This window comes from Oncorhynchus gorbuscha, linkage group LG16 (assembly GCF_021184085.1).
Source record: "Oncorhynchus gorbuscha isolate QuinsamMale2020 ecotype Even-year linkage group LG16, OgorEven_v1.0, whole genome shotgun sequence".
NCBI lineage: Eukaryota > Metazoa > Chordata > Actinopteri > Salmoniformes > Salmonidae > Oncorhynchus > Oncorhynchus gorbuscha.
Window position 1 is genome coordinate 75,200,251 of NC_060188.1, and position 72,089 is coordinate 75,272,339.

General features: G+C 43.6%; 2 protein-coding genes and 1 long non-coding RNA gene across 15 annotated transcripts; 1 reads left to right on the plus strand and 2 right to left on the minus strand.

Moving 5' to 3' along the window:
- Window positions 1-13,811: 13,811 nt before the first annotated feature.
- LOC124000128 (glycerol-3-phosphate acyltransferase 4-like) lies at window positions 13,812-38,799 on the minus strand. 5 transcript variants are annotated; one of them, XR_006832547.1, is made up of 15 exons: window positions 38,648-38,799; window positions 37,342-37,815; window positions 34,170-34,239; window positions 33,765-34,059; window positions 33,472-33,546; window positions 33,274-33,363; window positions 30,260-30,353; window positions 29,832-29,947; window positions 29,394-29,449; window positions 29,148-29,233; window positions 28,934-29,062; window positions 28,667-28,746; window positions 28,222-28,510; window positions 22,816-22,849; window positions 13,813-13,872 (listed from the first exon to the last, which is right to left on the minus strand). XR_006832547.1 is itself a non-coding variant. In XM_046306291.1 (14 exons), the coding sequence occupies exons 2-13, from the start codon at window positions 37,504-37,506 to the stop codon at window positions 28,249-28,251; spliced, it is 1,518 nt and encodes a 505-aa protein (XP_046162247.1). In that variant the 5' UTR covers window positions 37,507-37,815; window positions 38,648-38,799; the 3' UTR covers window positions 13,812-13,872; window positions 28,247-28,248. The 5 variants fall into 5 exon arrangements, 4 of the variants coding, with proteins under 4 accessions (XP_046162247.1, XP_046162246.1, XP_046162244.1 ...); XM_046306291.1 differs by lacking the exon at window positions 22,816-22,849 and having other exon boundaries at window positions 13,812-13,872; window positions 28,247-28,510; XM_046306290.1 differs by lacking the exons at window positions 13,813-13,872; window positions 22,816-22,849 and adding an exon at window positions 20,733-20,792 and having other exon boundaries at window positions 28,247-28,510.
- A 4,742-nt stretch (window positions 38,800-43,541) lies between these two features.
- On the minus strand, window positions 43,542-71,306 carry LOC124000581 (calcium-binding protein 1). Of its 9 annotated transcripts, none has more exons than XM_046307064.1 (9): window positions 70,296-71,306; window positions 52,601-52,765; window positions 52,411-52,416; window positions 51,661-51,691; window positions 50,745-50,888; window positions 50,084-50,193; window positions 49,672-49,746; window positions 49,467-49,539; window positions 43,542-44,803 (listed from the first exon to the last, which is right to left on the minus strand). In XM_046307064.1, exons 1-9 carry the CDS (start codon window positions 70,986-70,988, stop codon window positions 44,778-44,780), a joined length of 1,323 nt encoding a protein of 440 aa, XP_046163020.1. In that variant the 5' UTR covers window positions 70,989-71,306; the 3' UTR covers window positions 43,542-44,777. The 9 variants fall into 9 exon arrangements, with proteins under 9 accessions (XP_046163020.1, XP_046163027.1, XP_046163028.1 ...); XM_046307071.1 differs by having other exon boundaries at window positions 52,597-52,765; window positions 70,296-70,431; XM_046307072.1 differs by lacking the exon at window positions 70,296-71,306 and adding an exon at window positions 58,709-58,749 and having other exon boundaries at window positions 52,597-52,765.
- Window positions 70,575-72,040, plus strand: LOC124000582. The gene is made up of 2 exons (XR_006832632.1): window positions 70,575-71,526; window positions 71,706-72,040. It is a non-coding gene; the product is annotated as an uncharacterized LOC124000582 (long non-coding RNA).
- Window positions 72,041-72,089: the final 49 nt, after the last annotated feature.

The following is a 72,089-nucleotide window of genomic DNA, read 5'->3' on the forward strand; positions in this document are numbered from 1 at the left end:
GCTTTTCTTGTGTTTGTGAAAATGTTGCCTGCTGAATGCTAGGCTTAATGCTATGCTAGCTATCAATACTCTTACACAAATTATTGTGTAGCTATGGTTGAAAAGCATTTTTTGAAAATCTGAGATGACAGTGTTGTTAACAAAAGGCTAATGTCAGGACCCGGTTATGAACCCGGGTCTCTGGAGTGAGAAACAGTCCCTTAACCAACTGAGCCACGAATAGTCGGCAGAACCCAGAAGATGAGGCAGACACAGCAGCTTGCCACGAGATCGGAGCCACGGTATCCTCAACTTGCCACGAGATCGGAGCCACGATCTTAGCAGCAGGAAGGACAGGCATGTCCGTGTCATCTCGAATGGCAGGAGCGTAGACTCGGGACAGGGCATCCGGTTTGAGATTCTTCGACCCGGGCCGATAGGTGAGGATAAACTGGAATCGAAAGAAGAAGAAAAGAGACCATCTAGCTTGTCTAGAGTTCAACCGCTTCACCTGCTGGATATACTCCAGATTTTTGTGGTCCGTAAGCACTTGAAACGGGTGAGAAGACCCCTCGAGCCAGTGTCTCCATTCCTTCAATGCCATCTTAACCGCTAGGAGTTCACGATCCCCCACATCGTAGTTCCTCTCAGCCGTGGTAAGCCGGTGTGAGAAGAAAGCGCACGGATGAAGCTTCTTGTCTTCACCCCTCTGAGACAGGACAGCTCCAACACCAACCTCTGAGGCGTCTACCTCCACCACAAACGGTTCATCCGTAGTCGGTAGTATCAGGATGGGAGCAGAGAGGACGCGCTGCTTGAGTCCTTGGAAGGCCGTCTCAGCTTCTCTTCCCCACAAAAACCTTGCATTGCCACCCTTGGTTAAAGCTGAGAGAGGGGCTGCCACCAAGCTGAAGTTTTTGATGAACTTGCGGTAAAAGTTAGTGAAGCCCAGGAAACGCTGAACTTCCTTAACGGATTTGGGGGTGGGCCAATCCGCTACCGCCCCTACCTTCCTGGGGTCCATTTGGACTCGACCGGGTTCCACTACAAATCCCAGGAATTGTACTCGGGATGAATGGAATTCACATTTTTCCGGCTTAACGTACAGATGGCTGTCTAGGAGGCGTTTGAGTACTTGTCTGACATGCTTTGTGTGTTCTTGAAGAGAGCTCGAAAAGATGAGGATGTCATCCAAGTAAACAAACACAAATATGTTATGGCTGTGAAGCCAGGGGTATCCAAGGACGAGAGGGAACTCGGAACTGGAGATCAAATGAAAGTTCATCAATTCCTGGTGTTGTGAAACTGAAAGTCGCAAGGAGGTAGTGACATGAGTGACAAGTCCAGATCCCAAAGGGCTTCCATCCAATGTAGTAACCCTCATGGGGTCACTTAGAGGTTCAGAGGGAACGCCATTCTCCTTCGCCCAGACACCATCCATGAAGTTACCTGCGGCTCCAGAGTCTACCAAGGCTTGAAGGTGAAGCTTGTGGTTGTCCCAGGAAAGGGTGACTGGAATGAGCAGACAGGAGTTGGACGGATGGGAGGAGGTTATGTTTCCCGTTACAGTTCCCCCCGGTCTGTACGGGACAGAGCGTTTCCCTGGAGCCCGGGACATGTGGAACGGAAATGGCCCGGTTTGCCGCAATATAGACAGCGTCGCTCCCTCATCCGGCGGTCTCTCTCAGCCTGGAAGATGCGTCCAATCTGCATGGGTTCCGGTGGAGCCAGCGAGGATAAAGGTGGGGACTCGGAGCTGGGACTGATAGGGGCTAGAGGTCTACGGTTGAGTTCTCTCTCTCTCAGACGCTGGTCAATGCGTGAGGCCAACTTGATCAGGGACTCGAGATTGTCCGGTGGTTCCCGAGTGGCCAGTTCATCTTGGATAGTGTCGGAAAGGCCTTTCAGAAAGCACACCGTGAGCGCCTCGTTGTTCCAGCCACTCGCTGCTTCCACCGTGCGGAACTGGATGACATAGTCCGTCACACTGCGCCGACCTTGGTGGAGAGTCAGGAGCTGTTTGGCTGAGTCAGGACCACTGCTTGGGCCTTGAAACACTCGTTTGAATTCCTCAGCAAAGGCAGAGTAGCTGGCACAGCAGGAACTATGGGCATCCCACACAGCAGTAGCCCAGGCCAGGGCTTTTTCCGACAGCAGGGTGATGATATATGCGATCTTAGACCGGTCGGTGGGGAACGACGAGGGTTGCAGCTCGAAGGAGAGAGAACATTGGGTGAGAAACCCTTTACAAGCACATGGATCACCTGAGAACCGTTGGGGAGGTGGAAGACGAGGTTCAGCCAGGGGGTTAACTGCCATGGGTACATGAATCTGAGGTACTGGGACGGGAACTGTTGCCGGGGTAAGTCGATCAGATATCTGCTTTATGGAAGTCAGCATCTCCGACAGAAGATGAGAATGTCTAGCCATTAAGGCTTCTTGCTGAACCAGGGCAGCTTCGTGGCGTTGGACAGTCTCCTGGTGGTGGGACAGCATGGCAACAAGGTCCTGGGAACTGGCTGCCTCTGGGTTCATTTTTGGGCTCTGAGTTTCTGTCAGGACCCGGTTACGAACCCGGGTCTCCGGAGTGAGAAACAGTCCCTTAACCAACTGAGCCACGAATATTCGGCAGAACCCAGAAGATGAGGCAGACACAGCAGTACTTGATACAGTGTATTTAATGAAGTAAAAAAGTGAAGTCCTTCAGGAAAAAGGTAAATCCACAAGGTGGTAGGTATAGCATAAAAAGCCTCAAAAGATACTCAAAAATAAATAAACAAGAACAAAAAACAGAATTCCACAAGAGAATCCACCGGGATCAACAAGAGTACACAGAATACTAGGGCTGGGTGCTAACATACAAACACAGAGCAAATAACTGAGGAAAACTAAGGGTTTAAATACAATCAGGGGAAACGAGGCACAGGTGCAAATAATAATGGGGATCAAGGGAAAACAAAAGGTCAAAAAGCACAATGGGGGCATCTAGTGACCAAAAACCGGAACAACCCTGGCCAAATCCTGACAGCTAAGCTTGTAAACCAATATATTTATTTCATTTCATTTGAGATTTTCATGAATAGTTAACGTTGCGTTATGGTAATGAGCTTGAGGCTATAATTACACTCCCAGATAGGGGTTTTTTTCTTAGCCAAATGTGATGAACAAAACGGAGCGATTTCTCCTACACAAATAATCTTTTTGGAAAAACTGAATATTTGCTATCTAACTGAGAGTCTCCACATTGAAAACATCTGAAGTTCTTCAAAGGTAAATTATTTTTTTTGAATGCTTTTCTTGTTTTTGTGAAAATGTTGCCTGCTGATTGCTAGGCTTAATGCTATGCTAGCTATCAATACTCTTACACAAATGCTTGTGTAGCTATGGTTGAAAAGCATTTTTTGAAAATCTGAGATGACAGTGTTGTTAACAAAAGGCTAAGCTTGTGAGCCAATATATTTATTTCATTTAATTTGCGATTTTCATTAATAGTTAACGTTGCGTTATGGTAATGAGCTTGAGGCTATAATTACACTCCCGGATACGGGTTTTTTTCTTAGCCAAACGTGATGAACAAAACGGAGCGATTTCTCCCACACAAATAATATTTTGGGAAAAACGGAACATTTGCTATCTAACTGAGAGTCTCCGCATTGAAAACATCTGAAGTTCTTCAAAGGTAAATAGTTTTATTTGAATGCATAGTTAAATAAAGGTTTAAAAAAATGTGTCAGGGCTTGCAAACTATTACGGACTACAAATTGAAACCCAGCTGCGAGCTGCCCAGTGATACACGCCAACCAGACGGACTGAATGCCTTTAATGCTCGCTTCGAGGCAAGCAACACTGCTTTGAAAGGCTGGTCATGGCTCACATCAACACCATCATCACAGAAACCCCAGACCCACTCCAATTCGCATACCTCCCCAACAGATCCACGGATGACGCCATCTCAATCGCACTCCACACGGCCCTTTCCCACCTGTGTGAATCATGTTCATTGACTACAGCTCAGCGTTCAACACCATAGTGTCCACAAAACTCATCACTAAGTTAAGGTCTCTGAGACTAAACACCTCCCTATGCAATTGGATCCTGGACTTCCTTCCTGATAGGTCACCCACAGGTGGTAAGGGTAGGCAACAACACATCTGCTACACTGATCCTCAACACGGGACCTCTCAAGGGTGCATGCTTGGTCCACTCCTGCACGACTCCAATACCATTATTATGTTTGCTGATGACACACCGACAACGATGAGACAGCCTATAGGGAGTAGGTCAGAGACCTGGCAGTGTGGTGCCAGGACAACAACCTTTCCCTTAACATGAGCAAGACAAAGGAGATGATCGTGGACTATAGGAAAAGGAGACATGCCCCCATTCACATTTAACGGGGCTATAGCGAAGCGGGTCGAGAGCTTTTAAAGTTCATTGGTGTCCACATCACCAACAAACTATCATGGTCCAAACACACCAAAAAAGTTGTGAAGAGGGCACGACAATGCCTTTTCCACCTCAGGAGACTGAAAAGATTTGGCATGGGTCCCCAGATCCTCAAAAAGTTCCATTGAGAGCATCCTGACCAGTTGCATCACCACCTGGTATGGCAACTGCTCAGCATCCAACTGTAAGTTGCTGAAGAGGGTGGTGCATACAGCACAGTACATCACTAAGATCAACTTTCCTGCCATGCAGAACCTACAGTTGAAGTCTGAAGTTTACATACACCTTAGCCAAATACATTCAAACTCAGTTTTTCACAATTTCTTAGATTTAATCATATTACAAATTCCCTGTCTTAGGTCAGTTAGGATCACCACTTTATTTTAAGAATGTGAAATGTCAGAATAATTGTAAAGAGAATGATTTATTTCAGCTTTTATTTCTTTCATCACATTCCCAGTGGGTCAGAAGTTTACATACACTCAATTAGGATTTGGTAGCATTAGCTTGAAATTGTTTAACTTGGGTCAAACGTTTTGGGTAGCCTTCCACAAGCTTCCCACAATAGGCTGGGTGAATTTTGGCCCATTCCTCCTGACAGAGCTGGTGTAACTGAGTCAGATTTGGTTACCTCCTTGCTCGCACACGCTTTTTCAGTTCTGCCCATGGATTTTCTATAGGATTGAGGTCAGGGCTTTGTGATGGCCTCTCCAATACCTTGACTTTGTTGTCCTTAAGCCATTTTGCCACAACTTTGGAAGTATGCTTGGCGTCATTGTCCATTTGGAAGACTCATTTGCGACCAAGCTTTAACTTCCTGACTGATGTCTTGAGAATTTGCTTCAATATATCCACATCATTTTCCTACCTCAGGGTGCCATCTATTTTGTGAAGTTCACCTGTCCCTCCTGCATCAATGCACCCCACAACATGATGCTGCCACCCCCATGCTTCACAGTTGGGATGGTGTTCTTCGGCTTGCAAGTCACCCCCTTTTTCCTCCAAACATAACGATGGTCATTATGGCCAAACAGTTCTATTTTTGTTTCATCAGACCAGAGGACATTTCTTCATAAAGTACGATATTTGTGCAGTTGCAAACCATAGTCTGGCTTTTTTTATGGCGGTTTTGGAGCAGTGGCTTCTTCCTTGCTGAGCGGCCTTTCAGGTTATGTCGATATAGGACTTGTCTTGCTGTGGATATAGATACTTTTGTACCTGTTTCCTCCAGAATTTTCATTGGGTCCTTTGCTGCTGTTCTGGGATTGATTTGCATTTTTCACACCAAAGTACGTTCATCGCTAGGAGACATAAGTCATATATGCTCAATGATACTATTTAGATCTATATAGCATTTGCAAAGTCATCAACGTCTATTTTAATTCAACCCAGGATTCAACTAAAAATAGACAATACAAATATATCAAATGTAATCTTCAAGTTAATATTTAATATGTTGTATTCACATCTCCATCTCAACCAAAAATTGAAGTTAAAGAATGAGACTGAATCGAATCAAATGTTATTTGAAGTGCCTTTAAAGTTTCATTTGATTCAGTCCTATAAAAGTCATCTGATGTTTTATGGATCTAACTGTTGGCACTGCTGTTGTTTGTGTCAGATGGTGATGCTGAGTAAAGGTGAAACCGAAAGGGATGTTTGACTATCATTCATTAACAACTTTGCTAATGTGTTGATGCCTTCTACAGTACAGTACCTTCAAATAAAACTTTATTTAAAGTACATTAAAGTTTGATTCGATTAGATATACTCCTTTTCTTTAACTTAGATTTTTGGTTGAAATAGAGACATGAATCCAACATATAAATTGATCATTTGTAGACAAAAAGTGTTACATAATGTAGTCCTATTCTTAACTTAGATATTTGGTTGAGATAGAGTATCTAATAGTTGAGTATCTAAGTTAAGAATAAGACTAAACCATATAACAGTTGATAACACTTGAAATGCACTTTAGATCAAGTGATTGATTGGATTTAGTCCTATTCTCTAAATATGATTCTTGTTTAAGAAGTGAATCCACCATATCAATTACTAATCCAAACACAATGCAATATCACTTTTGCAATACAGTAAATTGCCTATTATCTTGTAGACAAGTTTACAAATGATATTATATTGGATTCACATCTCCAACTAAACCAAAAATACAAGTTAAAGAATAGCATCAAACCAGTGTCCCAGAGGAAAATATACAAGTATTAAATATCCTTTTAATGTTGATATTTGGTTTCATTGTCAACCAAACACAATTCAATACTCAAATTGAAGGCTATCTTACAAACTAATGCAAAAATATTTATTCAACCTTAAAATTAGTAACACAGCCATGGTCACATTCTGAAGTTAGCCTACAGTAACTATCAGTCTTCTTACGTAATCATAGAAAGCGTGCATGTTTAATATAGCATGCAAAGGTCGCAGGTCTGTGGAGAACTTCACAATTGCTGTAATAATCTGCGCAGAATCTTGAACAGCATTGATCACTTGCACTATGTACTTTTAATGAGATCTTAACTGCAATCCAGGTCATTTGGATGTGCTATAAAATGAAGCACAGGGATAACACATTAAGTTGGTCTAAAAATACAAAATATCTGATCTGAACTTTGTTGTGCTTTTAAATGTTTGTAAGCACAGTGATAACACATTTAGATGACAACTAAACCAAAACTCTGACATTGTTTTTCCATTGGATTTTGGTTGTGCTTGTAGATGGTTGAAGGCATAGTGACAACACATTTGGAATCTAACACATTTCTGGCTGCCTTCTTGAGTGGGTGAATAAAGGTTGAAATCTGAACCAGGTCTCAACCAAATATTACCCCAATTTCCACATTGAAATGATGTGGTGTGCGTGTGCAAAGTAAATCTGCTAGACTGCTCAGCCAGCCCGAGCCGCCAGCATGTCCCGACCCCCAGCCAGTATAGCCAGTAACTCTCACCCCAACACTCTATTCCTTCCCACCTTTTTTTTGTTTTAATAAATGAAATGTTTAGAGTTTCTGTGTGACAGACTACATTATGTTGGGCCATTCAGAAAACAGACCGTTTTCTTATCACTAAAGTCAGCTAATGTTTTATGGGTCTAACTATAATCATAACAGACACATTCTTCAGTTAAAAGGTCCCCTAACAACCCTCTGAAATGCCCTAGAGACACAAATCCCTTCAATTTTAAAGTGTATTGCAGATCATTCCACACATAATGTGCAAGGAAATTAAAGGCTTATCTACCTAACTCTTTAGACACCAAAGGTGTCTCCATAGTTGACCAGCACTGATAAGGGGTTTGATAACATAATGTTAGTGTAACGACTCTCGTGGGTTGAAGAAGGAGACCACGGTGCAGCGTGGTAGGCGTTCATGATTTTTAATAAAAACTGAACACAGCAACAAAATAACAAAGTAGAAAAAACTAAAGCGCACAGTTCTGTCAGGCAACTAAACAGCTAAACAGAAAAGAACTCCCCACAAAACCCAAAGGGAAAATATCAACTTATATATGATCCCCAATCAGAGACAACGATAGACAGCTGCCTCTGATTGAGAACCACACGTGGCAAAAAAATATAAATAAATAGAAAACATAGAAACAGAAAACCTAGAATGCCCACCCTAATCACACCCTTCCCTAACCAAAAACAGATCAATAAAAGGCTCTCTAAGGTCAGGGCGTGACAGTTAGATACTTCGGTGTGCAATGAATGATGTGATCTATATGACTTCAAAGAGGTCCAGCCAACCTTTTGGTAAATACAGTGATTGTTAATAAAACTGTCTTCTGTGATAAAACGAAGGGTACTATAGAAATAAAGGCATGATATGATTTTTGTACTGATCATAAAATCATTGAAGAGCTAATTAAATGACATTACCAGTACAGGTAATTACTGGGTTAGTTTCACCTCATAGTCCATAACAAATATATCCCATATTGGAGACTAAATAAAAGTTGAACATACTGTTTCAAATACTGTGTATATACACTACCGTTCAAAAGTTTGGGGTACCTTGGAAATGTCCTTGTTTTTGAAAGAAAAGCTAATTATTTTGTCCATTAAAATAACATCAAATTGATCAGAAATACATTGTAGACATTGTTAATGTTGTAAATGACTATTGTAGCTGGAAACGGCAGCTTTTCTATGGAATATCTCAGACACAAGAGGCATGTGGCAGGGTCTACAGTCAATCACGGACTACAAGATGAAATCCAGCCCAGTCACGGACCAGGATGTCTTGCTCCCAGGCAGACTAAATAACTTTTTTGCCCGCTTTGAGGACAATACAGTGCCACTGACACGGCCTGCAACGGAAACATGCGGTCTCTCCTTCACTGCAGCCGAGGTGAGTAAGACATTTAAACGTGTTAACCCTCGCAAGGCTGCAGGCCCAGACGGCATCCCCAGCCGCGCCCTCAGAGCATGCGCAGACCAGCTGGCCGGTGTGTTTACGGACATATTCAATCAATCCCTATACCAGTCTGCTGTTCCCACATGCTTCAAGAGGGCCACCATTGTTCCTGTTCCCAAGAAAGCTAAGGTAACTGAGCTAAACGACTACCGCCCCGTAGCACTCACTTCCGTCATCATGAAGTGCTTTGAGAGACTAGTCAAGGACCATATCACCTCCACCCTACCTGACACCCTAGACCCACTCCAATTTGCTTACCGCCCAAATAGGTCCACAGATGATGCAATCTCAACCACACTGCACACTGCCCTAACCCACCTGGACAAGAGGAATACCTATGTGAGAATGCTGTTCATCGACTACAGCTCGGCATTCAACACCATAGTACCCTCCAAGCTCGTCATCAAGCTCGAAACCCTGGGTCTCGACCCCGCCCTGTGCAACTGGGTACTGGACTTCCTGACGGGCCGCCCCCAGGTGGTGAGGGTAGGCAACAACATCTCCTCCCCGCTGATCCTCAACACGGGGCCCCACAAGGGTGCGTTCTGAGCCCTCTCCTGTACTCCCTGTTCACCCACGACTGCGTGGCCACGCACGCCTCCAACTCAATCATCAAGTTTGCGGACGACACAACAGTGGTAGGCTTGATTACCAACAACGACGAGACGGCCTACAGGGAGGAGGTGAGGGCCCTCGGAGTGTGGTGTCAGGAAAATAACCTCACACTCAACGTCAACAAAACTAAGGAGATGATTGTGGACTTCAGGAAACAGCAGAGGGAACACCCCCTATCCACATCGATGGAACAGTAGTGGAGAGGGTAGCTAGTTTTAAGTTCCTCGGCATACACATCACAGACAAACTGAATTGGTCCACTCACACTGACAGCGTCGTGAAGAAGGCGCAGCAGCGCCTATTCAACCTCAGGAGGCTGAAGAAGTTCGGCTTGTCACCAAAAGCACTCACAAACTTCTACAGATGCACAATCGAGAGCATCCTGGCGGGCTGTATCACCGCCTGGTACGGCAACTGCTCCGCCCTCAACCGTAAGGCTCTCCAGAGGGTAGTGAGGACTGCACAACGCATCACCGGGGGCAAACTACCTGCCCTCCAGGACACCTACACCACCCGTTGTTACAGGAAGGCCATAAAGATCATCAAGGACATCAACCACCCGAACCACTGCCTGTTCACCCCGCTATCATCCAGAAGGCGAGGTCAGTACAGGTGCATCAAAGCTGGGACCGAGAGACTGAAAAACAGCTTCTATCTCAAGGCCATCAGACTGTTAAACAGCCACCACTAACACTGAGTGGCTGCTGCCAACACACTGTCATTGACACTGACCCAACTCCAGCCATTTTAATAATGGGAATTGATGGGAAATTATGTAAATATATCACTAGCCACTTTAAACAATGCTACCTTATATAATGTTACTTACCCTACATTATTAATCTCATATGCATATGTATATACTGTACTCTACATCATCGACTGCATCCTTATGTAACACATGTATCACTAGCCACTTTAACTATGCCACTTTGTTTACTTTGTCTACACACTCATCTCATATGTATATACTGTACTCGATACCATCTACTGTATGCTGCTCTGTACCATCACTCATTCATATATCCTTATGTACATGTTCCTTATCCCGTTACACTGTGTATAAGACAGTAGTTTTGGAATTGTTAGTTAGATTACTTGTTGGTTATCACTGCATTGTCGGAACTAGAAGCACAAGCATTTCGCTACACTCGCATTAACATCTGCTAACCATGTGTATGTGACAAATAAAATTTGATTTGATTTGATTTAGGTGTTATGCAGGTGAATGAGGACCCAAAAGCGACTTGGCGAAAACAGAGTCTTTATTCCAGTAAAGGAAATAGGCAATACTCCTAGACAAATCGGAGCAGAAAACAAAACATAAAAAACTAATTCCACTCGTAGTGACGAGGACAGACTGGAGACTCGACCATAAACTGTAGGTTGTCTCGGGAAGGCACCGACCGTAGCAGACTCAGACACCTGCTCACACGCAGCATCTGAGGGAAACAAGACACGACAGGGCGAGACAAAGACACAGCACGGCGAACAATATACAAGGATCCGACAGGACAGAAACGGAAGACAAGGGGAGAAATAGGGACTCTAATCAGAGGGCAAGATACGGAACAGGTGTGAAAAGATTAGATGATTGATTAGGGAATAGGAACAGCTGGGAGCAGGAACGGAACGATAGAGAGAAGAGAGAGAGGGAGGGAGAGAGAAAAAAGGGAACGAACCTAATAAGACCAGCAGGGGGAAAACGAACAGAAGGGAAAGCAAAATGACAAGACAATATAAGACAAAACATGACAGTACCCCCCCACTCACCGAGCGCCTCCTGGCGCACTCGAAGAGGAATCCTGGCGGCAACGGAGGAAATCATCAATCAGCGAACGGTCCAGCACGTCCCGAGACGGAACCCAACTCCTCTCCTCAGGACCGTAACCCTCCCAATCCACTAAGTATTGGTGACCCCGTCCCCGAGAACGCATGTCCATGATCCTACGTACCTTGTAAATAGGTGCGCTCGACAAGGACGGGGGGGAGACGAACGGGGGTGCGAAGAAAGGGCTTGACACAGGAGACATGGAAGACAGGATGGACGCGACGAAGATGTCGCGGAAGAAGCAGTCGCACAGCGACAGGATTGACGACCTGGGAGACACGGAACGGACCAATGAACCGCGGAGTCAACTTACGAGAAGCTGTCGTAAGGGGAAGGTTACGAGTGGAAAGCCACACTCTCTGGCCGCAACAATACCTAGGACTCTTAATCCTACGTTTATTGGCGGCTCTCACAGTCTGTGCCCTGTAACGGCAAAGTGCAGACCTCACCCTCCTCCAGGTGCGCTCACAACGTTGGACAAACGCTTGAGCGGAGGGAACGCTGGACTCGGAAAGCTGGGATGAGAACAGAGGAGGCTGGTAACCCAGACTACTCTGAAACGGAGATAACCCGGTAGCAGACGAAGGAAGCGAGTTGTGAGCGTATTCTGCCCAGGGGAGCTGTTCTGCCCAAGACGCAGGGTTTCTAAAAGAAAGGCTGCGTAGTATGCGACCAATCGTCTGATTGGCCCTTTCTGCTTGACCGTTAGACTGGGGATGAAACCCGGAAGAGAGACTGACGGACGCACCAATCAAACGACAGAACTCCCTCCAAAACTGTGACGTGAATTGCGGACCTCTGTCTGAAACGGCGTCTAACGGGAGGCCATGAATTCTGAACACATTCTCGATGATGATTTGTGCCGTCTCCTTAGCGGAAGGAAGCTTAGCGAGGGGAATGAAATGTGCCGCCTTAGAGAACCTATCGACAACCGTAAGAATCACAGTCTTCCCCGCAGACAAAGGCAGACCGGTAATGAAGTCTAAGGCGATGTGAGACCATGGTCGAGAAGGAATGGGAAGCGGTCTGAGACGACCGGCAGGAGGAGAGTTACCTGACTTAGTCTGCGCGCAGTCCGAACAAGCAGCCACGAAACGGCGCGTGTCACGCTCCTGAGTAGGCCACCAAAAGCGCTGGCGAATAGAAGCAAGAGTACCTCGAACGCCGGGATGACCAGCTAACTTGGCAGAGTGAGCCCACTGAAGAACAGCCAGACGAGTAGAAACAGGAATGAAAAGAAGGTTACTAGGACAAGCGCGCGGCGACGCAGTGTGCGTGAGTGCTTGCTTAACCTGTCTTTCAATTCCCCAGACTGTCAACCCGACAACACGCCCATAAGGAAGAATCCCCTCGGGATCAGTAGAAGCCACAGAAGAACTAAAGAGACGGGATAAGGCATCAGGCTTGGTGTTCTTACTACCCGGACGGTAAGAAATCACAAACTCGAAACGAGCGAAAAACAACGCCCAACGAGCTTGACGTGCATTAAGTCGTTTGGCAGAACGGATGTACTCAAGGTTCTTATGGTCTGTCCAAACGACAAAAAGAACGGTCGCCCCCTCCAACCACTGTCGCCATTCGCCTAGGGCTAAGCGGATGGCGAGCAGTTCGCGGTTACCCACATCATAGTTGCGTTCCGATGGCGACAGGCGATGAGAAAAATAAGCGCAAGGATGAACATTATCGTCAGACTGGAAGCGCTGGGATAGAATGGCTCCCACGCCTACCTCTGAAGCGTCAACCTCGACAATGAATTGTTTAGTGACGTCAGGAGTAACGAGGATAGGAGCGGACGTAAAACGTTCTTTGAGAAGATCAAAAGCTCCCTGGGCGGAACCGGACCACTTAAAACAGGTCTTGACAGAAGTAAGAGCTGTGAGAGGGGCAGCAACTTGACCGAAATTACGAATGAAACGCCGATAGAAATTAGCGAAACCTAGAAAGCGCTGCAACTCGACACGTGACCTTGGAACGGGCCACTCACTGACAGCTTGGACCTTAGCGGGATCCATCTGAATGCCTTCAGCGGAAATAACAGAACCGAGAAAAGTGACGGAGGAGACATGAAAAGAGCACTTCTCAGCCTTCACGTAGAGACAATTCTCTAAAAGGCGCTGTAGTACACGTCGAACGTGCTGAACATGAATCTCGAGTGACGGTGAAAAAATCAGGATATCGTCAAGGTAGACAAAAACAAAGATGTTCAGCATGTCTCTCAGAACATCATTAACTAATGCCTGAAAAACAGCTGGCGCATTGGCGAGACCAAACGGCAGAACCCGGTACTCAAAATGCCCTAACGGAGTATTAAACGCCCCGGCAGGGGAGGAAGAAGGCACTACGGTGCCGGCGTCAAGAGACACAGACAAATAATCCTCGAGAGCCTTACGTTCGGGAGCCGACAGAGAGTATAGTCTACCCCGAGGAGGAGTGGTCCCCGGAAGGAGATCAATACTACAATCATACGACCGGTGAGGAGGAAGGGAGTTGGCTCTGGACCGACTGAAGACCGTGCGCAGATCATGATATTCCTCCGGCACTCCTGTCAAATCGCCAGGTTCCTCCTGAGAAGTGGGGACAGAAGAAACGGGAGGGATAGCAGACATTAAACACTTCACATGACAAGAAACGTTCCAGGATAGGATAGAATTACTAGACCAATTAATAGAAGGATTATGACATACTAGCCAGGGATGACCCAAAACAACAGGTGTAAAAGGTGAACGAAAAATCAAAAAGGAAATAGTCTCACTGTGGTTACCAGATACTGTGAGAGTTAAAGGTAGTGTCTCATATCTGATACTGGGGAGATGACTACCATCTAAGGCGAACATGGGCGTAGGCTTCTCTAACTGTCTGAAAGGAATGTCATGTTTCCGAGCCCATGCTTCGTCCATAAAACAACCCTCAGCCCCAGAGTCTATCAAGGCACTGCATGTAGCACCCGAACCGGTCCAGCGTAGATGGACCGACATAGTAGTACAGGATCTTGATGGAGAGACCTGAGTAGTAGCGCTCACCAGTAGCCCTCCGCTTACTGATGAGCTCTGGCTTTACTGGACATGAATTGACAAAATGTCCAGCAAGTCCGCAATAGAGGCACAGGCGGTTGGTGATCCTCCGTTCCCTCTCCTTAGTCGAGATGCGAATACCTCCCAGCTGCATGGGCTCAGTCTCTGAGCCAGAGGAGGGAGATGGTTGCGATGCGGAGCGGGAAACACCGTTAACGCGAGCTCTCTTCCACGAGCTTGGTGACGAAGATCTACCCGTCGTTCTATGCGGATGGCGAGAGCAATCAAAGAGTCCACACTGGAAGGAACCTCCCGGGAGAGAATCTCATCTTTAACCTCTGCGTGGAGTCCCTCCAGAAAACGAGCGAGCAGCGCCGGCTCGTTCCAGTCACTAGAGGCAGCAAGAGTGCGAAACTCTATAGAGTAATCCGTTATGGATCGATCACCTTGACATAGGGAAGCCAGGGCCCTAGAAGCCTCCCTACCAAAAACTGAATGATCAAAAACCCGAATCATCTCCTCTTTAAAGTTCTGGTAATTGTTAGAACAATCAGCCCTTGCCTCCCAGATAGCTGTGCCCCACTCTCGAGCCCGGCCAGTAAGGAGTGATATGACGTAAGCAACCCGAGCTCTCTCTCTAGAGTATGTGTTGGGTTGGAGAGAGAACACAATATCACACTGGGTGAGAAAGTAGCGGCACTCCGTGGGCTGCCCGGAGTAACAAGGTGGGTTATTAACCCTAGGTTCCGGAGGCTCGGCAGACCAGGAAGTAACAGGTGGCACGAGACGAAGACTCTGGAACTGTCCAGAGAGGTCGGAAACCTGAGCGGCCAGGTTCTCCACGGCATGACGAGCAGCAGACAATTCCTGCTCGTGTCTGCCGAGCATGGCTCCTTGGATCTCGACGGCAGTGTTACGAGCATCTGTAGTCGCTGGGTCCATTCTTTGGTCGGATCCTTCTGTTATGCAGGTGAATGAGGACCCAAAAGCGACTTGGCGAAAACAGAGTCTTTATTCCAGTAAAGGAAATAGGCAATACTCCTAGACAAATCGGAGCAGAAAACAAAACATAAAAAACTAATTCCACTCGTAGTGACGAGGACAGACTGGAGACTCGACCATAAACTGTAGGTTGCCTCGGGAAGGCACCGACCGTAGCAGACTCAGACACCTGCTCACACGCAGCATCTGAGGGAAACAAGACACGACAGGGCGAGACAAAGACACAGCACGGCGAACAATATACAAGGATCCGACAGGACAGAAACGGAAGACAAGGGGAGAAATAGGGACTCTAATCAGAGGGCAAGATACGGAACAGGTGTGAAAAGATTAGATGATTGATTAGGGGAATAGGAACAGCTGGGAGCAGGAACGGAACGATAGAGAGAAGAGAGAGAGGGAGGGAGAGAGAAAAAAGGGAACGAACCTAATAAGACCAGCAGGGGGAAAACGAACAGAAGGGAAAGCAAAATGACAAGACAATATAAGACAAAACATGACAATAGGCATACAGAGGCTCATTATCAGCAACCATCACTCCTGTGTTCCAATGGCACATAGTGTTAGCTAGTCCAAGTATATCATTTTAAAAGGCGAATTGATCATTAGAAAACCCTTTAGCAATTGTGTTAGCACAGCTGAAAACTGTTGTGCTAATTAAAGAAGCAATAAAACTGTCCTTCTTTAGACAAGTTGAGTATCTGGAGCTTCAGCATTTGTGGCTTCGATGACAGGCTCAAAATGGCCAGAAACATAACTTTCTCGACAGTCTATTCTTGTTCTGAGAAATGAAGGCTATTCCATGTGAGAAATTGCCAAGAAATTGAAGATCTTGTACAGCGCAGTGTACTGCTTCCATCACAGAACAGCGCAAACGGGCTCTAACCAGAATAGAAAGAGGAGTAGGAGGCCCCAGTGCACAACTGAGCAAGAGGACAAGTACATTAAAGTGTCTAGTATGAGAAACAGATGCCTCCCAAGTCCTCAACTGGCAGCTTCATTAAATAGTATCCGCAAAACACTAGTCTCAACATCAACAGTGAAGAGGCAACTCCGGGATGCTGACCTTCTAGGCAGAGTTGTCCAGTGTCTGTTTTCTTTTGCTCATCTTAATCTTTCCTTTTTATTGTCTGAGATATTACTTTTTCTTTGCAACTCTGCCTAGAAGGCCAGCATCCCGGAGTCGCCGCTTCACTGTTGACATTGAGACTGGTGTTTTGTGGGCACTATTTAATGAAGCTGCCAGTTGAAGACTTGTGAGGCCAAATAATTAAGAATACAAAATAGTGGTTTACTTTAGAAGGTGCCCAATTCAGCTTTATGGGACACCATATCATCTGATGTGTCTGAATTATAAATGTGTCTGAGGTATAATTCTGTATACGGATGGGTTTATTAAGACTTCCTGCCCAAGATGCAGTAAACTCAATTTTGTTTTTCTTTTTTCTAGGAAAGATGGAATGTCCGCTACCAAGTTTTTCTTCTTCCTGTTTATCAATGATTCTGTATCTCTCCCTTAGAAAGGCTTCTTGAGGCAGGTGCCTTTGGAGAGCAGTTAAAAGTTCCCGGATCCAGCTGTTAACTTCTTTGGGGTAGGGGACAGTATTTTTACATCCGGATGAAAAGCGTGCCCGGAGTAAACTGCCTACTACTCAGGCCCAGAGGCTGGGATATGAATATTATAGTATATTTGGATAGAAAACACTCTGCAGTTTCTACAACTGTTTGAATAGTGTCTGTGAGTATAACAGAACTCATATGGCAGGCAAAAACCTGAGAAAAATCCAACCAGGAAGTGGGAAATCTGAGGTTTGTAGTGATTTTCAAGTGATTGCCTATCCAATATACAGTGTAAATGGGGTCAGGTTGCACTTCCTAAGACTTCCACTAGATGTCAACAGTCTTTAGAACGTTTTTTCAGGCTTCTATTGTGAAAGGGGGCGAATAAGAACTGTTTCAACCAGGGGTCTGGCTGAAAGCTTTGATTTGTTGAGGGAGCTCCGTTCCCTTTAATTTCTAATGATAAAGGAATTGTCCGGTTGGAATATTATTGAAGATTTATGATAAAAACATACTAAAGATTGATTCTATACATCGTTTGACATGTTTCTACGAAGTATAATGGAACTTTTTTGACTTTTCGTCTGGATTTAGTGCCCGCGCCTTCTGCATTTGGATTACTGGACTAAACGCGCAAACAAAAAGGAGGTATTTGGACATAAAGATGAACTTTATCGAACAAAACAAACATTTATTGTCTAACATGGAGACCTGGGAGTGCCATCAGATGAAGATCATCAAAGGTAAGTGATTCATGTTAACGCTATTTCTGACTATTGTGACAGAAAATGGCTGTATGGTTTTCTGTGGCTAGGCGCTGACCTAACATGGTGTGCTTTTGCCGTAAAGCCTTTTGAAATCTGACACAGCGGTTGCATTAAGGAGAAGTTTATCTTTAATCGTATGTATAACACTTGTATCTTAGATCAATGTTTATGATGAGTATATTTGATGTGGCTCTCTGCACTTTCACAGGATGTTTGTTTGAGACGATGCATTTCTGAACATAACTCGGCAATTTCAAATGAGGTTTTTGGACATAAAGATGAACTTTATCGAACAAAACACACATTTATTGTCTAACATGTAGTCCTGGGAGTGCCATCCGGTGAAGATCATCAAAGGTTAGTGATTCATTATAACGCTATTTCTGTCTTTTGTGACACCTCTCCTTCTTTGGGAAATGGCTGTATGGTTTTCTGTGGCTAGGTGCTGACCTAACATAATCGCATGGTGTGCTTTTGCCGTAAAGCCTTTTTGAAATCAGACACTGGCTGGATTAACAAGAAGTTTATCTTTAAAATGGTTTATAATACTTGTATGTTTGAGGAATTTTAATTATGAGATTTCTGTTGTTTGAATTTGGCGCCCTGCACTTTCACTGGATGTTGACGGTAACGTCCCACCTACCCTAGAGAAGTTAAGGGGCCTCCCAAATTAAGGCCATTTTGTTTGTGTTTACGATTTTTGTCACACTCACGCCAGCACTCACACACAATCCACCTGTTAATTCATATTTGTTAGTGGTTAATACTCTGTTTGATTTAGATGTGTGGGGTCTTTTTATTTGGTTTTAGTGGGGTTTTCACAGGTCAGAAAGGATGCTGTACACAAATGAGTGTTTCTATTGTGTTTCTATTGAGCTTTGGTTGCACACAAGTACATTCTCTTGAGAAGAAGTGTATTGAAAAACCCATTGTAAACCTGATACACAAAATGTTTGAAATATCTTTAAATAATGTCTGAGGTAAAGGAAAACACTCACATAATAGGGATGACAGTTACTTCAAATGGATTGATGTTTTCCCCACATCTTGTTTTATATGAAGAAGTGTATTGCTGTTGTTTTCTTTTCTTTGTTTTTGTCTTGCTTCAATAAAAAATCTCACCAGATTGGGTCTGCTGGATGGTCGGGATTTCTCCCTAAGGATTAGCCCTCTGACTCCCTGACCTGTAACTCTTCATTGAGATCGCCAAGATGATAGGGGAGTATAAGCCAATTGGGTGGGGAAATGGTTTCAACTGTGTTTTGTTATTCTCTTTGACATTTGTCTTAGAAGTCTGGATTTCCTGAAACAGAAATGCCTTAAACTAAACAGTTGTTCTGGTCTGTCCTCTCTCGTGGTTATGGCGAAGGTGACCACAGATGGTATCTAGATGCAGGAAGGGATAATTCGGCCAAAAAAACAGTGTGAACCTCAACACCCTGTCTAATCGGCTGAAGTAATGGCGACAATGGCGTTCATTATGGTCCTTCACCACTTCTACCATGAGACCTGAGTCCGAGCCAGCAACCTGTACACAGCATCCAGTCGACACAATCAACTACCTTTTCTCTCATGTGACATGGGTCCATGTGGAGTGAGCATGGAGAGAGATCCAGTCCTAACTTCTCTCATGCTACTGGTGTACTAGTAGGAAAATGGACAGAGACATAATGGACTGTAAAGGACGGTGGCGGCTTAGGTGAGAGACATTATCAAGGGCCATCCACTTTGAACATGTTCCGTTAAAAAGGACGAACTGAAACACTATCTGAAGAAGAACTTGAAGAAACGCCAGGAAGGATAAACATTTCCTTAACGTGTTTTTTGTTAAATGACTGCTCAGTCCACATGCCCACACACACTATATATGTAATGTACAGTCTGCAAAAATGTTTTACTTGGTTCTTCCATGATAGACAGAACAGATAAGGTTAACATTCATTCTATATGTGCACAGGTTCCACTGTGGGGGAAAAAAAGCACATGGTTCTCAAAAAGATTTTCAGCAGATGTGGGTTTCTTGCAAGTGTTACATTTAAAAAAGGAAAAATGTAACATTTAAAGAGGAGCTGGGTTGGAGAGGCATATGCTGTCACATACTGAAGTAACAGCAGAGGTATAGGCATCCTGATAAATAATAATACAAAATGTTCCCTTATATCCCAGCACATTGACCAAGAAGGCTGTTTTCTAATGATGAATTGTACCTTACATGGTGAAAAATACACATTGATTTCATTGTATATCCCACCAGGGGCAAATCTGGTGTTTTTAGATAGAATTCAAGCTATTGAACAAAATATAAATGCAACAATTTCAATGATTTTACAGTTCATATAAGGAAATCAATCAATTGAAATTAATTCATTACACCCTACTCTATGGATTTCACATGACTGAATAGGGGTGCCCATGGGTTGACTCTGAGAGAGCATAGGCCTACACACTGGGGAGCCAGGCCCAGCCAATCAGAAATATTTTTCCTCCACAAAAGGGCTTTATTACAGACAGAAATACTCCTGTTTCATTATCTGTCCGGGTGGCTGGTCTCAGACGATCTCACAGGTGAAGAAGCTTGATGTGAAGGTCCTGGGCTGGCATGGTTACACGTGGTCTGCGGTTGTGCGGCCGGTTGGATGTCCTGACAATTTCTATAAAATGACATTGGAGGCGGCTTATGGTAGAGAAATAAATATTAAATTAACAGTTCTGGTAGACATTCCTGCTGTCAGCATGCCAATTGTACGCTCCCTCAAAACTTTAGACATCTCTTGGCATTGTGTTGTGTGACAAAACTGCATATCTTAGAGTGGACATTTATTGTCCCCAGCACAAGGTGTAATAATCATGCTGTTTAATCAGCTTCTTGATAATCCATCCACCTGACAGGTGTGGCATATCTTAACAAAGGAGAACTGTTATGCTGGTGAATGAGGACCCAAAAGGACTTAACGAAAACAGAGTCTTTATTCCAGTTCTAGACAAAAGTGATAATCCTGAAAATTATCAAGGTGAAAACAAAACAGGAAAACTGAAATCCATTCGTCAGTAGAGAGGAATGACTGGAGACTCGACCACAGACTGCAGGTTGTTACGGGAAGGCACCGGCCGTAGCTGACACTGACACCTGCTCACACGCAGCATCTGAAGAAGGTAAAACACGACAGGGCGTAACAAGGACACAGAACAGCGAACATCATACAAGGATCCGACAAGGACAGAAGCGGAAAACAGGGGGAGAAATAGGGGCTCTAATCAGAGGGCAAAATAGGGGACAGGTGTGAAAAGAGTAAATGAGGTAGTAGGGAGAATGAGGAACAGCTGGGAGCAGGAACGGAACGATAGAGAGAGAGAGTGAGAGAGGGAGAGGGATAGAAAGAGGGAAAGAACCTAATAAGACCAGCAGGGGGAAACGAACAGAAGGGAAAGCACAAAGACAAGACATGACAATATATGACAAAACATGACAAGAACTGCTCACTAACAGGGATGTAAACAAATGCGTGCACAACATTTTTGAGAAATAAGCTTTTTGTGCACTTTTTGTGCAAGGACATTTTCTGTGATCTTTTATTTCATCTCATGAAACATAGGACCAACACTTTAAGTGTTGCATTTATATTCTTGTTCAGTGTATTTTGATACAATTATTAGTGGGGCTTATATTTAGCCTAATTTCACACACACTGAATTCATGACAATATTGTTAACTTTTAGAAATGCAATATATTTTACCATTAATTGTACAACAAAGCTTATTTAGATAACATGGTAACAGTCTTCCGTGTCATGTTCTCTATTGTCTAGGACTGTGACACATATTGACCGATTAACTGCATATTTGGTCTGCTGTGGCTTTGTAACCTTTCCTCCTGTTTTCACAATATGCATAAATGGATGGTTCCACGGATTGAGTGCCTTTTGCCTCCCTTTGACATTTGAAGTTGTAATTGTGCACCAATACTGAAAAGCCTGTTCTATTAAAGTGCTATTTAACGTTAACCGATTTTTATTTGACTAAAGACTTGCTAAAGTGCCAAAAATCTGCATTTTGACATGTCCCTCGTGTTTTCCAGACTTCTAGGAGGATTTTATCCCACTTAACCCAAACATTTCTCCATCATTGTAAAGCCCTAGTTATTTTATTGCTTTAATATAGTCATTTCTGAAGATTATTATTTACTTCACACGATAAGTGAATAACTTACATTTGTCCCTCATTTAAGGGGCCACCCTGTTACATTAATGGAACTCTAATTTAAACTATTCCTTTTATAAAATATTTTCTCTAAAGAAACTATGACATCAAATCATAATGTAAAAGCTTTTTGGTTATTTTCTGGTGTTGTGTGGTGGGTGGATAACTGAATGTTTCCCCATAGATAGAGAGGGTAGAAATGTAAAAAAATATATATATAAATAATTGTGATGAAGCTTGCATTCAATTGCCCATCCCTATTGCACACAAGTTATGGCTAATTTAAGATGAAAACTTCAATCCTGTTAAGTCAACCCTGTTACTTTAAAAGTTTCAATGCAGCCATTTTATCTCAATATCAAATGATTTCTGGGTAAAAAGTTTAATTGAAATTTTAATTGAAAACTAACAAGAATAGCTTTTTAGCAAAGGGCAATTTCTCAAGCAAGAATGTTGCTAGGATTGTCTGGGAGTAGTCTGAGTGTGGAGGGAAAAAGTACAAATGTGCTGTTATTGGCAGGAGATTTGACACCCTCTTTCTTGTTGGTCTATTAATTTACCTGTATGGTGATGTCACCATGGAAGGCCAAAACAGGCTGAAATTAATTTTATTAAGTTTAACATGTCCTCTTTATGATACATTGTTTTAATCAAGTTTTGGGGGACCTAATTGCACTACCCAAAATTACCCAAATATACTGGTCAAAATAGCATAAATACAAATAAAATATTAAAGATACATATTTAAATACAGTATTAAAACAGTTAACATTCATAAAATGACTGTGCATAGTGCAGCACAAACTCAAAAGTATGTGGCTTACAGCCTGTAGAAAATGATACTGTTTCAGTTGCACTACATGGTCTCTGAGTAGTTAATTGCTATTGAAATGGTCTCTGAGTAGTTCATTGTTATTGAAATTACTTTAAGGCTTCCAATCCAATAAATCCTCTGGTCTAGTGCCTCACCAAGACAGTGAGTGGGGCTCCGCTGACACTTAATGTCATGTTTGTCATTTATTATCATGTCTTGTCCCTGTGCTCCCCATTCTATTCGTTTCCCTCTGCTGGTCTTATTAGGTTCTTTCCCTCTTTCTATCCCTCTCTCTCCCCCTCCCTCTCTCACTCTCTCGCTCTCTCTTCTCTCTATCGTTCCGTTCCTGCTCCCAGCTGTTCCTATTCCCCTAATCATCATTTAGTCTTCCCACACCTGTTCCCGATCCTTTTCCCTGATTAGAGTCCCTATTTCTTCCTTTGTGTTCCGTTCCTGTCCTGTCGGTTCCTTGTTTAGAATTCACCGTGCTGTGATTGTGTATCGCCCTGTCGTGTCGTGTTTTCCTCAGATGCTGCGTGGTGAGCAGGTGTCTGAGTCTGTCTGGTTCGAGTGCCTTCCCGAGGCAACCTGCTGTTCACCTGCTGTTCAAGATCGAGTCTCCAGTTGGTCCTCGTCATTTCGAGTGAAAGTTGTGTTTTTTGTTTGTATTCACTTTTCTGGATTAAAGACTCTGTTTTCGCCAAGTCGCTTTTGGGTCCTCTTTCACCTGCATGACAGAAGGAACCGACCAAGGAATGGACCCAGCGACTTCAGACGCTCGTTACACTGCCGTCGAGATCCAAGGAGCCATGCTCGGCAGACACGAGCAGGAATTGTCTGCTGCTCGCCATGCCGTGGAGAACCTGGCCGCTCAGGTTTCCGACCTCTCTGGACAGTTCCAGAGTCTACGTCTCGTGCCACCTGTTACTTCCTGGCCTGCCGAGCCTCCAGAACCTAGGGTTAATAACCCACCTTGCTACTCCGGGCAGCCCACTGAGTGCCGCTCCTTTCTCACGCAGTGTGAGATTGTGTTCTCTCTCCAACCCAACACATACTCTAGAGAGAGAGCTCGGGTTGCTTACGTCATTTCACTCCTTACTGGCCGGGCTCGAGAATGGGGCACAGCTATCTGGGAGGCAAGGGCTGATTGCTCTAACAAGTTCCAGAACTTTAAAGAGGAGATGATTCGGGTTTTTGACCGTTCAGTTTTTGGTAGGGAGGCTTCTAGGGCCCTGGCTTCCTTATGCCAAGGTGAACGGTCCATAACGGATTATTCTATTGAGTTTCGCACTCTTGCTGCCTCTAGTGAGTGGAACGAGCCGGCGCTGCTCGCTCGTTTTCTGGAGGGACTCCACGCAGTAGTTAAGGATGAGATTCTCTCCCGGGAGGTTCCTTCAGATGTGGACTCTTTGATTGCTCTCGCCATCCGCATAGAACGACGGGTAGATCTTCGTCACCGGGCTCGTGGAAGAGAGCTCGCATCAACGGTGTTTCCCTGCTCCGCATCGCAACCATCTCCCTCCTCTGGCTTTGAGACTGAGCCCATGCAGCTGGGAGGGATTCGCATCTCGACTAAGGAGAGGGAACGGAGGATCACCAACCGCCTGTGCCTCTATTGCGGAGTTGCTGGACATTTTGTTAATTCATGTCCAGTAAAAGCCAGAGCTCATCTGTAAGCGGAGGGCTACAGGTGAGCGCAACTACTCAAGTCTCTCCATCAAAATCCTGTACTACTTTGTCGGTCCATCTACGCTGGACCGGTTCGGGTGCTACATGTAGTGCCTTGATAGACTCTGGGGCTGAGGGTTGTTTCATGGACGAAGCATGGGTTCGGAAACATGACATTCCTTTCAGAGAGTTAGAGAAGCCTACGCCCATGTTCGCCTTAGATGGTAGTCATCTTCCCAGTATCAGATTTGAGACACTACCTTTAACCCTCACAGTATCTGGTAACCACAGTGAGACTATTTCTTTTTTGATTTTCCGTTCACCGTTTACACCTGTTGTTTTGGGTCATCCCTGGCTAGTATGTCATAATCCTTCTATTAATTGGTCTAGTAATTCTATCCTATCCTGGAACGTTTCTTGTCATGTGAAGTGTTTAATGTCTGCCATCCCTCCCGTTTCTTCTGTCCCTACTTCTCAGGAGGAACCTGGCAATTTGACAGGAGTGCCGGAGGAATATCATGATCTGCGCACGGTCTTCAGTCGGTCCCGAGCCAACTCCCTTCCTCCTCACCGGTCGTATGATTGTAGTATTGATCTCCTTCCGGGGACCACTCCTCCTCGAGGTAGACTATACTCTCTGTCGGCTCCCGAACGTAAGGCTCTCGAGGATTATTTGTCTGTGTCTCTTGACGCCGGTACCATAGTGCCTTCTTCCTCTCCGGCCGGGGCGGGGTTCTTTTTGTTAAGAAGAAGGACAGTACTCTGCGCCCCTGCGTGGATTATCGAGGGCTGAATGACATAACGGTTAAGAATCGTTATCCGCTTCCCCTTATGTCATCAGCCTTCGAGATTCTGCAGGGAGCCAGGTGCTTTACTAAGTTGGACCTTCGTAACGCTTACCATCTCGTGCGCATCAGAGAGGGGGACGAGTGGAAAACGGCGTTTAACACTCCGTTAGGGCATTTTGAGTACCGGGTTCTGCCGTTCGGTCTCGCCAATGCGCCAGCTGTTTTTCAGGCATTAGTTAATGATGTTCTGAGAGACATGCTGAACATCTTTGTTTTTGTCTATCTTGACGATATCCTGATTTTTTCTCCGTCACTCGAGATTCATGTTCAGCACGTTCGACGTGTTCTACAGCGCCTTTTAGAGAATTGTCTCTACGTAAAGGCTGAGAAGTGCTCTTTTCATGTCTCCTCCGTTACTTTTCTCGGTTCCGTTATTTCCGCTGAAGGCATTCAGATGGATTCCGCTAAGGTCCAAGCTGTCAGTGATTGGCCCGTTCCAAGGTCACGTGTCGAGTTGCAGCGCTTTTTAGGTTTCGCTAATTTCTATCGGCGTTTCATTCGTAATTTCGGTCAAGTTGCTGCCCCTCTCACAGCTCTTACTTCTGTCAAGACGTGTTTTAAGTGGTCCGGTTCCGCCCAGGGAGCTTTTGATCTTCTAAAAGAACGTTTTACGTCCGCTCCTATCCTCGTTACTCCTGACGTCACTAGACAATTCATTGTCGAGGTTGACGCTTCAGAGGTAGGCGTGGGAGCCATTCTATCCCAGCGCTTCCAGTCTGACGATAAGGTTCATCCTTGCGCTTATTTTTCTCATCGCCTGTCGCCATCTGAGCGCAACTATGATGTGGGTAACCGTGAACTGCTCGCCATCCGCTTAGCCCTAGGCGAATGGCGACAGTGGTTGGAGGGGGCGACCGTTCCTTTTGTCGTTTGGACAGACCATAAGAACCTTGAGTACATCCGTTCTGCCAAACGACTTAATGCCCGTCAAGCTCGTTGGGCGTTGTTTTTCGCTCGTTTCGAGTTTGTGATTTCTTACCGTCCGGGTAGCAAGAACACCAAGCCTGATGCCTTATCCCGTCTGTTTAGTTCTTCTGTGGCTTCTACTGATCCCGAGGGGATTCTTCCTTATGGGCGTGTTGTCGGGTTAACAGTCTGGGGAATTGAAAGACAGGTTAAGCAAGCACTCACGCACACTGCGTCGCCGCGCGCTTGTCCTAGTAACCTCCTTTTCGTTCCTGTTTCCACTCGTCTGGCTGTTCTTCAGTGGGCTCACTCTGCCAAGTTAGCTGGTCATCCCGGTGTTCGAGGCACTCTTGCGTCTATTCGCCAGCGCTTTTGGTGGCCGACTCAGGAGCGTGACACGCGCCGTTTCGTGGCTGCTTGTTCGGACTGCGCGCAGACTAAGTCGGGTAACTCTCCTCCTGCCGGTCGTCTCAGACCGCTCCCCATTCCTTCTCGACCATGGTCTCACATCGCCTTAGACTTCATTACCGGTCTGCCTTTGTCTGCGGGGAAGACTGTGATTCTTACGGTTGTCGATAGGTTCTCTAAGGCGGCACATTTCATTCCCCTCTCTAAACTTCCTTCCGCTAAGGAGACGGCACAAATCATTATTGAGAATGTATTCAGAATTCATGGCCTCCCGTTAGACGCCGTTTCAGACAGAGGCCCGCAATTCACGTCACAGTTTTGGAGGGAGTTCTGTCGTTTGATTGGTGCGTCCGTCAGTCTCTCTTCCGGGTTTCATCCCCAGTCTAACGGTCAAGCAGAGAGGGCCAATCAGACGATTGGTCACATACTACGCAGCCTTTCTTTCAGAAACCCTGCGTCTTGGGCAGAACAGCTCCCCTGGGCAGAATACGCTCACAATTCGCTTCCTTCGTCTGCTACCGGGTTATCCCCGTTTCAGAGTAGTCTGGGTTACCAGCCTCCTCTGTTCTCATCCCAGCTTGCCGAGTCCAGCGTTCCCTCCGCTCAAGCGTTTGTCCAACGTTGTGAGCGCACCTGGAGGAGGGTGAGGTCTGCACTTTGCCGTTACAGGGCACAGACTGTGAGAGCCGCCAATAAACGCAGGATTAAGAGTCCAAGGTATTGTTGCGGCCAGAGAGTGTGGCTTTCCACTCGCAACCTTCCTCTTACGACAGCTTCTCGTAAGTTGACTCCGCGGTTCATTGGTCCGTTCCGTGTCTCCCAGGTCGTCAATCCTGTCGCTGTGCGACTGCTTCTTCCGCGACATCTTCGTCGCGTCCATCCTGTCTTCCATGTCTCCTGTGTTAAGCCCTTTCTTCGCACCCCGTTCGTCTTCCCTCCCCCCTCCCGTCCTTGTCGAGAGCGCACCTATTTACAAGGTACATAAGATCATGGACATGCGTTCTCGGGGACGGGGTCACCAATACTTAGTGGATTGGGAGGGTTACGGTCCTGAGGAGAGGAGTTGGGTTCCGTCTCGGGACGTGCTGGACCGTTCACTCATCGATGATTTCCTCCGTTGCCGCCAGGATTCCTCCTCGAGTGCGCCAGGAGGCGCTCGGTGAGTGGGGGGGTACTGTCATGTTTGTCATTTATTATCATGTCTTGTCCCTGTGCTCCCCATTCTATTCGTTTCCCTCTGCTGGTCTTATTAGGTTCTTTCCCTCTTTCTATCCCTCTCTCTCCCCCTCCCTCTCTCACTCTCTCGCTCTCTCTTCTCTCTATCGTTCCGTTCCTGCTCCCAGCTGTTCCTATTCCCCTAATCATCATTTAGTCTTCCCACACCTGTTCCCGATCCTTTTCCCTGATTAGAGTCCCTATTTCTTCCTTTGTGTTCCGTTCCTGTCCTGTCGGTTCCTTGTTTAGAATTCACCGTGCTGTGATTGTGTATCGCCCTGTCGTGTCGTGTTTTCCTCAGATGCTGCGTGGTGAGCAGGTGTCTGAGTCTGTCTGGTTCGAGTGCCTTCCCGAGGCAACCTGCTGTTCACCTGCTGTTCAAGATCGAGTCTCCAGTTGGTCCTCGTCATTTCGAGTGAAAGTTGTGTTTTTTTGTTTGTATTCACTTTTCTGGATTAAAGACTCTGTTTTCGCCAAGTCGCTTTTGGGTCCTCTTTCACCTGCATGACACTTAATAACCTGGTAGGAATGGAACCCCCACCCTCATTGGTCCTTCATTGGTGTCTCTGAGCCTCTCTCCTCTTCTTCTTGTAGTCTCAGAGAGCAGTCTTCCAGTGGTCTGGGTGTGTAATCTTCAAGTGGTCTGTCTTCATTTTGGTCCCCCTCTTCTAATTCTTCTTCTTCATCTTCCTGTGGTCTGTCTTCACCTTGGTCCTCCTGGTCTCCAACTAGCACCTTGCTGTACAGCTTCTGCTGCTCCTCTTTGAACGTATTTTTCACCTTCCCTCGTTTCAGGCCTCCATCCCTTAGAGCAAACAGATAAACACAGGGAAGAGCCGTTTTGTACAACCCTCAACACATGTACACTTGCAAGAATGTACACACCATGATACACACACAGCTAGGAATCGTGCTAGACAGGATGTGTGTGCGTGTGAGATGCGTATTCACTGAAACTCACCACAGCAGGTCCACCAGTCCTCCCTGCGTGGCGATGGCTGCTTTTACTCTGTTTGCAAACTGCACCGCATCCTCTCCCTCCTACGCAGACAACAGAGATGGCTCAGTCAGACAGTTAACATTGAGTCTCCATACCAGGATGGAGTTTTTGACTTATCACTGTCAGGATTATTTAGGTCTAGATCTTAGGGGATTCCCTTGTTTATAACTGCATTATACAAATCAATAATAACAATGTTACTGGGCTAAACCAAAACAAAGGCCACACCTCTCTGCTCATAGGTGGAAGGTACCAGACACTGCAGACGATGGCCCAACTGCTCATCATCCTCAGCAGGTAGTTGACCATCCCAAACTTACTGCTGTTCCAGAACGCGTCGCCAAACCTAGGGTCATACTGTCACAGGGGGGTTAAAGGGAGAGAGTTAGGTGGTTGAGAGAGAATAATAGATAAAACGGCAGTAGAGAGAGGGAGAGACTACCTTAATGGCCACAGGGTAGACAGTACAGCCTATCTCAAAGCTGCCCTTTTTGAACATCATCACTGAGGTATTGTTGATGCATGTGCCTGAGTGAGAAACACATTGTCACGCCGCATCATTACACACTCACACAGATCCGACATAGGGTGAATTTTCATCATCATTACAGCCTTCATTAGTTGCCATATCTCATTACTATTTGAGCAGCACTCGATCCACCAGAAAAGGGTCCGTTTTCATACTAACCCTCTGGGAAGATGAGGATGGGGTGTTTAGTTTTGTCTGCTACATGATTGCTAAGCCTGGAAAATGAAAATACAGAACAGTGTAAATAACATGTTTATAACTAGGGATGGGAAAATTACCATATTACTGTATAACCGACGGTTATGGATGACGACTGTCACGAAAATAAAATAACCGTCGAACGAAGAGCTGACTGAATGATCACAATTAAGAAGCATATTTCTATAGCAGCACATGCAGTCCGGAGTGAAGGAGAGGAGAAAATGTGCAACAAAAACCATCATCCAAACTTCCATGACCGTCACAGCGCTACTAATAATATAACTGTTTTCACCACATAATAAGAATGCATTCGTTGCTTTTTAATGCCTTCGCCAAGTCTGACAATGAGAAATGGAAGGAAAGTATGGTTTCCGCAACATGCAGCTGCAGTATTACCTTTCGGCCACAAGGTGACGGTCTTTGACTTCAGATCTCTCAAACCAGATGTGGGGACTGGATTTCACCATGGCTCTCTGGACTACCCCGATCAAACCACCATGGATCTGGCCAACCTGAGAGAGGAAGTGATGACTGAGTGGGAATCTTGAACTAAACATCTTGGCAAAGAATGGGTTATACATCTGTCTCCCAAGCGCCCCACATATTCCGTACTAGCACACACACACACACACACACACACACACACACACACACACACACACACACACACACACACACACACACACACACACACACACACACACACACACACACACACACACACACACACACACACACACACACACACACACACACACACACACACACAGCTTTAAACAAACAGACAATGCTTACTGTTACACATTAGGATTTACATACAGTACCATAGAATAGCAGCCATCATTGGCCAGGATGATGACGTCAATGGGGGTTGTGTGATTCGCCACACAGATGCCTCCATTCTTTGGTTTGTTCTCACTGTCGGCAGAGCAAAGAAACGACTGAATGAGACACATTAACAAAACCGCCTATCTCATAAAACTACCAACAACCAGTGTGTGCCACCCTAATTGACATACAGTGCCTAAAGAAAGTATTTATACCCCTTGACTTATTCCAAATTTTGTATCACAGCCTGAATTCCAACTGGATTACTTTTTTAAATCACACCCATCTATCTACACACAATTCAATAATGACAAAGTGAAAACATGAAAACAGACATTTTTGCTAATTTATTGAAAATTAAATTCATTTTCACAACCCTTTCACAGGCCCTACACCCAAATAAGGGCACTGCGTTCATCCACCTCTGGCCTGCTCGCCTCCCTACCACTGAGGAAGTACAGTTCCCGCTCAGCCCAGTCAAAACTGTTCGCTCCTCTGGCTCCCCAATGGTGGAACAAACTCCCTCACGACGCCAGGACAGCGGAGTCAATCACCACCTTCCGGAGACACCTGAAACCCCACCTCTTTAAGGAATATTTAGGATAGGATAAAGTAATCCTTCTCACCCCCCCCCCCCTTAAAATATTTAGATGCACTATTGTAAAGTGGTTGTTCCACTGGATGTCATAAGGTGAATGCACCACAGACAATTTCCTTTGATCATCCTTGAGATGTCCCTACAACTTGATTTGGGGCAGCAGATAGCCTAGTGGTTAGAGCGTTGGGCCCGTAACCAAACGGTTTCCGGATCGAATCCCCGAGCTAACAAGGTAAAAAATCTGTCGTTCTGCCCCTGAACAAGGCAGTTAACCCACTGTTCCCCAGTAGGCCGTCATTGTAAATAAGAATTTGTTCTTAACTGACTTGCCTAGTTAAATAAATGTTAAATAAATAAAAATATAAAAAACATTGGGAGTCCACCTGTGGCCAATTCAATTGTTTGGACATGATTTAGAAAGAAACACACGTGTCTATATAAAGGTCCCACAGTTGACAGTGCATGTCAGAGCAGAAACTATACCATGAAGTCTTGGGAAATGTCTGTAGATCTCTGAGATGGAATTGTGAAGAGGCATATATCTGGGGAAGGGTATAAAGCAATTTATAGAATGTTGAATGTTTCCAAGAGCAGTGATCATTGGGAAATTAAAAAACATATGGAATTACCCAGACTGCCAAGAGCTGGCCATCCGACCAAACTGAGCAACCGGGCAAGAAGGACCTTGGTCAGGGAAGTGAACAATCTGTCGTTGCTAATGTTAGCAATCAACCTGCTTCAGAGTGAAAAAGACCTTAGACTGGGGTGAAGATTTACTTTCTAACAAGACAATTACCCCAAGCATACAGCTTACCCAGACATACCCAAGACAACTCAAAGCTGATACAGACATACCCAAGACAACTCAAAGCTGATACAGACATACCCAAGACAACTCAACACTGATACAGACGTTCCCAAGACAACTCAAAGCTGTTACAGACATACCCAAGACAACTCAACACTGACACAGACATACCCAAGACCACTCAAAGCTGATACAGACATACCCAAGACAACTCAACACCGATACAGACATACCCAAGACAACTCAAAGCTGATACAGACATACCCAAGACAACTCAACACCGATACAGACATACCCAAGACAACTCAACACTGATACAGACATACCCAAGACAACTCAACACCGATACAGACATACCCAAGACAACTCAACACTGATACGGACATACCCAAGACAACTCAACACTGATACAGACATACCCAAGACAACTCAAAGCTGATACAGACATACCCAAGACAACTCAACACCGATACAGACATACCCAAGACAACTCAACACTGATACAGACATACCCAAGTCAACTCAACACTGATACAGACATACCCAAGACAACTCAACACTGATACATACAGACATACCCAAGACAACTCAAAGCTGATACAGACATACCCAAGACAACTCAACACCGATACAGACATACCCAAGACAACTCAACACTGATACAGACATACCCAAGACAACTCAACACTGATACAGACATACCCAAGACAACTCAACACTGATACAGACATACCCAAGACAACTCAACACTGATACAGACATACCCAAGACAACTCAACACTAATACAGACATACCCAAGTCAACTCAACACTGATACAGACATACCCAAGACAACTCAACACTGATACAGACATACCCAAGACAACTCAAAGCTGATACAGACATACCCAAGACAACTCAACACTGATACAGACATACCCAAGACAACTCAACACTGATACAGACATACCCAAGACAACTCAACACTGATACAGACATACCCAAGACAACTCAACACTGATACAGACATACCCAAGACAACTCAACACCGATACAGACATACCCAAGACAACTCAACACTGATACAGACATACCCAAGACAACTCAACACCGATACAGACATACCCAAGACAACTCAACACTGATACAGACATACCCAAGACAACTCAACACTGATACAGACATACCCAAGACAACTCGACACCGATACAGACATACCCAAGACAACTCAACACTGATACAGACATACCCAAGACAACTCAAAGCTGTAATCGCCACCAAAGGTACTTCTCCAAAATATTGACTCTGGGGTGTGAATACTTATGTCAATTATTATTTATTTATTTCATGTTCAATAAATTTGCCAAGATTTCTAAAAACATGTTTTCACAAAATCTATTTAAACCATTTTGAATTCAGGCTGTAACACAAAATATCGAATAAGTCAAGGGGTATGAATACTTTATGAAGGCACTGTAAGACTGGCTTTGAGCTCAGTACAAGATAGGGTGGTGAGTCACTAAATGGGCAGAAAGATGTGACAAAATACAGTAGGTTTGTGTCTCTGTTGTCTGAGCTGATGTTATGAACACTAGCCAGTGCGCATTTGGTTGGTCTACAGTACCTGTTGTGATAGGTGATGATGGCAGTGAGGGATCGGACACAGATGCGATAAGACATCAGATGAATCTTCTCACTGAGGAACGTCCTTAACCTGGGGAGATCAACACACTGACAATAAGGCTTTCACCAACACAGAATCTTCTTGTAGATAAGGTACTGTAAGTTTGTGGTAATTCTGAGGTTGTTGGTGGAAACGTACCAGCCGCTTGGTATGAAGCCCACTATGGTAGTCAAGACCACAAGCAGACCAATACCAGAGGCTGCCAGAGTAACCCTGTAGAACACAAAACAGTCCACCACATATCAATTTTGTTTACAACAAAAGTTGTGATGTGCAAAACCCACAAAAAAATGGTATTTCATGCTAAATAAACACAATTCTTATAAATCTCATTTGTAGACATCTTGATGTCCACAACAGCTCCTTGTCGGCCAATAACTAGCAAAGACGTTTCCCGCCTTAGATGCTGACCCTGACTCTTGACCTCTGACCTGAGTGGCAGCAAGAAGCCATAGCGGATGAAGAGACCCAGTCCCCAGAGCACGCTGAGTCGCAGGCTGATGTGGCGGGAGTTGAAGTTGCTGCGGGTCAGCAGGTTCCAGGACTCCAGCTCCTGAGCAGAAAAGCGCTTGGTCACCTCGTCATCCACGATGCTCTCCACCCCACGCCGGCAGAAATACATGATGTCCGCCATCTCAAACTCAGGCTCAGAGCTCAGAGTGGTGCTGCTGGCACGGAGCTCCTGGATCTCCTGCTCCAGAGATGACATTTCTTTAGCTATGATACCTGAGACAGAGAGGGAGTGAGGGAGAGGGATGGAAAGAGAGACAGAGTTAACACAACAACAGAGACATTGCCATTCCCATAAGTGAGAGATGTACATTAAAAGGTCGTACCATTACTATAGGGTTTATAAAGATGTTGATTCTTCTCCTTTGCGCCTCTCTCCATCCGCACAGTAGCCCACTAAAAAGAGGGGGGGTAATCATACATTAGTTGTACATTAACTTTAAACCATGAATTCTATCCCAAAGGTATTTATAAGCCATATTCTATAGCTTATGACATTTATATTCATAATTCTTATCATTTGATGAGAAGCAATCATTTCTCTGTGCCAAGATATCATCATTCATAAGCCTGAAGGTGCATCACAGATAGTCTTGGGGACCAGAATGTATCTCCTAAATGATTATGTTAGCCTGGCCTAAGCAAGACTACATCACATGGTACAACTGACAAAGAGTCAAGAGCTGAGTAAGCAGATCCACAGAGAATAGGAAAACAACAGCTATATTAGACAGGCCCATAAGCATGAAACAGGCAGTCTGGAGTATTTGGGGGGCATGTGGTTTCCCCTGAGGGACAGACTGAAAACAGCCCACAGCACTGTATGTTCACTTGTTTGTTCACTGTGTCTTTTATGGGTCAGCAATTAGCAATCAATATAATTACAGTAGCTATGCTTCAAGTTGGCCAACTCAACTATTTGTGGCTCCCATAATGTAAATAGTGCCACCTGCAAAGACCACGTCACTGCATGTTATACACATAACCACAGAACACATATTACAGAGCAGTGTACCTCTCCATGTTATTGTATATTAGGAGGTATGGACGGAAGGACTCGAACCATCCCAATCATTAAAAAATATATTTTACATTTAACTAGGCAAGTTAGTTAAGAACAAATTCTTATTTACAATGACGGCCTAGAAACAGTGGGTTAACTGCCTTGTTCACGGACAGAATGACAGATTTTTATCTTGTCAGCTCTGGGATGTGATCGAGCAACTTTTTGGCCCAACACTAACCACTAGGCTACCTGCCACCCCATAAAAAAGGAGGATCCGAACGGACCCGAGGACAATCAGACCCGAACCAGAAGTGGTCAGGTCTATTCGGGTCTATCAGCTGTGGTTACATAGAATTTGGACCTGCTCAGGTCCCGGGCCAGGTATTCAGGTTCGGGTGGACCAGTGAGGACTACTGTATATCCCTTCCTAAACCATTTCCTCCACATTTCCTGTGGCTGCCCCACACCTAGGCCTAATTCACTCATGATTTCCTTGAAAATAACTTCAATCCTGTGTTTGAATGTGTAGGAGATTATAATCATATTGATATGAAATCCCTAGTAATTTGAAAGTATAATGCTGCTAGGCTAATTCAGCACTTACAGCCAAAGGCACTGTGACATGCTCCTGACAGATGCAACAGTTTGATGTCAAATGTCATGTGGTAGGGGAGAACCAAAGACCACACACACACTGCCACCTGAGGACAAATTTGACAAATCCACTGAGGGTAGTGGTCTCTCGTGCTCACTTTAGTGAATGAAAAATACAATTATATGAATTGCTCCACAGAACAATGTCTATAATGCCATTTATTGTCAGTGAAGTTGACTGACCACATTAGGGGGAAAAAAGAGCCAAGCTGAGGTGACTAGTCTCTCCACAAAGCCGATCAGACACAACCTGTGGTGTAATAAGGGCAGCTATTCTAAATTGAGCCTGGCCTTAGATGAACGCCCCTTAATGCTACGCGAATTCAAAATATAGGCGTAGTTCAAGTTCATACATTAAAACTGGAATACAATTACTTTGTATTGGAGTATGAAAGTCGCCTATCAAAGTTTTTCAAAAATATCTCGATGCAGGCATTCACTACGGGCCCAATTCTGAGTTAGGAATTGACGCCTTCTCTACGCACTTCTCAGTAGTTGGTATTCAGATTTACCTTATTCAGTCGCGTAACACTCTCTTGCGCGCTCTGAATAAATTTCATTAAACTATTGAAAACCCTCCCATTTGCTGGCCAACAGATTTTCTCGTGTAGTTTTTAGTCAATGGGGTTTTTCAGGACTTTTATCTGAAGCCATCCTTTTAGTAGAATTTTGTCTACATACACACAAGAATATATCGACAGAACGGGTTCTGAATATTAGGGATCAATTAAAGAAATCCATCTAAATATATGCATATTCGTCTCCGTTTCAGCACCAATTGGTAGATTTAAAAATACAAAGATTTTGTAGATTATTTAGGTTTAGGAAAGTATTTAGTATTTATTTAGTTTTTTTTTTTTAAACAGGTTTGGAGAGCCTTTACAAACAAAAGAAGGAAAACGGTGGTTTGATTCATTCAGAAAATTTCCACATTAATTTCTTCAACCCATGGTAATGTTGGAAGATTAGTGTAGATATAATTATAATAGAACAGTCTACAACAGTATACCCTGTTACTTGTCTACTGCCTGCACTTAACATGGCTGTGTCATCACACGGTTACAAGTGTTGCGCCATGTGTCGGGTTCAGACTGTTACGGCATGGTCTGCGCACCACGCCATTACGATTTAATTAGCCTGCAATAACAACAGGACCTTACCGGAGTTCAGAGAGGAAACAAACGAAGGTAAACGAGACAAAATGTAATTAAATAGAATGATAATGTAACCTATATCAACTGAAGGGAACTAACAGTAATTTGGCAGTTGAATATGTGTGGTTATTAGGCATACTGACGGCCGATACTGATAGTGGCTAATATTTAACGTGATAGAAATAGGAAAAAGAGAAAGTCTGTAACTAAAACATTTGAGTGACCATCCCTGCAAGTTAAAAGGCTGTACAATTTAAATTCTGCATAATGTCACAGAATTTCATAAACTTTACTGTGGGGAAGTTGATCTGTTGCTATGCTTCAGTTTGCTTCCATATGACTGGTTTCACATGTCTCCAGCGATTATAAGGTCAAATACACCTAAAACACGTGTTATTTTTATTTAGAATTCCCTTATCCAAACTGATTACTCATTTATCAAGTTGTAAATTACAGTGCATGGAGAATGGTGGTATTTCTCTCAGAAAAAATAAAGATGCTTTTTCCACTTGGACATGGTAGTTTCGCTAGATCTTAAGCGTGAGAAAAGGTGTGTAAGTTCATGGTCATAATACGCATATAGAGAAAAGTGCATAAAAAAGGGATTTTTTAAAAACGTTCCATTTACGCACGCTTAAGTAGAGTCGGAATCGGACCCATTGTGACAGTGTGAAGCGAACTCACCTCAAAGACCTTGAGAAGACTCTTCATGTACAGTCTGCGGATCCCAATGGACACTCCAAGGACGGCCGGCAGGACTATGACTAGCAGCGAGCTGAATCCCACAGTGAAGGATATGCCAAGGACTATACACAGCAGGTTATCAAATGGGAGGAGGAACCAGCCCATGTTGGCCACAGGTGAGGCCGGGGCTGTGGTGCAGTGGAGTGGTGAGGGGATATGGCAGGGAACAGGGAGGACTGTTAAAGGACTAAAGAGAAGTCCAGGACCAAGACTAAGGCTGCAGATTAGTCCTCTTGTCCCTTTATAGCCTCAGCTTCTGAAGCCTGCACTGAAACAAGGGCTTCATGGGCACATCGGACCTGGGGAAGCTCAAGTCAATGTCTAGGAGAGCAGACTGATCTCATCATGAAGACTATAATAAAGGATCCAGTAATGTCAGAGCATCCAAAACTTCAGTCCTCAACTTAATCCATCCTTCAAAAGAAAAAGGAAAATGGTAAACCACCAGTCTGTTTGTATAAGTTGTTTTTTATGTTTCCTTTGCAAAAGGGATGAGACTGCAGTGGAAAAATACAGATATTGGTGTAGCTATCCTGTATAGTGAAGGCTGGTTCAATAGTTAGATGTGGGACACAACTGATGTTCAATTGCCATGTTAACTGAACAGTTAGCTAGCTCAGTGTTATAATGCTCTTACACAGAGTTATTAAACGTCAGTAGATACAGTACATAACTAGTAGAGGTCCTATATGGTGCTGTTATAAACAACACAGCAACAGCTGGTTAGCAGCTTACTAAATTGCTAGCTAAGTAGTGTTACCTAGCAACCATCAATGATCTTTCCCATTTGGACAATAGATGCAGAACACACAGAACTAGTTCGAACTCAGAAAATCTATTGTTACAAAGCAGATTTACTTGTTCACATTTAGATAGCTAAATATATCTAAAAATAGCTATCTAGCTAGCTAACATAACAATCTTGAAGCTAGCTAGCGAGCAAGTTAGCTAACTAAGCTGCTTACTAGGTCTCGAAAACCCTTCTCCGTATGTAGCTAACGTTAGGGTTTTCTGCCATTCTCATCTGTCAGAGCGTCTAGTGTATGTGCTCGGGAAGCGCACTGAATTTACAAACAATCTGACAACGCTCTAAATTTACGAACGACCGAGAACACACTGGCACACAGGAGGCAATTTATGAACGCAACCTCAGACAAGCGTGCTATAATAATAATAATAAATCATTGCAAAATGTGTCGTTTAGGAAACAGTAATGATGTCCAAACCCTATTGCGATTATACTCACAAAATATGCAAATGACTTCTTCAGAGTGTGTTTACTCACTTCTTTTTAACTTGGCGGGCTCCAACAAGGAAAACGTATATGAGAAACTCATCATCAATCATTAGCATGACTCCCTCCCTGTCTGCAATCATCGACCTCATACTGTGAGCTAATCCTCTCTGTTTAAACCTGAGTCTGGTCTGCAGTGCCCCGAGAGGGGAGGGGGGGGCTCAATCTGCTTTTAATGTCTATGCTCAATGCAGAAGTTCCAGGAGTGGCCCTGCTCTTCATTCCATCCTCTCTGGTTCCATATATTTTTGTTACATTGTACCCTCTGTCACTAGTTAACCCACTGTTCCTAGGCTGTCATTGAAAATAAGAATTTGTTCTTAACTGACTTGCCTAGTAAAATAAAGGTAAATTAAAAATTTTAAAAAAGGGAAGTTCTAGGTAGGTTTGCGAGCCAATCCTAACTAGTGTTAGCCAATGTTTTACTTTTATTTTATTTAACCTTTATTTAACCAGGTAGGCAAGTTGAGAACAAGTTCTCATTTACAATTGCAACCTGGCCATGATAAAGCAAAGCAGTTCGACACATACAACAACACAGAGTTACACATGGAGTAGTACAAACATACAGTCAATAATACAGTACAAAAATAAGTCTATATACAATGTGAGCAAGTGAGGTGAGATAAGGGAGGTAAAGGTAAAAAAAAAGGCCATGGTGGCAAAGTAAATACAAGTAAAACACTGGAATGGTTGATTTGCAGTGGAAGAATGTGCAAAGTAGAGATAGAAATAATGGTGCAAAGGAGCTAAATAAATACAGTAGGGAAATTTCTTTTCGATACTGTCGCAAAGCTAACTAAAAAGCAGCATTGCCCAAGTGAGGATGGCTTTCACTTCAGCAGTAATAAATTCATGAACTTCTTTGAGGAAAAGATCCTGATTATTAGAAAGCAAATTATGGACTCCTCTTTAAATCTGCGTATTCCTTCAAAGCTCAGTTGTCCTGAGTCTGCACAGCTCTGCCAGGACCTAGGATCAAGAGAGACACTCAAGTGATTTAGTACTATATCTCTTGACACAATGATGAAAATAATCATGGCCTCTAAACCTTCAAGCTGCATACTGGACCCTATTCCAACTAAACTACTGAAAGTGCTGCTTCCTGTGCTTGGCCCTCCTATGTTGAACATAATAAACGGCTCTCTATCCACCGAATGTGTACCAAACTCACAAAAAATGGCAGTAAGGAAGCCTCTTGAAAAAGCCCAACCTTGACCTAGAAAGTATTTTAAAAACTATCGGCCTATATCGAATCTTCCATTCCTCTCAAAACTTTTACAAAAGGCTGTTGCGCAGCAACTCACTGCCTTCCTGAAGACAAACAATGTATACGAAATGCTTCAGTCTGGTTTTAGATCCCATCATAGCTCTGAGACTGCACATGTGAAGGTGGTAAATAACCTTTTAATGGCATCAGACCGAGGCTCTGCATCTGTCCTCGTGCTTCTAGACCTTAGAGCTGCTTTGATACCATCGATCACCACATTCTTTTGGAGAGATTGGAAACACAAATTGGTCTACACGGACAAGTTCTGGCCTGGTTTAGATCTTATCTGTCGGAAAGATATCAGTTTGTCTCTGTGAATGGTTTGTCCTCTGACAAATCAACTGTAAATTTCGGTGTTCCTCAAAGTTCCGTTTTAGGACCACTATATGTTTTCACTATATATATATATGTCATTCGAAAACATAGTGTTAACTTTCACTGCTATGCGGATGACACACAGCTGTACATTTCGATGAAACATGGTGAAGCCCCAAAATTGCCCTCGCTAGAAGCCTGTGTTTCAGACATAAGGAAGTGGATAGCTGCAAACTTTATACTTTTAAACTCGGACAAAACAGAGATGCTTGTTCTAGGTCCCAAGAAACAAAGAGATCTTCTGTTGAATCTGACAATTAATCTTAATGGTTGTACAGTCGTCTCAAATAAAACTGTGAAGGACCTCGGCGTTACTCTGGACCCTGATCTCTCTTTTGACGAACATATCAAGACTGCTTCAAGGACAGCTTTTTTCCATCTACGTAACATTGCAAAAATCCGAAACTTTCTGTCCAGAAATGATGCAGAAAAATTAATCCATGCTTTTGTTACTTCTAAGTTAGACTACTGCAATACTCTACTTTCCGGCTACCCGGATGAAGCACTAAATAAACTTCAGTTGGTGCTAAATACGGCTGCTAGAATCCTGACTAGAACCAACAAATTTGATCATATTACTCCAGTGCTAGCTTCCCTACACTGGCTTCCTGTCAAGGCAAGGGCTGATTTTAAGGTTTTACTGCTAACCTACAAAGCATTACATGGGCTTGCTCCTACCTATCTCTCTGATTTGGTCCTGCCGTACATACCTACACGTACGCTATGGTCACAAGACGCAGGCCTCCTAATTGTCCTTAGAATTTCTCAGCAAACAGCTGGAGGCAGGGCTTTCTCCTATAGAGCTCCATTTTTATGGAATGGTCTGCCTACCCATGTGAGAGACGCAAACTAGGTCTCAACCTTTAAGTCTTTACTGAAGACTCATCTCTTCAGTGGGTCATATGATTGAGTGTAGTCTGGTCCAGGAGTGTGAAGGTGAACGGAAAGGCTCTGGAGCAACGAACCGCCTTTGCTATCTCTACCTGTCTCTGCCTTCCCCTCTTTCCACTGGGATTCTCTGCCTCTAACCCTATTACAGGGGCTGAGTCACTGGCTTACTGGTGCTCTTTCATGCCGTCCCTAGGAGGGGTGCGTCACTTGAGTGGGTTGAGTCACTGATGTGATCGTCCTGTCTGGGTTGGCGCCCCCCTTGGGTTGTGCAGTGGCGGAGATCTTTGTGGGCTATAGGATGGATCCTGTCTCAGGATGGTAAGTTGGTGGTTGAAGATATCCCTCTAGTGGTGTGGGGTCTGTGCTTTGGCAAAGTGGGTTGGGTTAAATCCTTCCTGTTTGGCTCTGTCCGGGGGTATCATCGGATGGGGCCACAGTGTCTCCTGACACCTCCTGTCTCAGCCTCCAGTATTTATGCTGCAGTAGTTTATGTGTCGGGGGGCGAGGGTCAGTTTGTTAAATCTGGAGTACTTCTCCTGTCTTATCTGGTGTCCTGTGTGAATTTAAGTATGCTCTCTCTAATTCTCTCTTTCTCTCTTTCTTTCTCTCTCTCTCGGAGGACCTGAGCCCTAGGACCATGCCTCAGGACTACCTGGCATGATGACTCCTTGCTGTCCCCAGTCCACCTGACCGTGCTGCTGCTCCAGTTTCAACTGTTCTGCCTGCGGCTATGAAATCCTGACCTGTTCACCTGACGTGCTACCTGTCCCAGACCTATTATTTTACCATGCTGGTAATTTATGAACATTTGAACATCTTGGTCCGATCCTTCATACTCCTCGTCAGAGGAAGACGAATGTCGTTACACATGCTTATTTAAGATGGTGAGGAAGGCATTTAAAAAAAAAAAACAGGCATCCTCTACTGATGGAATGAGATCAATATCCTTCCAGGATATCCCAGCCAGGTTGATAAGAAAGGCCTGCTCGCTGAAGTGTTTCAGGGAGCGTTTGACAGTGATGAGTGGGGGTTGTTTGACCGCTGACCCATTACGGATGCAGGCAATGAGGCAGTGATCGCTGAGATCTTGGTTGAAAACAGCAGAGGTGTATTTAGAGGGCAAGTTGGTTAGGATGATATCTATGACTGGAAGTCTACAGGAACTGTACTTCCCCGACTCTGGGGAAGTAGATACATGCTTTTATTGATAAAATCTCGAACTATTCCTTTAATATGGGGCAAATTACATTTTTTTCTGTATTGAAAATGATTAGGCAGGTCCCTTAGTGTTCGTTTTCAGGATGAAAAAGCAGTTTCAGTGTCAATTTAAACAACCAAAGCCAGATAGAAAGCATGCAGAAAAGAAATGGAACTATACATATTTTTTAATAATACCATATTTGACAACTAACAATCAAATAAAAGTTAGACAGTCTGGGAGAATCAAAAACTGGGCATTCAGGGCACATGCCCATTGGTTTTGTTCTAATGTTTGACCAGAGGAACATAGCATTAGCTATGGAAAAATGCATAGAATTGCAGGAATTAAAACTGTAAAATTGTCTCTCAGCTCCATGCCAAACTGTGTAGAATGGCTGAAATTTGCTTAAAATCGGCAAACTGTTTTCTCCGCCAACAAAAAAAACAATTTACATTTCTAGCTAGTAGCAAAGAAGAGGTGACGTGAGAGAATTTTTTTGCCCCAAATCTGCCCAAGTTAAGCAGATCATTAATTATTAAGCAAGTGAGGGAGTTTTTTATGGGGGGGGAGAAATGAGTGTCAAAATTATTTAAGATAAAAGGAATTGCTATTTTGATACGTGAGGCTTATTTGATCTAATATAAGTTTAGTAATGCTTAGGTTATTAAAAGTGTACAGATATAAGTGTGATGCACGTGACATCCCAGCATTGTTGAGAAAAAACACTTTATTGGAGTTGTCCCTGTTGAAATTCGAGTCGGTCTATGCATATTCATATTCTCAAAATATTTTGTAATCAAGGATATTATTTCTGATCTGACAGGTTTTTGCAACCTATAGGCTAATGGGTGTATATCCAGCTAGTTCAGGTTCTGTCTGACTGTTTTCTGCTCTGAATGCGGATAGAGGTCTCACACACACACACACACACACACACACACACACACACACACACACACACACACACACACACACACACACACACACACACACACACACACACACACACACACACACACACACACACACACACACACACACACACACACACACACACACACACACACACACACACACACAAAGACATACACACACACACAGTGTTTTTGCAACAAAAATCTTTATTCTCATCTACTATGCTACACATTGGTTTACTATTTGGCATGCATAGAATCACACAAGGAAGACACATGCAAAGTCACAAATAAGACTGCCTAAGGGAGACTCGCACAACAAAATACACAAGCACTCATACATAAACACTCTCATCAGTACATAAATGCACACACACACACACATTCTCACACAGGTTTCAGTGTTATGTTGATCACCACAATAATATACTGTGTATATGTTTGTTTGTGGTGCACATTGTTTATTTGTATGGGGAGTGACAGTGTGTCTGGTTAAATCATAAGTGGAGCATGCATTCTTAGTATTCATGCAAAACAATGTGCAAAACTGTGTGTTGGGTTGGCCTGAAGAAACCAATTAATTATGATTGCTACCGCATTCCCCAGAGTATTCGGTTCTCAAGAAACAGACCTTCCATTTATCAAAGCAGGTACCCATCTATGTTCAAAACTCGTATAATGTAACTCGATATGTGTTGATAATGATAAAATCTAAAAAAGTGCATCCGTGGTAATACATGGCATGTAATTCAAGATAGAGCCAGCATATGCCATGGGTTTGACGCTAACTGTACAGTAGCTTAAGACATATGAAATCTTACAGGAAAGGATAATTGAGGTGCACAAACACACATGAACGCACACACAAACAATACATATTTTGAGAGTTGGTACACTGATATAATAATATTGCCACTAAAAAGTTTATTTTTGGAGTCCAAAGCCCCAGAGGGGAATATGCTGCTTTAGACTAGTTATAGGAGACGTTGGCATAAGTAAGAAAGTGTTGAAAATGTAAATGTGTCTCCTTTACTTTGCTACAGCATTAACCAACCATTGCAATGAGTGTAAGTAGCTCAAACATCACATTGCTCTTTAGACCCTGTAAACACCTAGATATGTTTTCTCTAATATCTGAAATGTACAATGTAAAACTGTGGGAGGCTGGCTGTTGTTCTGTTTTGCTCTTAGAGACAGCAGTAACAGCATCATCATGATCACTGATGTTGTTCCTTCAGCTTCTGTGCATGTCTTCAGATGTGGCAGTAGCAGAGCGGGGTTGATATGTCGTTTTCTCCTTCTGTAGTTCAGAAGTCTGAGGTAAGAGGTCTGTCGGTAAGGGCTCTGCCATCTCTGCCTCTCCTTCACTTATTCTTCTCCTTCTCATCCTCTCTTACCAGGAAAGGAACCAGTCGGTATCATGACCTACACTCAGCGAGACATCATGCGCACAAACTCTGAGGGAGATTCGTAAAAGAGAGAGATTAATAAAACTGAGAGACATCAATACAACAACAGGGAAAGAGTGTGAACATGATTCACATAAAGTTTAGTGGCTGATCCCCAACTGGTGAATTTGGCCCACGGGTGATTTTATTTGCCCCCCCTATAAAAGACGGTAAAACACCAGCAGATCAGCTCCAAGAGATTTTAATTTTGTAAATCTGTTCCATAGTATTCCCACGCATAATAGAGAGATACTGCATATGTGATCATAAACAAATGTAAGCAGTGTTTGAAATTATGATGTTTCAGTCAAATGTTATATGTTTGGGCTTCTTGCGGTCAATTTGCAGTCTACAAATGATTTGTAATTATGTCCTAACGTGTAGGGAATGCATGGTACTGAAGGTCACAGTGCTTTTAAGAACTGTATGTGCTGTTATCAGCCAATAAAAATAAATACATTTTTCATAGCAACGATTCTATTTCTAAATGAGCACTGTGGATTATAAATATGAATGTATTTAGAGCGTAAGACGTGTGGGCGAAACTAACGTTTGGAGAACGCAGAGCATACGGATGACTCTAGTAAGAATACCAGCACATTGCTATTTTTGTCCCACTGGCAGTATGCTTCCCTTGTTCTCCTGGTAATCTGTGAGGTGACATAATCCTTTGGTGTGGAGATAATCTGACAGACTCCCTTCATCCTCCCACCTCGCTCTTAGCATGATGCTAGAATATCAGCCTGCCTCAAACTGTATCGGTGGGGATTGGCACTGAGAGAGTGTGTATATGCATGTGCTTGGGTATGTGTGTGTGTGACGGGTTATTGTGATGGGATTATTGGCATAGCCATAGGAGGGTGCTACAGCACCCCCTGAAAAATCGGAATAAAAAAATATATATATTAGCAGCCCGATATATCCGTCTGCAACGCCAGCACTGGCAAAAAGATTTGTTTGATGTGTTTCCTACCATTCCCTTTTATCCATTCTTGCCATTACAATGAGCATGTCCTCCAACAGCCTCCTCTGGACTGTATATATGAATGGACAAAGCCATCAATCATGTGACACCATTCATTCCTATTTGAACACTCAATAGCGCATTGAAGCCAAATTAAGGTTTAGATGGCATATCATGAAGACATAACATGTGCAGTTTGAGCTATTCTAGGTAGTGACGTTGTAGGCTTGATCAGTGCTGCTGACTCTCATTGAGGAACTCAATTTGAAGGCTGACTGGGTACTGCAGGCTCCCATTAGCAACTCAATTATCCTTATAACTCCTTCTGTGTGCAATTTTCAAATAATTGGTTCAAGGACCTACATCTGTTGTATTAGAAGCAATTATTGGTATCATGATCGTCTTCGACTTTTTTGTTTGTTATTTACACAAAGTTTGAACAAGAAGATTGCCATTTTTCCATATACTACAGTATAGTGGGGCATCCTGTTTTCTGCTAACTGCAATACCGCAGTGGCCATTGAACTTCTATGGCTTCAATGAGAGGGGGCTGTCATCCTCCCCTGATATGAACAGTGGACCATGTCAGGGGTTTGTCAAGCGCTGCAAAATCATACAACGAAATAATAATGAACATAAAGTGGATTCGGAAAGTGTTCAGACCCTTTGACTTTTTCCACATTTTGTTACATTACAGCCTTATTCCAAAATTAATTAAATGACATTTTTCCTCATCAATCTACACATAATACCACATAATGACAATGCGAAAAATAGATTTTTATAAATGCTTTCAAATGTATATAAAAAAGAAAAACATAAATACCTTATTTGCTAAATGATTCAGACCCTTTGCTATGAGACTCGAAATAGAGCTCAGCTGCATACTGTTTCCATTGATCATCCTTGAGATGTTTCTACAACTTGATTGGAGTCCGCCTGTGGTAAATTCCATTGATTGGACATGATTTGGAAAGGCACACACCTGTCTATATAAGGTCCCACAGTTGACAGTGCATGTCAGAGAAAAGAGAAAAAACTAAGCCATGAGGTCGAAGGACTTGTCTGTAGAGCTCCGAGACAGGATTGTGTCGAAGCACAGATCTGGGGAATGTACCAAAACATTGAAGGTCCCCAAGAAGTGGCCTCCATCATTCTTAAATGGAAGAAGTTTGGAACCACCAAGACTCTTCTTAGAGCTGGCCACCCGGCCAAACTGAGCAATCGGGAGAAAAGGGTCTTGGTTAGGGAGGTGACCAAGAACCCGATGGTCACGCTGACAGAGCTCCAGATTTCCTCTGTGGAGATGGGACAACCATCTCTGCAGCAGTCCACCAATCAGGATTTTATGGTAGAGTGGCCAGACGGAAGCCACTCCGCAGTAAAAGGCACATGACAGCCCGCTTGGAGTTTGCCAAAATGTACCTAAAGAATCTCAGACCATGAGAAACAAGATTATCTGGTCTGATGAAACCAAGATTGAACTCTTTGGCCTGAATGCCAAGCATCACGTCTGGAGGAACCCTGGCACCATCCCTACGCTGAAACCTGGCACCATCCCCCCGCTGAGGCCTGGTGGTGGCAGCATCATGCTGTGGTGATATTATTCAGCAGCAGGGACTGTAAGACTAGACAAGATTGAGGGAAAGATGAACGGAGCAAAGTACAGAGAGATCCTTGAGGAAAACCTGCTCCAGAGTGCTCAGGACCTCAGACTGGTGTGAAGGTTCACCTTCCAACAGGACAACAACACAAAGCACACAGCCAAGACAACAAAGGAGTGGCTTCAAGACAAGTCTCTGAAAGGCCTTGAGTGGCCTAGTCAGAGCCCGGACTTGAACCCGATTGAACATCTCTGGAGACCTGAAAATAGCTGTGCAACGACAACGACACTCCCCATCCAAACTGACAGAGCTGTCATGAGGATGGCCTGTGGATGAGGTTTATGACCCCATCATAAATACCTTTCTCCCTTTCCTCTCTCTTGACTCTACAGAAGGACTCTTGAAAAGCCTTTGTTAAACATAGAGTCTGGGAACATCAAAATGTGGGGGGAAAGAAACCATATTTCGGTAATCTAACCAGCTGAAAATATGTGTTGGTACTAAATGAATATGATGCCAGATCAGTTGGCGTCTGAGACATTATTACAGATGATAGGACGACATAAACTGTATCTTGGAAAGTCTACACATTTTAGTTATCAGATTCACATGGAATTGTTGTGCAATTTCAATGTTTAAATATGAAACTAGTTGTGAAAAGATTAAATGTAATCTAGCTTCTTAATGAGAGAGTGGTTTGTCATAGAGTAAACTATGCTCAACTCAGTGGCCCTGCCATGTGAACAGACATTGGTTATAAACTATGAAACACGCCCTTCTCTCCCCTCCTATATAAAGCCCTTGACGAAAATGTAACTTTCTGTTCCGAGGACGTTAGGGCGACAGTCCTACGTTAAAAGGGCTCTGGTAATAAGCTGTTCCAAGCACGTGTGGACTTGAGGTCCCCATGTTGAAAGGACAAAGACCACCTACAGAACTAAGCCAATCTTAGAGAACCTAACAAAATTAGCATCGAGTTTCATTGTGAAGGTGACGACCTACACCCCGGAAGGATGAATTTCGACTATACCAGCCAGAATATAGCATGAACTTAAAAGTATGGCAACTTGGTATGAACTTTGAACTCTTATTCACTCCAGAAGTGATACCTCCTAGCCGTTGAGTTAGCAGCAGTCGCTAAAAGTGGGCTAGGAGAGGATGGACAGAGTATCCATTCTACCACGCTCCAGTTCACCACTAGACATTCTTCAGTGGACCAGAGATCCATAAAGGACAAACCGGCCTTCCATCGACGACCAATCTACCGAAGCGCAGCTCAGAGTAAATATTTATTGCATTCTCCTTTTTCAAATGGGCGGTTATTTAGAATGCATAAGATTCTGTATTTATGATAGCATACCTTCTGCCTTTGTTATTCAGTCTTCCCGCTCTTTCACTCAAACCCAACCCCCTCTCTTTGTGTAACCAGCTGTCGTATCTGTTCCGTCCAATAGGGACGTTTTCTTTATGACATAATTTGTAATCAATGTATGATCCATTCTGTGTGATTATTTAGGTATTTAGTAAATAAATAATTAAACCAAATGTTGTATTGCTGATTCAACTTGTTAGCCACGGTTCGTGAAGATAACCAAGAATTTACAACTTTCAGATGAGACTGAATAAAGTGACGATTAAATATTGACTGCTATTGATGCAAAAGATTACTAGGTCTTTAAGGGTTTATTCAGAAGATAACGGCTCTATAAACATTATTTCTAGTTAATTACATTCACCTGATTAGCTTAATCAGGTAATATTAATTACAGATAAATGATTTTAAAGAATAGCATGTCATATCACTTAATCCGGCATAGCCAAAGACACAACAGCTTTGTATTTTTTATAAATTTGCAAAAATGTATAAAAACCTGTTTTTGCTTTGTCATTATGGGGTATTGTTTGTAGATTGATGAGGGGGAAAAAACTATTTAATCCATTTTAGGCTGTAACGTAACAAAGTCTGTAACATAATAAGGCTGTAACGTAACAAATATTTGGAAAAAGTCAAGGGGTCTGAATACTTTCCGAATGCACTGTAATACCTGTCAAACAACATCCTACAGGGAGGTGTCTTAGAACCCACTGAGATACTGTAGCTCACCTTCAAAGTCGACATGGCCGTCTCCATTCAGGTCAATGTCCCGTAGGATGTCCTCTAGGTCTCTATGACCAACCTAGTAGAATAGGGAAAGAACCGAGAAAAAGCACTGCTCAAATGTAGGCTACAGTGAGACATGATCAGACAGATGCGTGGACAGGTTGAGTGAAAGACGGAAAAACTCAAACAGAAGGACCACTTTTCTTACCTGTTGACCTAAAAGTTTCTTCATTGCTTCTCTGAGTTCAGATGTGCTGATCTGGCCATCACCATTTGTGTCAAACTGAGAGAGAAGGAGAGAATATAATAATGAATAATTATCTAGCTAATCATGCAGTATTGTATTCTGCTCTTTCACCAATACCGTCGTCTTTCCTATATTACTAATGAGTTCCCCATACACATGAATGCTTCTCCTCACTTAATCAAATTTATATTAGCTTAAATCTTTCTAGCTTTCTTTCATCCCCTTTGGATTTTGTTCTGTCTTTCTCTATTATATCATTTATATGTAAAAAATAAAAAATAAATAAAAAGTTATCTTCACTCTATTCCTATCTCTCGCTGTCTTATTTTTCCATTCCATACCACCCTTCTCTCTCTCAATCTCTTATCCTCACCTCTTTGAAAGCATCCCTTAGCTCCTTGACCCCGATCATATCTGCTGTTTCAGCCAGAAGTTTGGGCCCCATCAACTCCACAAAGTCCTCAAAGTCCACATGTCCTCCCACTGTGTGATGAAGAGTAAACGTAGGTTGAAGGATGTCAGATATAAATTCACAAAACATGTCACACGAATACATCTACAGGGACATTTGTACAATGTCAGAAATATGCAGCTTTAAAAGAAAAGAGAGAGAGAGAGAGAGAGAGAGAGAGAGAGAGAGAGAGAGAGAGAGAGAGAGAGAGAGAAAAGACTGGCAAAATTTAAGCTACTGTCATGTCTACATCATATTCAGTCATCAATTTTCTCCAAGCCCATATAGTATTGATAGAAGCGAATGTTATCTTCTTTTCAAGGTTAATTGTTAAAGGGATCAACATCAGAGGTATTGGACCTTGAATGTTCAGAGCCTCTGTGTGTAATGGTGTGTGCAAGTGTCTTTTAGTGTGTGTTAGTGGAAGGGGAACGGGGGGGACAGGGGTACATAGAGCATGAATTAGAGATAGAGAGAAAGAAGGAAGAAAGGACATAATATGATAGTGTAACAAAAGAGAAGAGGATAGAGGAAAATGCAAGAGCATAGAAAAAAGGAACGCAGGACCTCCCATATTACTCACAGTTCATGTTGATCTGCTGGCTCAGTTCTATCAGCTCCATCTCAGTAGGCATGTAGCCCATGGTTCTCATGCAGTTGCCTAGGTCTTTACAGCCAATGAAGCCATCTTTGTCTTTGTCAAACTCTTTAAAAGCCTCGCGCAACTCTGAGAAAGGAAAGCATAGATGGAGAAATATCAATTGTGCTTTTTAATCACATTATGAAAACCATCAGTTGGCTTATTGTTTTACTACACTACAATGAGTGTGGAGTTATAATACACATGACAGGGAGAGTGAGAGGTAAGCTTGAAACAGTCCGCAGGCTGAAAATATTCCAAAGGTACTCAACACGAGAATGAGATTTTACCAAGGTCAGGCAGATCCTTTGTTTGTATGGATCTAAACCAGTAAGGACTGCTCAATGACTGTATATATGAATGTTCAAAGCCATTGATCACATGACACCATTCATTTCTATGTGAAGACTCAATAGCGCATTGAAGCCAAATGAAGTCGGTTAAGATAGCGTCTCATGGAGACACAAAATGAGCAGTTTGAGCTACACTAGGAAGTGACGTTGCAGGTTAGCTCAGTGCTGCTCCCTCTCATTGAGTAACGCAGTAGAGGGCCAACTAGGTTACTGCAGGCTGCCATTAGCAACTAAATTATCCTTATCACTTCTGTGTGCGATTTTAAAATAATTGATTCAAGGACCTACATCTGGTGTATTACACAAAGCTTGACCACGAAGATTGACATTTTTCCATTCACTATAATGAGGGATCTAATCTTGCCTACAGTACCGTGGTCAGCCTTGGACTTTGGTTGCTTCAATGAGAGGGGGCAGTTGTTCTCCCCTGGGAATGCTACAGTCCAATATGCAATATGAAAGCTCATTGTAATTCATACTGTTTGCTCCTGTATAATGAAACTTACCATCCATCTCCTCCGGCCTCAGCTCTCTATCCTGTAAAGAATCACAAGTCAGGGTTAGGATCCAGCAAGTGGCATTCCACAATTGATGGCTCATAACAGTACAAAACTCTTGTGTGAGATATCATCAACTTAACAATCGTTATACATCGTAGAGTACTTTTGTTACATGTGCAATCACAGTTTTTTTTGTGTTAAATCATGTAATGATGAACCCAAATGCAACTTAGTTTAGAGCATTTGTTTGATGCTTGAGTAGTCCATCTACTTAGCTGAGAGGTGCATGCCAACTTTGAGGGTTGGTGGTGAGTCCTGGGGGAACATAGGATGAAGGAGTTCCATTTGTTCTCTCTTAAGATTAACGTCTAGCCTTTGAATTAGCTCGACCCCACCCCTGCATCCCCTAATAGCATCACAGAACAGAACATATCATCATGACAGGCTATGAACGGAGCCAGTCTACCAAGGAGAGGTCAGTGCACATCTTCCCTTAATGACAATGCCTTGCTACTGAGTCTACTGATCACAGTGAGACTGATACAGACGAAGACAGACGACCTTGTTGCTGCTCCACAGACTTTAGTAAACATTCCGTCAAGGCAATACTACATGGAACACAACGACTTACATTCTATCAGAGTGGCACAAATGGCAGTGAGTGCTAACACTCACACACAGTCGCACACGCTCATTTTCACACCAACTGACAAGCATTCTATATGTAGGTTACTGTGGATATTTTGAGTCCATTACCTTCTTCTTTGAGTCCATAAGGAGTGTATTGGTCAACGTGGGTGAAAAAGAAGCAGACAAAGACAAAATGTCTGTATGATTATGTGTAAGTTTGTATGAAAATGTTTGTTTTCTTACATGTAGCTACAACTGTAAATGTGTCTCTGCATGCATTATGGGCATGTGTCTGTTTGTGTCTGGACTTACGTACAGCCTGCCGGCTCTCAGCGAAGCCCTTGCGTAGAAAGATGCAGGCAGGCCCCAGTACGTTGTGCATGTTGCCTCCATTCTGAGCCATAGCAACTAGTGGCTCAAGATAGGCCCCCCCAGTCCCCTCCTCACAGGACTGCACTGCTCTGTAGTTCTTCTTCTGGTCCTGGGCTCACAGATATCCAGGGTGTGGGGCCAGGAGATAGAGGCGCAGGGGCAGAGACAGGGACATAGACTGTGACTCAGCTTGTGGATGGACAACATGGAGTCAGTCAACAACAAGGGGCTAGCTGGTATGAGGGTGGGTGTATGGAAGTGGAGGTGGTGGTGGAGAGGCTGAGAACATGTCTGTTAGTCCCTGTGAGTGAGGTCAGAGGTCAGGATAGTAATGGGGCTAGTCAGTCAGTCATGTGGAAGGAACACAGTCAGGGATTGGGTTCAGTGAACGGGGCAATTAATGCCACCCATCCATCCCAAAGATGTCTCCGTACTGCTGAGGACACTGATTTGACTCAGCACACTGCTAGGGTTAGATAATCAAAGAGACACAACAGCTAACTAAGACAATCAGCACAATCCAAGAGAGGGCACACAGGGAGACCCAAACACATATCTGCAAGCCATTCTGCTTTTGACATATGCATAAAATTAAAGAAAGATGTACACTTTCCACTCTGTGCTTTGGTCTCATTCCGACGACAGATGTAACAAAAGGAACATCGGCAACCATAAGAAACCTTTAAAAGTAAAGAAAATAAGGGCCAACCTTTCGGCAGTGTAATGACAGACAAAGAGAAAAGTGGCATCAGTGGACAGAGAGGAGCTGTGGTAAGAGACTAGAATGCTGACTGGCTTATGACAGAAAGTGTCACTATACATGGAACACTGAGCAGTTAACTTAAAGTGGAACTGACAGCATTGTTGGCAGAATAGATGGATGCAGTTTAATGTATGATTCATATAATTCACCAATACATTTGTTAGTAGTCTGAACAATATTTCTATCAGGTTGGTACATTGTCTGCTGCCTCCATTCGGGATGCACTGTTTCAGTTTCAATGTCTCAATATTTTGGTAAAAACTAACAAATGTAACGAAGGCTGGGAATGTAATTTGGTTAGCTAGCAAGAATTTGAACAAATGTTATTCCGTTAGCATATCTCTTGCGTTCGCAAATTCTTTCTGGCTATCTACTCCAATTTCAGAGCACTCTCATCTGTGTGCCAGAGCCCAGAATAACTGATCAATTTACGTACGCGCGTGTTGAATATGATCGGTGTCAGTAAACGTAGGCAAAAAAAGTAATAGTAAACGCTATAGATAACATATAAAGAGCCCAACCAACTCTGCTAGGGTGAGTAAAATGGTCAGTGAGGTGTTCTCTCATTTGTGTCTGTAAGTAGCTAGCTAGCAAGCTAACCATCTTTAGCCAGTAAGCTTGGGTGCTTGGTTGGGACAAGCATGCATTGGCAGAAAAGCTGCAGAAGGCTACAATTCCCCATCGTTTATCAGTGCAATTTTGAAGGCCAACTAGCTGTAAAGGTTTGATAGGGTTTATAAAATGTTCCTTAGTTAGATTTTCTCTCATCTTGCTCTGGCTAGCATTAGTTGTTAATCTTGTTGGTGCATAACTGAGGGAGAGAGAGCCTACCTTTTCATGTTGTTTGATCAAAAGAACTGTAAAGTTCCCAAATTTAAGACAACTCCCGTGGTATTTAGATATATGCAGAAATCCATTCAGGTGTATTTTGTGGCATTTGGCGAATGTGTTCTAATGGTCTAAAGTCATGCTGTTGCAACTTCCTGTAAACACACTGTCCAGTTAAAAGTGAATGATGGCAGGCCTGTGTGACAAATGGCTTATTTGCCTACTGTAGCCCTGATTAGCTATGGCTCACCGGTCTGCATAGACTCCGGTCCTGGACAAGACAGAAGATTTTATTAGGTTTTATTGACTGCAGTGTCTTAATTGTCCAAACTTACGGCCGCTTTCCCACTCTAATGCTATACAATTTTCACAAAAGCTGTATTTTACGTAATTCCCAAACATTCTAAGAATTTATGAAAACGTGAAAATGGCCATATCTAAGTGCTCGCCTGTCAGAAAATATAACAAAATAAACAACGTGTCATATTCTTCCTGGGGGTGTATATGAACAGATTTTAATAAGATGTAATGTTGCTCAAATGCTGTCAGTTGATCTTTGAGGACAAATGTTAAAAGAGATGCATGCCAAGAGTGTGCAAAACTGTCATCAAGGCAAAGGGTTGGAGTTGGAACTTTGAATAATGTGTTTAACAATTTTTTTTGGTTACTACATGATTCCATATGTATTATTTCATAGTTTTGATGTCTGACAATTATTTTACAATGTAGAAAATAGTACAAATAAAGAAAAACCCTTGAATGAGTAGGTGTGTTCAAACTTTTGACTGGTAAATTACTGTATCCCTATATGACATGCCTCTAATGTGAACTGATTCAGGAAACTAGGCATATGAATTTGTTCTTAACCGACTTGCCTAGTTAAAAATTGGTTCAATGAACGCTTTTGTCTATTTCAGCTGGTCAATCTGTGTTGGTAATCCTGATGTACGCGGCTTTTTTTGTATGTAGCTGCATAAATGTTGCTCTCCACTGGAGGATCGAGTTTTGAAATCAGTGGAAATAGAGTACGATAGCTAAAGAGATGGGAAAACACATGTTTTCAGATTACGTCTTCAAACTAAGGACATTTGTAGCATGGATCGGTGACAGGGAGACGCGTCCATCATGCATGATGATGTATACGGGTAAGATTAGCTAGCTACATTTTCAGATATTACACGTTTCAAATTTTTGACCAAGTGGTTTCATTTCAAGCTAAAGTGTACTGTTAGCTAGCGTTAGCTAACGTTAGGTGGCTGGTTCATAAGCTAACGTGATGTGTGTGATCGTACACGTTGTTTACCTAACTAGGTTCCTTGTTTACTTAGGTAGCTAGCTACATGTCTTAAGCTAAAGTGTACAATACCCGTTGACTATGGCCAGTGTCAGTAAACATCGGCAAAAAAACAATGAAATTGTTGTAAGCAGAGCTGGTTAGGCTGTTTTCATGTTATCCAGAGGTAAACAAATCATCGGCCAGAGCATCAAGCGAGCGCTCTGAATGCAAACAAGATAGGTGGGCATAAAGTTTAAGAGGGTGTGAACGATGCTGAATGGGTGTAGACGAAGAAGAGCTCTCACCGAAACACTAAAATGCCATTTTCTCAAAAGTGAGTTTACAAGTTTATCAACTTTCAAAGCAGAATTATTTTCCCATTGTTCCTCAAATGCAGTGTATGATATACCATTTTGTATCTCTGAGTTGGGTTTTGAGAATAAGGAGAGAGGGCACAAGGAGTATGAATGAGATTCTCCCCCTCTATCCCTGCTCATTTTTCAGACCCCCCCCCCCCCACACACACACACACACACTGCATTTGCCCTCCAATGTACATGACCTTCACACTCCATTTGTTACAGTGGCATTTCCAGCGCCAGCTCCTGCCCTGCTACACAGGGCACATCAGCAAGTGATACACGAAGCAGTGCTGATTATCTGATGGTCCATTGTGTCACCAACCTCTACTAATGTTTTTAAAAAATGTATTACATTGAAATGACAGCTAAAACAATATTCTAATGTGAGAAGCAGTAACTTCCCTGGCTACAAGATGGCTTCAACAGTTGCTTCTCTCTTTCTTTCTCTCTCTCGGAGGACCTGAGCCCTAGAACCATGCCCCAGGAATACCTGACATGATGACTCCTTGCTGTCCCCAGTCCACCTGGCCATGCTGCTGCTCCAGTTTCAACTGGCCTGGGCCCTAGGACCATGTCCCAGGACTACCTGACATGAGGACTCCTTGCTGTCCCCAGTCCACCTGGCCATGCTCCTGCTCCAGTTTCAACTGTTCTGCCTTACTATTATTCAACCATGCTGGTCATTTATGAACATTTGAACATCTTGGCCACGTTCTGTTATAATCTCCACCTGGCACAGCCAGAAGAGGACTGGCCACCCCCACATATGCTCTCTCTAATTCTCTCTTTCTTTCTCTCTCTCGGAGGACCTGAGCCCTAGGACCGTGCCCCAGGACTACCTGACATGATGGCTCCTTGCTGTCCCCAGTCCATCTGACTGTGCTGCTGCTCCAGTTTCAACTGTTCTGCCTTATTATTATTTGACCATGCTGGTCATTTATGAACATTTGAACATCTTGGTCATGTTCTGTTATAATCTCTACCCGGCACAGCCAGAAGAGGACTGGCCACCCCACATAGCCCGGTTCCTCTCTAGGTTTCTTCCTAGGTTTTGGCCTTTCTAGGGAGTTTTTCCTAGCCACCGTGCTTTTACACCTGCATTGTTTGCTGTTTGGGGTTTTAGGCTGGGTTTCTGTACAGCACTTTGAGATATCAGCTGATGTACGAAGGGCTATATAAATAAATTTGATTTGATTTGATTTGCTTGTCATATTGTACTGTACACGCTCAAGGATGTACAGCTGCTGAAGGGGATGAATCTCTCACTGATGCGTGGTGAAGCAATGCTCCCACTGAACATGAAATCCTGTCTTTACTGTGCAGTTACTAGATGGCTAAAGATCTATGGCTGTCATTGTTGATCCTTCTGTTAAATCACTGAATTATTGTTGTACATGGACTAATCATATACTACTGGCAGATAATGTAAAAATCCCTTCATGATAAGTCCAATATATCCATTCTATAGTCCATTTATAGTACAATGAACATTAACTGGTACTATACTCCTGTCTGTTAAGATCAGGCTAAAATCCATCATGCTCCTGCAGGCATGGTTCAAGACTATAGCGCCACCTGTTGGTATGTCTGCGCCACATAATCCCCTCTGAAAATGTGAAGTGTTGTATGCTTGGAACATGTGGTTGATCATAATATAATAATATAATAATATATGCCATTTACAGGAGCCTTACAGTCATGTGTGCATACATTCTACGTATGGGTGGTCCGGGGATCGAACCCACTACCCTGGCGTTACAAGCGCCATGCTCTACCCACTGAGCCAGCAGGAGCCTGCTCAGTGACACCACTGATCCCAGCTATCGGATTCAAGAACAACACAAGACACTGTCTACTACACTAAGGACTCCCACACAGTCACTCCAGTACAACTGTTACATTCACATCTATGACAAATAAATATGTAAAAACAGTCACAATGTAGTCTTAATGCGTGGTAGAGTTCATATAGTCCATGTACAACTATACTGTCGTCTTCCTGTCCACAAAATATTTCAGGCTTCACAGTCAGTATTCTACGCTGGTCAGCTGACTATTTTAGTCCTTGAGGTTCAGTGGGGTTGATGAGACCATAGCATGAGACACTAGGTTGTCCTGTCTCCTCTAATATTCACAACTAGTCTGTAACAGCGAGAGCACAGCTCCTCAGACCAGAAGACTGACAGAGATGCCCCACAGTCGATGCAAAGAAAATCCATGTCCAGTGTGGTCCAATAGCCTCCAGTCAAGTTAAGGACAGTGAGACAGACATGCACCACAGACAGTCAGGGGTTCAGGTGGTCCACAGCCAGAACACAGTACACAAAACCTTACCTTCTTGGAGAAGTGAGATTTGACTGAGTTCCCCATGGTCAAGTCCCTCTCGGTGTGTGTTGTGTGTCTAACCGTGTCTGTGTTAGTATGTCCGTATGGTGTGTGTGCATGTGTATGTGTGTGTGTTTGCATGTGCATGTGTTTCTATGCATGCATGGGATAAAGAGAAAGGAGGTTCAGTGGGTCACAAACTAAGACAAAAAGGGAATTTAGGGGGAGAGAGAGACACAGAGAGAAAGAAAGAGCGGGAAAGTGAGGTTCCACAAGATCCACAGAAGACCTAGAGGGAAGGACACTGGGAGTCACGGTGAGAGAGGTAGAGCGGGAAGAGGAGAGGTAAACTGAAATGGAGGAAAGCAGAGAAATGCAACAAAGAATGAAAGATCAGAGAGACAAAGACATGAGCGGGAGAGGAGGCAGGCATGCGTGTCTTAGCGAGATGCAAGCGCTCAAAGTAGAAAATGCAAGATTGCTTATTCATTAGCTCACCATCCTCTCTCTCCCTCAGCCTCTCTCTTTTTCTCCCTCCCCCTCTCGTCTCTTACTCACTCTGTTGCACAGTTTCAAACCATCTCTACAAAGCGAGAGAGTGACAAAGAAGCTTGTTCGGACAAGCATATTACCTTCCCCCCGAGCAAGATACTGGAGACAGTAATCCAAACACACACGCGCGCATACACTCGATTAAACACACTCACGGATGTGGGGCTGTGGAGCTAAAAATATAACGCACACTCTCTCTCTCTTCCCCCTCTTTTTCCCTCCCTCTTTCCCCTCTCCCCCTTCTCTCTCCCTCCTGTCTCCCCTCCTCTCTCTCCCCCTCTCTTTCCCCTCCTCTCTCCCTCCCCTCCTCTCTCTCCGCTCCTCTCTCCCCCCCTCCTCTCTTCCCCCTCTCCCCTCCTCTCTCTCCCGCTTTCTCTTACACACGTATGCACATACACAGAAGAGTATGTTCCTCACAAAGTAATTTTAAGCTAGAAGGGACAGTATTGAGATCAAAGCTCTACAAAATACACAAGAGTTTAACATAAAAGGCATGTGGATGATGGACCACACACACACACATGCATACATGTACAACACACACCACAAATCACTGCACACTTGGTATATATCTACAGGGTTCTGAGCATTTAGGCAATAAGCACCACATGTATGCTGATAGCAATCTATGCAATCACCTGCAGTGGCTGCCAATGGTCAATCGTTTCCCATAGTTACACACACCAAGGTCCTTTCTCTCGTCTATCCTCTACCTCTTTTATTCATTTATTCTTTGTCTGCCTCTCTGTTCTACTCCTGATGATTCATCCAGCCTCTCACCGGAGGCTCATTGTGAACATCAGAACACATCAGAAATCAGACACAGGAGCCGTTGGCTCTCATAATGTCAGCCCAGTGTGTGCACAGGCATAACACACACACACACCTGTTTATGTGCCAATCCACATAAACAATAACGCTCACTGTGTTCACCTGATATACACTCATCCATACAACATCCCTCTATATGTTCCTTTCATAACAAGGCACAGTCAGCACACAAAGGAAAGCATGCATTAGTATATTCATACCCACATTCACACACATGCAGACACATACAGTTTGCCACGGGAGAGACATGCCACTAATTCGAAGAGGAAATTTGATGTTAATAATTGCTTTTGCAGTTTAATGAAGATTTGAGGTCAAAGTTAATCCCATTTGATCCAGTGCCATCTAGTGAGCTAAATGGCTTGGGAGAGGAGGGAGAGGAGTCTGGACTGGGAGGGCTGGTAGCATCATCTCTCATGATTCTGCCATGGCATGTCTTTTTTCTCATTCCATGTATGTACTATACTACAGTACTGTATGTGAGTGTGGGTTCATTCTGTAACCTCCATATGATGATGAATATATCTGCCTTTACAGTCCATTTTTAGTTCCTCATCCAATTGCCTATAATTATTACCGTATTATAATGCTACCTTAATATTCCCATCAATATTCACAAGTCAGATACAGATGTTCTTCATAGATATTACATTAATAATGTACTTTATACCTTATATGTTAGTTTCATCTGGGACCGTTCAGTTTTTTTAGGTGAACGGTCCATAACGGATATTCTATTGAGTTTCCTATGCTCTAGTGAGTGGAAGCGGCGCTCTCGCTGCCGTTTTCTGGAGGTAGATATTGAAGAATGGATAACCCATATGTCTGGCTCCTTATGGAGGAGAGGAGAGAAGTGCCTGAGAAACAAATTGATTTGGGATGATGACCTTCTAGCATCTGTATGTGAAAATCACCCGAGGAGGATTCAGTCAGTGACCTGATTCAGTCAGTGACCAAGTAGGGAGAGATTATGGTGATGACACACCATATCAACCCCTGAGTTGAAATAACAGCCTTTTTAATTAAAAGTCTGAAAAATGTATTCGGTTAAATAGGTTGTTATTTTTATGGCAATGAAAGTATCATCTTTCATTTGAAACTAATTTATTCCATGCTAGGAATAATTAAGTGAGAAGCTAATGAAAAGATTTCTCCTTTTTCTAAAGGAGAATGGATGGGGAGTAGTTTGGCGTCAACATTTCAAATAGCATAGCACATAGTATCATGATACAACCTTAGCCAATATTACTATTCTCTTCTTCTGCCTCTTGCCTCTGTGTCCCCTTTCACTCTCTCTCCTTTCCCTGTTTTCCTGTCTCCCTGATTTCCTCTTCCAGTGGCTACGGACAGCCTCAGGTTCCCATGAATATTCATCATTAGCACTCACACACATAAACACACACATGCGCACAGACACACACGTCTTTACACAGTCTCTTGAATTTCATGGTCTAATCCTTCACATTTCAATGGGTATTTAACTGAATAGTGAAAATGTCTACCTCCTTCACAACCATCCATTAATGGACTGTATAAATAGCCATCTGTGGCTATAAATAGTCTTTGGGCTATACACATATTGAAGACAGAAATTACAGTTGATACGATAATACTTATACATGTATCATGGCAGCTTGTCCACACCTCCTTTTCACTTCCCTTTACCACCCAGTCCTTTCATTTTTCTCTCTCTTTCCCGTCATCCATGCTCTCTCTCTTTCTCGTCATCCATACTCTCTCTCTTTCCCGTCATCCATGCTCTCTCTCTTTCCCGTCATCCATGCTCTCTCTCTTCTGTTTAGTTCCTGTGGCTTCTTTATCATCCATGCTCTCTCTTCTTTCCTGTCATCCATGCTCTCTTTCTTTCCCGTCATCCATGCTCTCTTTCTTTCCCGTCATCCATACTCTCTTTCTTTCCCGTCATCCATACTCTCTCTCTTTCCCGTCATCCATGCTCTCTCTCTTTCCCGTCATCCATGCTCTCTCTCTTTCCCGTCATCCATGCTCTCTCTCTTTCCCGTCATCCATGCTCTCTCTCTTTCCCGTCATCCATGCTCTCTCTCTTTCCCGTCATCCATGCTCTCTCTCTTTCCTGTCATCCATGCTCTCTCTCTTTCCCGTCATCCATGCTCTCTCTCTTTCCCGTCATCCATGCTCTCTCTCTTTCCCGTCATCCATGCTCTCTTTCTTTCCCGTCATCCATGCTCTCTCTCTTTCCCGTCATCCATGCTCTTTCTTTCCCGTCATCCATGCTCTCTCTCTTTCCCGTCATCCATGCTCTCTCTCATTCCCGTCATCCATGCTCTCTCTCTCTTTCCTGTCATCCATGCTCTCTCTCCATTTTCTCTGCCCCCTCTTTCCCTTTCAGACCTCATCAAGGTCAGTATGACCTGGCAGGAGAGAGGGAGGGAGAGATGGAGAGGAAGACAGGGAATGATGGAGCGAAGGTCAGAGGACTAATAAAAAATGGAAAGGAATGAGAGAGAGAGAGCGAGAGAGAGATGACATTTGAAATGTCTATTCCTTTAGAACTTTGGGAGTGTAATGTTTACTGTTGTTTTTTTAGAGAGAGAGAGATTATTCAGTGGAATAGTGACAAGAGAAGGTATGGAGGAGGAAGCATACCACCAGCAGGAAAAGGAGGCTTTAGCTGTGCTTTTACTGGAGAGGTTTCCTTGCTGTCACGTTCGTTGAAATGATTGGACCAAGGCGCAGCGTGCGTAGAGTTCCACATATTTTAATCAATTGAAACTCACCAAACAAAACAATAAAGCACAAACGAAACGTTAAGCTAACAGTGCTACTAGGCAACTATACATAGACAAGATCCCACAAATCGCAATGGGGAAAATGGCTACCTAAATATGATCCCCAATCAGAGACAACGATAAACAGCTATCTCTGATTGGGAACCATACCGGGCCAACATAAACCATTAATCACCTAGATGACCCACCCTAGTCACTATCACGCCCCAACCAACAGAGAATAAACAGCTCTCTATGGTCAGGGCGTGACGCGTGCATTATCTCCAGAGCTGTCAAATGCTCCGTGACCAAGGAGCTGAAGGGGAAATATAAAGTTCTGTATTTTCCTTACATAACCTAGGTCTGTTAGCATGACTGCCTTCCCACATAGCTCAGAATCTTCCTCCTATTTATCCAATTCCTTCACTCTTTAAATTCCTGTCACCCTGTGGCTGCTCGTATGACACACAGAGGTTGGGTTTGCGAATTGTGAATTTGCTAATGTGGGATTGGCAGGATCATTACCCTAATACACACACACACACATCATTATCACACAATCACACACACAGTTTATTAATGAGTGTAACTTATCTCAAGCTGGGTAAACTGGATAAGAACCGACACAGCCTGTTATCAAATACTGTTGTATACATAAATTAAGAGTTTATTTCCAAAAATAATATAGCCACCTACTTTTCACTTGTTTTTTCATCAGAAATGATTGCTTATGGGTACCTTCATGTGTGTGTAAAATATTACTGTTCTTAGAGTTTTTATTCATAGATTTGAGATGTTTATGAACATTTTTTATGATTTTTTTTGCAAAACCCTATACTGTATTTACATTTGTTTCGCTGGAATGGAATGTTTGAATCCTGTATATTTGACTGTAATATGTGGTTGTCTCACCTAGCTATCTTAAGATGAATGCACTTACTGTAAGTTGCCCTGGATAAGAGCATCTGCTAAATGACACAAATATCAAATGGAACTGTTTTACATACAGATCTCATATTCCTGTATTTAATTATAATTTTAAAACATATTTGAAATATTGATTTCACAAATGATAAGTTTGTATAGTTCTTTATTGAAAATGTAGTTATTTGTTACAATTGACTTTGTAAAACCTAGGAGTACTACTTATTTCTCTGAGAGTGAGGCAGATAAATAGCATCAAGTGATAGATTTTAAACAAATGCACTGCATGACCAAAAGTATGTGGACACCTGTACATCTTATTCCAAAAGCATGGCCATTAATTGTCAGCCCCATTTGCTGCTATAACAGCCTCCACTCTTCTGGCTTTCCACTAGATGTTGGAACATTGCTGCGAGGACTTTCTTCCATTCAGCCACAAGAGCATTAGTGAAGTTGGGCACTGTTGTTTGACGATTAGTAATAATAATATATGCCATTTAGCAGACGCTTTTATCCAAAGCGACTTACAGTCATGTGTGCATACATTCTACGTATGGGTGGTCCCGGGGATCGAACCCACTACCCTGGCGTTACAAGCGCCATGCTCTACCAACTGAGCTACAGAAGGACCACGTTAGGTCTAGCTTGCATTCGGTGTTCCAATTCATCCCAAAGGTGTTTAATGGGGTTATGTCTAGGGCTCTGTGCAGGCCAGTCAAGTTCTTCCACACCAATCTCAACAAACAATTTCTGTATAAACCTAGCTTTGTGCATGGGGGCATTGTCATGCTGAAACAGGAAAGGGCCTTCCCCAATATGTTGCCACAAAGTTGGAAGCACAAAATTGTCTAGAATGCCATTGTATGCTTTAGCGTTAAGATTCACTAGAACTAAGAGGCCAAGCCCGAACGATGAAAAACAGCCCCAGACTATTATTCTTCCTTCACCAAACTTTACAGTTGGCAGTATGCATACGGGCAGGTAGCGTTATCCTGGCATCCGCCAAACCCATATTCGTCTGTCAGACTGCCAGATGGAGAAGCATGAAGCATCACAACAAAGAACACGTTTCCACTGTGCCAGAGTCCAACGGCGGCGAGCTTTACACTACTCCAGCCGACGCTTGGCATTGCACATGGTGAGGCTTGCGTGTGGCTGCTCAGTCATGGAAACCCATTTCATGAAGCTCCCGACGAACAGTTCTTGTGCTGGACGTTGCTTCCAATGGATGTGACTAATATAGCCGAATCCACTCATTTGAACGGGTGTCCATTTACGTTTGTATATATAGTGGACATGTCTGTCATTGAAGAACGCCATGCCATGATTCGACAGTGTGTGTTTTTTACCAACATTTCTCTTTTATTTAATTTTACCATGCACCTGCAACAAAGATAGCTCAGATGTGCCAATGCGTTTTGCATGTTGTACCCAAATTTCTGAAAATGGATGCCCCCTCCTCATTCAATTCAATGTCTATTCCACGTTGGTTCATTGAAATGACGTGGAAACGAAGTTGATTCAACCAGTGTGTGCCCAGTGGGGAGTGTAATGATGAGTATGGAGAGAATAGTGTAATGATGTTATCATTCATAACTGATGAAAATTGGTGTTTTATTTATAGCTATGCATGAATTCATACGTCTAGACAGGGATATTGTATATATATCAGGATTTTCCTTTATTGATAGGAATCATTCATCATTAAACACTCATTATTTTCATGTCCAATTCTCACAATGCCCCATACTCATCACTTTCCTTATAACGCCCCCTCCTCATCACATTCCTCATAATGCACCCCTCCTCATCCCTTTACTCAAAACGCACCCCTCCTCATCCCTTTATTCATAATGCCCACCAACTATTCCCTTTCCTCATAATACCCCTCCTCATCTCATTCTTCATAAAGCCCCCTCCTCATCCCTTTCCTCATAATGCCCCTCCTCATCACATTTTCATAGTGCCCCTCCTCATCCCTTTCCTCATAATGCCCCTCCTCATCACATTCTTCATAATGCCCCTCCTCGTCACATTCTTCATAATGCCCCCTCCTCATCCCTTTCCTCATAATGACCCCTCATCCCTTTCCTCATAACGCCCCCTCCTCATCCCTTTACTCATAATGCCCCCTCCTCATCCCTTTCCTCACAACGCCCCCTCCTCATCCCTTTCCTCACAACGCCCCCTCCTCATCCCTTTCCTCACACCGCCCCCTCCTCATCCCTTTCCTCACAACGCCCCCTCCTCATCCCTTTACTCATAATGCCCCCTCCTCATCACTTTCCTCATAATGCCCCCTCCTCATCACATTCCTCATAATGCACCCCACCTCATCCCTTTACTCAAAACGCACGCCTCCTCATCCCTTTATTCATAATGCCCACCAACTATTCCCTTTCCTCATAATGCCCCTCCTCATCTCATTCTTCATAATGCCCCCTCCTCATCCCTTTCCTCATAATGCCCCTCCTCGTCACATTCTTCATAATGCCCCCTCCTCATCCCTTTCTTCATAATGCCCCCTCATCCCTTTCCTCATAACGCCCCCTCCTCATCCCTTTACTCATAATGCCCCCTCCTCATCCCTTTACTCATAATGCCCCCTCCTCATCCCTTTACTCATAATGCCCCCTCCTCATCCCTTTCCTCACAATGCCCCCTCCTCATCCCCTTTACTCATAATGCCCCCTCCTCATCCCTTTACTCATAACGCCCCCTCCTCATCCCTTTACTCATAATGCCCCCTCCTCATCCCCTTTACTCATAATGCCCCCCATCCCCTTTACTCATAATGCCCCCCTCCTCATCCCTTTACTCATAATGCCCCCTTCTCATCCCTTAACTCATAATGCCCCTCCTGATCCCTTTCCTCATAATGCCCCCTCCTCATCACTTTCCTCATAATGTCCCCCTCCTCATCCTTCTTCTCTTTCTTTATTTTATTTTTTATTTTTTTATTTAACTAGGCAAGTCAGTAAAGTACAAATTGTTATTTAAATGGCGGCCTTCCCCGGCCAAACCCGGATTATGCTGGGCCAATTGTGCACCTTCCTATTTGACTCCCAATCATGGCCGGTTGTGATACAGCCTTGAACGCCTCCCTCCTCATCCCTTTACTCACAACGCCCTCCTCCTCATCATTTTCTCATAATACCCCCCCTCATCACTTTCCTCATAATGCCCCCCTCACCCCTTTCCTCATAATGCCCCTCCTCATAACGCCCTCCTCCTCATCCCTTTACTCATAGCCCTTCTATTTCAGCAATTCCTTCTGATGAAAGTGAAAGTGTAGGCTCTGCCCTAATTTATGTGCTCTCTATCATCATAGCATGACAAATGGCCCAAGACGATGCCCAAGGACCAGTCAGCCCTTCCTTCATCAAGGGGCCAACATCTTTCTCTACAGTATCCAGAGGACTGACTATTAAATGTGTGATAGAATAATACTATAGTGTCTATGTTTAGTATATATCAATAGAACTCTGAAGCTAGCTACAGTATATGGATGTATGATCTATGTGGTTCCTTATAGTTGTTCAGAGTAATACTCTGCCCACCCCCACAGGTCATCACACATAGATGTGACCCCCTTCCTAGAGGCTTCCTTGACAGGTTTGATCTGATTGGATATATTAGTTTTACTACCTTTTCGTTTGGTCTCTGGATTGGACATCAATTTATTTTGAATACAAACAAATCATATCTGGTATAAATGGAATGAATGTCTGTTCTCTCATCTTGATATTTTCTAATTTCCTAGGCTTCTATGCCTCTGGCCTAGTAGGCATCTCTTAGTTCATGCTTTGTCTTGTAACTTAACCTTAGGACATATATGCCTAGAATTATGCTTTGTTAATAATGTCAGTATTGCCTTGTAATTTTTTAAAGCTTTATGCCTTGTATGTGAATCCATTCAATTTATAAAGTTATTTAATAATACTTGCATTTTGCCATCACTTCTCATGACCATTCCTTAATCTTACTCAGTTAAACGCCTAATGCTTGCTTGCATATTTTCCTCACGTGTGCTCCCTCTACAGCCTGTAGGTCACCAGGCTGCTCGTTAGGGCGCACACCTGTCACCAGCGTTAGGCGCATAATGACACTCACCTAGACTCCATCACCTCCTCGATTACCTGCTCTATATATGTCACTCCCTTTAGTTTCTTCTTGTTCCTGTTCCATGTCGGTGCACTGTTCGTGTTTTCTTGTTTTGTTCTTTTATTTATTAAATGTATTCACTCCCTGAACTTGACTTTCAGAGCACATCGTTACAATTGTAATTATCTTTATGGAGTCAGATATAGTTTTAATAGACTTTGTCCATTAATTGAATAGTCTTATTACAGGTCGCATGTAAGGTACATATACACATATCAAATATTACCCTGCTACAAAAGCATGCTATTTATATGGATGCTTGAGATAATGTGTTTTCTTATGCAGGAATCCCTGCTTTAGTCACCAATTTGCAAACTGGCTTTGTCAGGTAGCGCGTTAGCCAAAGGATTTGAATATTTTTACTACCACACGAATGACTGTTCTCCTCCACTCTCTCATAATCAGGTCTTTGGAGTGTTATATTTAGCTTCCACTGGCAGAGAATGACTTCTGTAGGGAGACCTTGATGTTACATAAGAAAAATATGAAATATAGAATGTCAGTGGGTACATTCTCACTCCATATCAAAAGATTTATTCAAAGTATACTTGTGCCAATAAAAATACATGATAAAATAGATATGATATGTAAATGTCACCTAATAGATTATCACAACCAAAGATCCAAACACACGCATGCACCTATGTGCACACACAGGCAAGTGTACATACACACACACACACACACACACACACACACACACACACACACACACACACACACACACACACACACACACACACACACACACACACACACACACACACACACACACACAGGCAAGTGTACATACACACACACACACACACACACACAGGCAAGTGTACATACACACACACGCACACACACACACACACACACACACACACACACAGGCAAGTGTACACACGCACACACACACACACAGGCAAGTGTACATACACACACACACACACACACACACACACACAGGCAACACACACACACACACACACACACACACACAGGCAAGTGTACATACACACACACACACACACACAGGCAAGTGTACATACACACTAACACATCTTTGTATCAGACAAACAGAACATCTTGCAATATCTAGACAACACCACACAACTCTCATTTGACTTGAAACTGTGCTATTATGTAATTGGACACAAACGCTGCATATCCAGTTATAGATCTGATCCTACTGAAATAGTCAGAGCTTTCTGACAAGTCTCTGACTTACAGTAACTAGCATCAAGTGACAGTCCCCTTGCATACTTTCTCTGCTCAAAAACTACTCCAGCTGAGCAATTTCACAGCCAGGTGAGTGGGAAATAGACAGATATTGTCATTAAAGGTCCTTCAATATTCCCATTTCAAAGCACAATGACTGGATAGAGTGATAGAGGGCTACTGCATCGTGTCTCACTGTGGAGCAGATTGAGATCCTGTAGGCACTATAGAGCACAGCAGTGCTGCATAGATTGGGGTTTGCTGCCTAGAACTCCTGTGACTGATTGAAGCTCTGGCCTTGTTTGAGTGAAGTTATTTCTGGCACACATTAACACATGGGAAACGTGTTGGCTCCTTCTGAGCTTTCTATCTCCCTTAGCACTGAAACTAATATCTCAGCGCCACGGGAAGAAAACAATGGATAGCCTATGGAGAGCAACAGAGGCACTATAGGAATGGGGTTATTTGATGAGGACTTTGAAGAGGACCTTTGTATTAGTAGAGGGGAGAGGGTAGATGGAGAGGCACACTTATTTTGCCATCCACAATCACCTGTCTATCTTCTGGTGTACGGACCCAAAATCTGGCAAAGATTATACCTTTTCCATCCATAAACCTTGATGTGAGTGTGACTTACCACAAATAGGTGTGTGTGTGTGTGTGTGTGTGTGTGTGTGTGTGTGTGTGTGTGTGTGTGTGTGTGTGTGTGTGTGTGTGTGTGTGTGTGTGTGTGTGTGTGTGTGTGTGCGTGTGTGTGTGTGTGTGTGTGTGTGTGTGTGTGTGTGTGTGTGTGTGTGTGTGTGTGTGTGTGTGTTCAGCACAATACAATTTCCGCAGGATTGGAAAGTTGATCCACCTGCCATTGCTCAGGTGACAGACATGATGAGAGTATCCTTCATATCAACACACATGACAGTCTGCCACCCCCTCCATCAAACTAATGACCAGATACACAGAAGTGAAATTTGGACTCAAAACATATCTACATTTTTGATACGGTCAGCTGAGGTGAATGGGTGTCAGGTCACATTTGGCTTGGGTTCCTGCTCTACCTGTCCCTCACGTTTGACCCTATCCTACCAACCTGACACTGTGAAGCATTCTCATTTTGTCATGCTTGAGCTGTCTAAGCTATATAATCTGACCTATTGGCTACTACTCATATCTATCCAACGGTCTTGTTTCAAATACATTGGAATCTTTTAGGAAAAATCTTTGGGAAATGTTATAGTGCACTGTGCAGTTGGAAAAATCCAAAATCCCAGCCTTCTGTTGTCACGCATCCTATAGCTATTGCAACTACCTGCTCTGAATGAAAGGTTCATCCTTAATTTCTGTGTTATGAATTACTGTTTAATGGTGTTACACAACAAAACACCTACGTGTTTATCCGTGCATAATAGAGCCTTAATGCCGAAATGCATGAAATGGTTCATTGTGTAAATTAAGTTGAATATTTTTGCATTTAGACATTATATTTCAAATTGACCCTTGAAATAAAAGTGAGTTTAGGTCGCGCGGCAAATGCACATAAATGAATTGCCTATTGTGACTAATAATCCCCCGTCTACTTGTTGAATCCTTGAGCTGATTTTGAATGTTTGTTCGAGAGTAAGCAGGCTAATCAATGTGTTGTAGTGCTGTCTGGACACGGATTTACCTACCTGCCCGAAGACTGATTTCACTATCGGATGCAGATTGGAGTCATGTTCAGGTGGAGCTGTGCTGAGTCTTTTGGCGGTGCGGCTGGTAAGGGGACGGGGCACTGGCGTGGACGATACCGGTGGGTCAGAGTTTAAACTCGTGGACGACCCAGCAATTATTCTGTCCTTTGATTCAAAAAAGTACGCAGTGTCGTCGGATTGTTTTGTATAGGATGGAGTTGGGGAGGACCTCCGGTCCGGACGTGCGTTCCCGTGGTGATGCGCAGGCGGCAGGTCACATTTGGAGGTATTGTGATGGTGGTGGTGTGGGTGGAGGTGTCTGGACGACTTACTGCGGTCTTTCCCACTGCGATCCATCCGCTCTCTCATTTCTTCCTGTCTGTTGCCGTCATCGTAGTGGTTGCTGTGTTGTTGTAAGTGGTGGGAATGTCCCCGTTTATCACCTCCATTCCTGTCTGTCCTGCCACCGGCATGCCTCGGTTGACAAAGCGGTCTGCGCGCGCTTGCCTCGCACTCATCGCTCCAACACGGCTCGTCAGGTACACCGCTACCTCCTTCGGGTTGATGATGGTGACTGCGGTGGCTGCGCGATCCATGATGCTCGGAATGATGTGCGGATCTGCGACTCACCGGTACCGCTGAGGATCTCAACAGAGAGGTCGTAGATTCGCTCTTGGGAAGAGAGGAGCTCATTGCCGTGTGCCGTTCTTTTTACCTTAATGTATTACTTTGTGCAGATACCAGGACAAGACTGAAGGTCGTGTGAAGACAGTTGCAGGTGCTGGGCATTTAGACGGTATACTGTGTAGTCAGGGCAGTCTATTGGATCCCCTCTCAGTAACCTATTCGTGCGTCTCTACAGCCTAGGCTACAGTGCAAATTAGGAACACCCACCCACTGCGAAATGATAAAGTTCTGAATGCCACCTGCTCGCTCTATTGTATAGATGCGAGGCTACGTGTCATACGAAGTGACGAATCAGTCGCTTCTATACACGCGCAGAACGCATCAGTGAATTTGGGTGGCTTTGGAAAGGGACTTTATAGTTGCCTGCTATGCGGCGTGCCGTACACTGTCCTCGCGCAAAGTTCGTTAGGTCCCGCGTCACCACAGATTATAATGAATCGTAAAAGAACCGTATATCATTATAATTAGTCACTGCTTTACTCATTCATCCCGACCCCGGGGGGCCATGAGGTTGAGCATCACATGATGTGAAGCAAGATAATAGGTGAGAGGGGTACGACATTGTTTTTACTTCACTGCCTTGTCAGAACAATTGTCAATCAATGTTTTTTTGTTCAGTTATTGATTAAAATACCTAACTAGAACTGCATCTCTTGGACAAATATTCCTATATTCATGTCAAAGTTAAGAACAGTTTTCCTCTTTTCCTCATCTTCTGTCTAGTAACTCTAGGAGGACCATTAGGAATTGCCATCCTACCAGAGTAAAAAGCAACAGCCTGCATGGAATTCCGACCAAACTCCCCATCCCCAGACCCTTCGAACCATCTTCCAACTTTCCATCCATCCTATATATAGTCTACTCTAAACATTTTCAAAATATCTATCTGGTGAAACCCTATTGCTCAATGCCATCAAAACAAAAATCTATATATTTATTTTCCTCCACAATGTCTAAATAGGCTATTACCACTCCTGTTGGCAGTTGGCTCATTCTCAAGTGGCCTCTGTCTTTCTCTGGCCTCTCTCTCACCCCTAGTGTTCTCCCTCCCTCCCTCCTTCATCCTCCCTAACCCTAACTCTCTCTCTACTGTAAACAGATGCTCTC

What these genes read in the sequence shown, in the direction of transcription:
- LOC124000581 (XM_046307064.1), bottom strand. Translation starts at nt 70,988, where the DNA reads ATGAGCTCCTCTCTTCCCAAGAGCGAATCTACGACCTCTCTGTTGAGA. An exon ending in TAAGGGATGCTTTCAAAGAG is followed by an intron (nt 49,747 to 50,083) that starts GTGAGGATAAGA and finishes CTTCTCTCTCAG; the next exon opens with TTTGACACAAATGGTGATGG. An exon ending in AGAAACTTTTAGGTCAACAG is followed by an intron (nt 49,540 to 49,671) that starts GTAAGAAAAGTG and finishes CTATTCTACTAG; the next exon opens with GTTGGTCATAGAGACCTAGA.
- LOC124000128 (XM_046306291.1), bottom strand. Translation starts at nt 37,506, where the DNA reads ATGGGCTGGTTCCTCCTCCCATTTGATAACCTGCTGTGTATAGTCCTT. An exon ending in GGCTTCATACCAAGCGGCTG is followed by an intron (nt 33,364 to 33,471) that starts GTACGTTTCCAC and finishes TGATCTCCCCAG; the next exon opens with GTTAAGGACGTTCCTCAGTG. An exon ending in ATCATCACCTATCACAACAG is followed by an intron (nt 30,354 to 33,273) that starts GTACTGTAGACC and finishes CTCTGCCGACAG; the next exon opens with TGAGAACAAACCAAAGAATG.